We start from the raw sequence: 70,625 nt of genomic DNA on the forward strand, positions 1-70,625 counted from the left end.
GGACACGTGCATGAATGTGCAGAGGTGTTGAGGACGCATGTGCATAAGCGATGATCTTCGCCAGGCCGGGTGGTGCCCCAGACTGTGCAGACCCTCGGGCTCCTTGTCAGGAAGGCCGCGTGTTCCCGGTCCCCGAGCCTCGCAGGGCCCTGCCCATTGAGGCGATGGGAGGGGCCCGGCCTGCGGGGCGCCAGAACCGCCTGGGGGACCACGGAACGGAGGAAAAGAACTGGACGGGACCGCGCCGGGGCGCCAATACTGACGTTGTAACCTGGAGCCCGAAGGCATGTGCGAACGCCAGAGCCGAAACCGGCTCCAGGGCACTCGGCCATGCTAAGGCTCGAACTCTCCACCCAAGACCGCGCAGAGCTTGCGAGAACGTGGCGGAGCGGGCGAGGCGCATGCGCAGCGGCGTCAGACGCCCCGTAGCGTCCAGGGCACCCGCTGTTCCCCAGGGCCGCGTCCGGAAGTCCGTGGAGCGGAGCTTCCGATCCTCGTTCTCTGATTCGTTACCAACCTTCCACTTCCGTAGACTGTTCCTTCCCGCCTTCCGCCGTCTGCTGGGCGTGTCGCCGCAGGAGGTGCGCACCCGCCCTGTTTTGTTTCCGGGGGAGTCTACTTCGCTGAAGGACTCTCGGGACTTCCGTTTGTTCCCCGCAGCTTCTAATTGGCTGCTTTTATGAATATATTAAGGCACGAAAAATGGTAGATTTATTTCTTACACGTTCAAACTAATAAAGACGATTGAATGCGAACAGTTGTGGTTTCACACTGGACCCTGACATTTCTATAAACGTACCTCCATGGATAGCGAATGACAAGTCACCGTCACCGTAAGATGGATGCAGTTTTGGTCCTTAAATATGGAACCTCACGCGCGCTGAGCCGTGTTGTATGAAAGGAGAGAAGGTTAGCACTCCCCTTGACAAGGATGGAAGAGGCCCTCGGGCCTGACAACACGCATACGGTTAAGGCATTGCCACCTACTTCGTGGCATCTAACCATCGTTTTTTGGTTGTTTTCTTGTTTTTGTTCAGACGTGAGTCTTACGCCATCGCCCAGACAGGAGTGCAATGGCGCGATCTCGGCTCACTACAACCTGCACCTGCTGGATTCCAGCGATTCTCCTGCCTCAGCCTCCAGAGTAGCTGGGATTACAGGCGCGCGTCACCACGCCCGACTAATGTTTTTGTATTTTTAGTGGAGATGGGATTTCGCCGTGTTGGCCAAGGCTGGTCTTGAACTCCTGACCTCAGGTGATTTGCCCGCCCTCGGCCTCCCAAAGTGCTGGGATTACAGGCATGAGCCACTGCAAAGTCCGGCGCATTTTTTGTTTTATCTTCTTTCGTCTTCTTTCCCCGGGACGCGGGCTGGGGATGCGCGTGTGCACGGGTGCGCGGTTCTGCCGCTGCGTGGGGCTTTTCCCTTCTTCTTCACCGCCCCTTCTTGGCACTGGGTCGTGTTCGCGTCCCGACACCCGGCAGGGCCCGTCTCCCGCGGGCGGCCCGGTCGCCGCCTCAGGCACAGGGCGGCTCGGCGGGTTGACCGGCGCGTCTCCAGCATCGCAAACGTTCGGGGCCTCGTTCAAAGTCTGATGGAAGTTTCCGCTTAACATTGATTCATTCGCAGAAAACCTAAGCATTGAGCACGGCCCGGAGTTACGGCAGCTACCGAGCGAAGCCGTTGCCCGCCCGGAGAGCATTCCTGGCCATTCCAGAGCCTCCGCCCCCAGCCCCGTGGAGACGGGCTCCAGCGAGTAGGGCGGATGGGGAGGTCCACACCCAAGTCCAGATCCAAGGAGGCGCGAGGACCTCGGAACCCTCAGACGCAGGGAGGGTCCCGCAAGGCCCCGGGGCTGGAGGGAAACCAGGGGCTAGGAGAGGGGTCAGGGGATGACCCGTTTGGGCCGGGGCCCCATGGACCTGTGCAAGGACCTGAGCTTCGACCCTCAGCAAGGGCGAGACCTTGGAGAGCCTCCCGCAGGGGAGGGACGGGACCGAATGAGCTCAAAGGACATCCCTCCGGCGACCACGCTAAGAACAGCTCAGCGGGCAAGGATGGCAGCGGAAAGACCTTCGGGGCTGCGGCGGGGCGAGGCCGGAGGCCGGATGCGGGCAATATGGAGGGGCTGAGAGCCCTGGGTTCTGGAGAAGATGTGCCAACAGTCGTGGAGGACAGGGTCAGGGGTAACTGCAGGGTGTCAGTTCCCCTCCGGGGAAGCACGCGGTGCCACCTGCTGAGACAGCCAAGGCTGCGGGAGGCGTAGGCCCCGGGAACTGGAGGGCCCGGCACCGAGGCTTGGGATGCGGAAAACAGGCAGGCCAAGTGCTCGCCGCTCCAGGGCTCACGCCTGCACGGTCAACACACCAGCCACATTAAAGCCACAGCCTGGTCCGCATCCCTTAGGAGGGGGTGGGCCGATCCAAGTGAGGGCTCAGCCTGGAGGCTGGAAACCGCGGCCCACCCCACCCCCTGCACCCCGACAGTGAAGCTGCCAAGCGAGCTTCATCTGTTGCAGCCCCTACCCTTGGGGTCACCCTATATTCTGGTATTTCCCTCCCCAAAAGGCCTTATGAGAACCCTCCTTCCTGCTCACCAAGCTTTTCTTGTTTTTGTTTTGAGACGGAGTCTCGCTCTGTCGTCCAGGCTGGAGTGCAGTGGTGCGATCTCGGCTCATTGCAACCTCTGCCTCCCAGGTTCAAGCGATTATCCTGCCTCAGCCTTTCGAGTAGCTGGGACTACGAGGTGCCCACCACCATGCCCGGCTAATTTTTCGTATTTTTAGTAGAGACGGGGTTTCACCGGTTAGCCAGGATGGTCTCGATCTCCTGACCTCGTGATCTGCCCGTCTCGGCCTCCCAAAGTGCTGGGATTACAGGCGTGAGCCACCGCAGCTGGCGCTCACCAAGCTTTTGACAGAAGAGTTGACTATCAGGAAAAACTGAGAGAGACCTTGAAATAGGCACAAGGAAAACACCCTCTGCTCGACCTAAGGAGCCTTTGCTCTTCACTGTTCACAGCTCGAAACTGTGGGAAGCTGAATGTGCCTGTCCAGTGGGATGTGATGATTACTGTGGATTTTGACCTTTTGCCAGTTTTGAATCTATTTGCAATTTGTCTCAGCATTCGTTTGCCTGCGTAAGTGTGGTACTTTCAAGCGGTTGTAACATCTTTTTTTTTTTTTTTTTTTTGAGACGGAGTCTCGCTCTGTCCACCAGGCTGGAGTGCAGTGACAGGATCTCGGCTCACTGCAAGCTCCGCCTCCTGGGTTCCCGCCATTCTCCTGGCTCAGCCTCCCGAGTAGCTGAGACTACGGGCGCCCGCCACCTCACCCGGTTAATTTTTTGTATTTTTAGTAGAGACGGGGTTTCACCGTGGTCTCGATCTCCTGACCTTGTGATCCACCCGCCTCGGCCTCCCAAAGTGCAGTGAGCCACTGCGCCCGGCCGGTTGTAACATCTTACAGGCCCCCCTCATTAGTTGAGTTATGTAAAATCTTTGCCAAGTGGATCTGGCCTTTAACAGTACCTGCACCCCCTGCTCCCACGCACCCGTCCGGCTTGGTGGTGAGGGTCAGGGTCTCCCATGAGGGCGCGAAATGCCATCTCAGTCCATAGCCAGGAGCGGGCATCACTCTACTGGGATTCAGCATCCTCTGCCCGTCCTCTGGGTATCCATACCTGATTCTCCTCTTCACTGACTCTTTCTTTTCTCCTATTTCTCAGAACTCATCCTTGACCCTAAGGTAGCTCCTTGCTGGGTCGGTGAATCCACACAGCCAACACCTTAACCCACTACAGTGTTTTGAGAGCCTCCTTCATGGGCTGAAGTGCAGGATGTGGCAGGATGTGACACGCAGCTTGTTTTCCTAAATGACACAGATGGACCCCACCTGTGCATGGTTCCCATAGATGGAAACCACCAGAAAGGCACCCAGAGAGGGAGAACGGCAAGCAGGGTGAAAGCGTTCACCTGGTCTGTGTGTGTATCCCCATCCATCACGTCTGTCCTGGGCACAAACTCCTGTAGGTTTTTAAACACAGGACTCGAGTAAGGACTGGAAAGATGTTTATCAAATAACACTAATCTCCTGATGAGTCAGCTGTTTGAACGCGCACCCAGCACCACCCGCCGTGTCCTGAATCAAGCATGGAGCGTGGCCCGCTGCTGCCCCCACTGCCAGGTTACAGGGAACACAGGAGACGGGAAGATGCTGAACAGCCCCACGGAGACGCACTCAGCAAAACCAGACCAGGAGGCCTCAAGATAAACGACCTAGTTTCAACGGATACATGGTACAGAAAAAAGAGGGAGGACCTGGCGATTTTTAAAAAGACTTGAGGGGCCGGGCTCGGTGGCTCACGTCTGTAATCCCAGAACTTTGGGAGGCCAAGGCAGACAAAGCACTTGAGGTCAGGAGTTCAAGACTAATCTGGCAACATGGTGAAACCCCATCTCTGCTAAAAATACAAAAATTATCCGGGCATGGTGGGTGGGTGCCTGTAATCCCAGCTACTCAGGAGGCTGAGGAAGGAGGATCACCTGAACCTGGGAGGTGGAGGTTGCAGTGAGCTGAGGTTGCGCCACTGCACTCCAGCCTGGGCGACAGAGCAAGACATCTCCAAAAAAAAAAGGCTTGAGGTAAACTAACCAGATGCAGGTGAAGACCTTGTCTGGATCCCGATTCCATACACAGGCATACACGTGTGCAAGCACATACATGCATTTGCGCATGTGCACACACATACCCTATGCACACATACCTTGCAGGTACATCTGCATACACATACACATGCTGTCATTCGCTGCACAAACGTACTTGTGTGCACCCATGTACAGGTGTGCCCTACATGCATATATACATGTGTACACGTGCATGTGACATGTGTATATGCGTGTATGTGTGCACATACAGGCACACTTTCTTTAAACATACTAAGACAACGGGAAATCTGAACATCAGTCAATTAAAGAATTTTAGGGGGGCTGGGTACAATGGCTCCCGCTTGCAGTCCCAGCACTTTGGGAGGCAGAAGTGCATCACTGGAGGCTAGGAGTTTGAGACCAGCCTAGGCACCATAGTGAGACCCTATCTCTGCAAAATAAAAATTAAAAAATTCACTGGCCTACCTGGCCAACATGGCAAAACCCTGACTCTACTAAAAATACACAAAATAGCTGGGCCTGTAATCCCAGCTACTTAGGAGGCTGAGGCACAAGACTAGCTTGAACCCAGGATACGGGATTGCAGTGAGCTGAGATGGCACCACTGCACTCCAGCCCGGGTGAGTTTAAACCCTGTCTCAAAGATAAAATCATTAGACGGGCATGGTATCATGTGTCTGTGGTCCCAGCTACTTGGGAGGCTGAGGTGGGAGGATCACTCGTGTCCAAGAGGTTGAGGCTGCAGTGAGTCGTGATCACACCACTGTATTCCAGCCTGGGTAACAGAGTAAGACCCTATCTCAAAAAAAAAAAAAAAAAAAAAAAAAAAAGGCAGAGGATTGCAGAACTTTTTTGGTATGAAAATGGCATTGTGGTAATAATGCTTCTGGAGAATTATTTTGAGACACTATGCGTTCACCACTTACATGGTAGAACGTCTGGGATTTGTACTAAAATAACAGAAGGAGCCTATGAACAAGGAAGTTCCTGCAGCAGGGACAGGGACAGGAACCTGGGGGCGCCATGCTCTTCACATCTGAAAGCTCCTGTTAAGTTTGTAAGGCATACCCTGGAAGATACTTCCCAGCACGGTGGTGGCAGCAGGACTTTGGAGGACCTCTCCTCATCTGTGCCTACCTGCCTAACACTGTCAGTAATTAGCACACAGGTATATGCCTAACAGTGGAAAAACCAATACAAAATACATAGAATAATTAGCACAAATATATGACTTTCCTAAGGTTACTGTTAAAACCCAGGACTGTCCTCTGTGGGGCACACTGGCACACCAGACACTACCCCCACCACCAGGGACAAAGCCCCAGGGCGGCCGCCCTCCCACCCCACAGAGACAGCTACGTTTTAAGTTAAGAAATTCTCACAGGACAAAATTAGAAGACATGAAAATTTTTATTTTCAAAAAGAATGTATTTTTACATAAATCTACAACAGAATTCAAATGTAGAAAAAATAAACTATATTCAGGGATACAGCGCTCAGCACAGCACACCCCTCCCCGGAGTGGGCCACCCCCCAGAACAAGACTGAAGGAGGCTGGCCGCCCCCAGGACCCCCACAGCAGGGCAGCCGCAGGCTGGCACGCGGAGCTCCCCGTGTCTGTCACAACAGACTGCAAATGTGAGGCGCCCAGACCCTGAGCGTCAAAGACATTTTCACTGTGGCAACTCACTTCTTAGCGCAGGTCACTCATCCGTATACCTCATCAGAAACAGAAGGGCAAGGGAAACCACAGGACATACATCTCCAGATGCCTCGGATAATCCCCTCCTCACCTCTGCCACTGGAGGACCCCAGGAGAGCCCACCTGACAACCCCCGCTTCCTCCCTGGGCCGGTGCAACCAAAAACCTGCAGGATTCACCCAGGACTCCAGGCCCTGAGAGAGGCAGAGCTGGCTGGGCTCCCCCAGGACTCCAGGCCCTGAGAGAGCAAGAGTTGGCTGGGCTCCGGGGCCAGGGCCCTCTGTAGACCCAGGACCCAAGCTGGCTTCCCGGAGCATCACAGCCCACCCCACCCCGAAGCCCTGCCCCGTGGGACAGACCCAGGCGCCTGTGCCCTCGGCCACCCTGCTCTGCCCTGTGTGCTGCAGCCCTCACCACAACGGTCTCCACAGAGCTCAGGTTTCAGCCTCGCTCCCCAGAGGCGCCCGCTTGGCCTCCACTGTAAACCGCTGTGCAGGTGAGCACCAGGAAGTCGCACCGCCAGGAGCACAGACGGGTGGGCGGGCGAGTGAGGGTTCCGGCAAGGACAGTGAGGCTTGGGCTTAGCACCCAACCCCTTGAGGATGCCGAAGGGCAGCGCTGGCCCTGCAGCCCTCATAGGGCGCATCAGTCCCACTGGCATCTGACCTGGAGTGAAGGACTCAGGGAGCCTTCCCATGCCACGGCCATCCCCCACATCCCAAAGGGAGCCCATCAGGAGCTTGGCTCCTTTGCAACTAAGCACCTCCCCACCCCCGCTCCTCCCCCAGCAACACTTAACAATGAACCTAGAGAGGAAGGCGTCTTCGGAGAGCAGGCGCGGGCAGCCTCAGCACCTCCTTTCCGAAGAAACCTTCCGCCCTCTTGCCCCAGGGGAGCCTTTCTCCAAGAAAGCCACATGGAGACGAGCTTCACAAGGACTCACTTGCCACAACCGTTCACAAAACCCCACCTTTTATTACAGTCTGTGGTGCTGCTTGTTGCAGGGACACTGAGACAAACAGGAGCGTCGTGCGCGATGACTGTGCTGTCGACGTGTGGTCCACAAGCTCCCAAGACACAAACGGCTCTTTACACGGAAAACAACCACACAGTGCTGTTTTCCAGAAAGACAAAAATACACTAGCAACGGCTACTGGCGGGAATGGAGGAGTCAGGGCCCTAGGCCAAAGGGGAGGCCAGCTGGCGGGGCCACGGTGGCGGTGACGGCGTGCACTGGGTCATGGAATATCAAAAAGATACAGAACGTTTACTGAAAAAACACAACGCATGTTAAATTGAACTTCACCCTTTTGTAATAAAAAATTAAAAATTTTTGTTGACTCTGAACACAATAGACTAGGAACTCTTCCCTAGACAGTGTTAGAATTGGCAAGAAATGTCACCAGCAACTTTTAGAACTTTCCGGTGGTCCACACCTTCCGCTCGGCCAAATCATCTTCAAAGAGGAGGCTCAAATCAGGCCCTGTCCTGACCCCCAGGCGCAGACCCTGGGGACCACCTCCAAGACACCATGTTTCTTGCCAATCCGGGTCAACTTCCCGACAGTCTCTCGCGGGCAGGAGCAAAGGGACTTAGCAGTCACTCTTCCACAGTTTAATTGTTTTGTCATTTTCTAGCGCAGCAGAGGCAATGATGTTTTCTGTTGGGTGACAAGCTGTTGAGATCACAACATCTGAAAACAAAGACACAGTCAGAAATAGAGCCATCCCTATGCCCTGGGCGCCATCCCAGACTGAGCTCCACCTCTCCCCAGAAACGCTGGTAGCTTCTGCACACCACCCGGGAGGTCTCAGGACAAGCACCTGCTGCCCCCCCTTGACACAGGAAGCCCAGGGGAGGGGAGCGAGGGGACAGCAGCTGGTACCAGGGCGACACAGCTGGTTGGGGGGCAGAGGCAGGAGGCCGCAGGGAGTGTCAGCCCTGCTTGCAGACCAGCAGCCCCACATGCCCCCACTAGCAGCGGCTCGGCACCCACAGGGAGGAGCGTGGCAGCAGGACTGGCTCAGAGGCCAGTGTGCACAAGGACCCCAGTCAGACCCCTCACGGTCCTCAGTCCTTTATCGACAATGTCCCTCTTTTACTCCGACCCTGAGCCGCCCACTCCCACCGCCTCCCACCAATGCTGAGCCTCAGAGCGCTCCACAGGGCTGGCTCTGTCACAGCGAGGACAAGTCCACCACCCGAGCAGGGCGGTCAGATCTAACAGGCTGGTGCAAGGTCGGCCGCATCAAAGTGTTTACAACTTCTACATAAACCAAAGGAACCCCAGAACGCCGGCGAGGACCCGGAGGAAGGCCCAGGCCCGCCGTGGAGCATGAGTGCTGACCCCAGGCTGGGTGAAGCTGCTCACACGGAGGGAGAAGCAGCACCTCCCCCGATTCCACAAGGGCTTGCCCCCCATGCTCTCATTGGCCCCATGAGCCATGGAAATGCAGGGCCAGAGGGTGAGTAAGCAGTGGTGGCTGCAGAGGCCAGCCAGGACCCAGGGAGGGGGCAACCCCAGGTCGCTTGGGAACCAGCACCACTAGGCCTGCATGCAGCTGGGGTCTCTCTGGGAGAGGGAACAGGTATCCGAAAGGAGCCAGAGCCTCCAGGATGGGGCAGCGATGACCTCACTGTCCCCGGCCCAGGAAACAGAGCTCGCCGTGAAGTGGGACACGCTACACCCACCTAAAGTCCCACAGCCACACACACCTTCCGGACCAGAATACCTGGCAGAACAGGAGGAAACAGGGTTCAAGACAGGAGCCCTGGGTCCGAGTCGGCAGCACAGTGACCAGCTCCATGCCTTGAGCAAGGGCTCTTAGCAGCGGCTCCTCAACGGGGAAGGCTGAGGAGGGAAGGGGAAGACGACGGCACCCTACGGGCAGACCACGCTTCACCTACAGGAACTGTCCTCACATCAACAGGCAGCCAGTGGCTGCGGGAGCACAGGCTCTCACCTGTGTGGCCTTGTAGTTTCTGTACAATCTCTTTCGTCTGAAGGTTCCAGATGTAAACAAGGTTATCCTCTGAGCCAGACACAATCCACTAAGTAACAACAAGCAGGGAAAACAGGGCAAGGAAAAGCAGGTCAGCGCTGGTGCACGTGGGAAGGGCAGAATCTCCAGTTATGCCCTGCCCCACGCCCACCCCGCTGGTGGCTGCCTGGCTGAACTCAACCAAAAAGCCCTGCCTGCCCTGCAGCCAGGCCTGAGGCTTTCTCTCCCAGTGGGGACAGGCCCGCCTGCTCTACCCCAGCACTGGCCTCGCTCAAAGAAGCCAGGCACCTGCCTGCCCCAGGAGAGGCTTCCAGGCTGGAAGATGCCTCTCAGGTCACCCTTTCCTGAGTCTGTGTGTCACACACATGCTGCCTGAGAGTCACCCCGGTCTAAGCAGCATCAAGACCAGTGTGGGTGGGCGGGAAAACACACTCCCCTCCCTGCTGGGGTGGGGGGATGACAGCCTCGGAGCCAGCGCACCCACCCAGGGACACCCTGAGCCACGGAGCTCCACCTGTCGGGTCCCAACCCCCTCGGAAGGCATCGGCCAAGCACTGCCAGCAGAGCCCAGCAACAGGCTGCCTGCCTCCGTTAAGGAGCTGGACCTAGAAACAGACGGGACAAGGTGTCCCCAGTACTTGGCGCAGCGCACTTTGGTTGAAACGGAAATTCATTTTGTGGGCACCGAAAAGCGTCTGAGTGTAAAGCAACCTGTAACAGGTGTGACCTCTCGGGAGAGTAAGCTGGGAACGCGTGAGACGCTTCAAGGTTGTTAAGACTCACCTTCCCGCCAGTAACAGAGAAATTAGCAAATATGCAGTATTTCTCATTCTTGTGGCCAGTGTACGTCTTCAGGCACTGAAACAGGAGGGGACAGGCTGGTCACAGAGTCATGGATCCCCTTGATTTTGTATAATTCTACGTTCTAAGCAAGGCATTTCACCACTGACTACACTTATTTCTGGAAAGTACAAAACCCACACAATGGAAGATTTAACTTGCAGACTGCCGCCCTACAAATACCCAGGTCTCTCAGGAATCCGCACCAAACCCAGCGGAAATGGCTCTCTGAGCTCCTCTCCTTTGTCATCAGCGGGGCCACTCTGTCCCCACCAGAGGCCACGACCCACGGACGGCGCACACCGGGGGCCCAAGCCTGCGGGAGCTCACCTTCCCCTTGCTGTAGTCCCAGAGCTTCAGAGTGCTGCAAGACAGAGAGAGGGGTGAGGCGGCACGTCTGGAGGCGTCCTTCTGTCCCCACGCCCAACTCTGCAGCCACTACGTCACGGCCACCATCAGCGCCAGGTGCAAAAGCCAGCGGGGATGCAACCCCCTTCCCCATCAGGGTGAGGGCCCCTCCGGCTCAGAGTCCAGTGACTTGGCGTTGGGGAGCAACAGTGTGAGAGCCGCAAGTATTTGCAGTTCCAAGAGAGACTTTAACAGGAAGCTGACGGGTGTTATCGTCCCTGACTCAGGTCATCCTCAAAAGGGTGAGGAAGTCCTCTTGGTTCTGGAAACGTCCAGAACAGGTTTTACCACCCAATCACACAGCCCTCAGAGAATCGGGGCCCAGACTCGAACCCACAGGGCTGAGGCTGCACGCATGGGAAAGCTGGAGCTTAGAGAACAGTCCGGGAGGGCGGCGGCTTTGTGAGAGGTAAAACCAAGGTCCTCAGAGGTCAGGACCAGAACGGGCCTTGGAGGACCCCAGACCACCTACTCCTTCATGCAGGATGGCTAGGCCTGCCCCGGCCACAGTCGCTCAACCAGAAAACCGACCCTAAATCCTCCTTTAGTAGGACCTGAGGTTCAGCCTCAGGAAGGGATGGGCAGGGGCCTGCCCTCTGACCTAACAGGCCACTGCCCAGAAGCCAAAGCTCCAGCAGGAGTCTGGGTCCCGTGCCAAGCCCACAACATGCTCTCCGAGGCTCACGCTGGCGAGCAGGTGGCTCTGGCTGGGGAGGCCACACGCCCGCCCCCATGGTCCCACGCAGTACTCACTTGTCCAGCGTGGCAGCCAGGATGTATTTGCCGTTCGGGGAGAACTTCACGAAAGACACTGGGGGGTTGTCGTCATCTGCAATAAAAACGGACAGGTGACACGGGGTGGGCGCTGACACTGGGCAGGGACAGGAGGTGGGACCCAGTCCCCGTCCCCCACGTGCGACATCTGAGTGAGGTCGGCCACCACCACCACCAGTGCCAGCACCACCACCCCTCGGTGCCCCGAAGGGTGGCCTAGCCACGCACACCAGCCGTGAGCATGTTCTTGACACCTCAAGCCCATGGCCCCGGGGGCCCCTTGACACCAGGACTTTAGGAATACAGGCCTCCTCGGGCACCGGGCAGTGGGCATTCTCAGGAATCACCTGCCTCACAGGGGATGGATGAGGTTGGCGAATGCCCAACTCAACAGAGGGACTCCACCAGCAGCAAAGAGAGCTGGGGAAGTCACCTTGGAAATTCGCCTTTAAGAATTTATCGACGCAAGGGGCATTCACGCCCACAGAACCCATCTGCTTGTTGTCACACCCACAGCTAATGCCCCAGGCCTATCAGCTGGACCCTGCACCCCTGGGGGCAGAGTAGAGCCACGTTTTCTCACACAGCTGAAAGAGTCAAGGCTCCCAGAAGCTGTCGATGTACAGGTCAGAGTTTTCAGGACATGACAACCCCACAACCCGCACAACCGGAGAAAGGCGTTTCCCCTCACCTGAGTGAGGAGGTGGGAATCTCAAGGAAGGTGTGTCCTGGTGCAGGCCCCACCCCTAGGCCCCATCAGGGACCCCCCTCCCCACCACCAACGAGCATGCGCACGCGCTGGTGTGTCCCGAGCACCGGGAAGGACGCGGCCCTCAGCATTACCACCACGGGGACGCCTGGCCTCGCCAGGCACCTGGCGTCTCCGCTCCCTCAGCCCGGTCACACACACTGAAAAGGCACGGGAGACTCTGTGAGGCCACGCAGGCCCTCCCTCAGGGGCACACCGCATCACATGGCCAGGCAGGCCGAGGCCACAGTGAGGGCCGGGGGCCAGGCTCCCTTAACACAGCTATGGGCAAACGTGTCTGCATGCCTAACCCAGGCTGCCTGGGCAGAGCTCACAGAGAAGGCAGGCATCAGCCGACCTGTCTCAGTGAAGTCCAGAAAGGCCTAACTCACTAGACCTGAGGAGATGCTGACAGAAAAACTGCTAAGCAGCGACCCCTCCGTCCCCACCCTGGGCTCAGGGGTGCCCAAAACCACCTGTGCCCAGGCTGGAATCCCGGTCCCTGCACCTGCTTGCTGTGGAGCTTTGGGCTAGTGAATGAGCCTCTCTGCAGGATGAGAACAACACCCCTCCTCGCAGGTGGCTGTAAGGGTTACGTGCGCTCACACAACAGTGGCACACACAGCTGAGCACAGGTGGCCCGTTCAGGGGACACCAACGACGGTGTGATCTCGCTCAGGAGGGATGCATGGCAAAAGGCTGGCCCCACAAGGCAGGAAGCTACATAGACTGCTGTGGCAAGGAGACTCACGCTGAAGCCCAGGCCTCCAGAGTCTCAGAGGTGAGTGTACCGGGGATGAGGCCTTCAAAGAGGCAACAGAGTGAAAATGAGGCCCCAGGGTGGTGTCCTTACGAGAGGACATTTGGACACACGGAGGCACCAGGGACACCAGTGTGAAGCCAGGGTAAGGCAGCGCCTACAAGCCAGGAAGAGGCCTCCTCGATCCTGACTGCAGCCTCCTGGACTGCGGGGAAACACATTCCTGCCACTGAAAGCCTCCCAGTCTGTGGGGCTTGGTGTCAGCTGGGCCAGCAGGCTATGACAGACTAGGGGGAAGAAGAGCACCAACGGGGTGCCTCCCCACACAGGGGGTCCACCCCCCATCTTCACCACCCAGCTCCCTCTTTAAGGTGTGCCCCATCCCACACATCTAACCTAGGCTTCTTCACACTCCCCGGATGAAAACCCTTCTGCTCCTTTCTGCAGGCTCTGCAAGGGGTGGCTGGGAACCCCGGGCCGTCACAGACCCTCAGGCCACACCCTGCCTGGCACCTGGCCTTCCCATCCAGGCCACGCCATGACCCTCCTTCCTCTCCTCCCGCCGAGGCATGAAGACCTCGGGCCTGTCCTCCATGCCCCCAGCGCACCTCCATCCACCTCGGCAGCACCCCCAGCAGATAGGCAGGTGCTCAGCCTGTCTACTCAAGGAATGATCCAAGAGGCTGGCACGACAGCAGGGGCCCGAAGCCAGGAGGCGATGGGGGTGCCCAGAGGACACTAGTGAGCAGAGGACCGAGTGAGGCCCGATAGCACAGGCCGAGGAGCCCCAAACTGGCCCAAGAGAAGAAAGACCATGGCAGGAAAACTTCACCAGAAGGAGCACCAGAGCCAGCAGGCGGTCGGAAGGAGCTGGCGGAACGGTCAGACAAGGAGGAAGGTTCCTCCTACAGGGGCAGACCCAGGGCAGAGGAGGAAGGAGGAGCTGGTGAAGAACAGGGGCAGGGACCCAGCAGGGGAGGCCCTCCCCACAGACCCAGCCTCCACGCAGAGCCACACTCACCGATGAGCGTCTTCAGGCACTGGCCCGAGGCGGTGTCCCAGATGCGACTTCGAAGCAAAGAGAACAAAAAAGTGTAAGCAGACAAGTTATGATCTCACGCAGGCTGCTGGGAATCAGACCTAAGTTTTAGGACTAGCATGCTTCCCCCCCGCTTTTTTTTTGAGATGGAGTCTCGCTCTGTCGCCCAGGCTGGAGTGCAGTGGAGCAATCTCGGCTCACTGCAAGCTCCGCCTCCTGGGTTCACACGATTCTCCTGCCTCAGCCTCCCGAGTAGCTGGGACTACAAGCGTCCGCCACCACGCCTGGCTAATTTTTTGTATTTTTAATAGAGATGGGGTGTCACCATGTCAGCCAGGATGGTCTCGATCTCCTGACCTCGTGATCCACCTGCCTCGGCCTCCCAAAGTGCTGGGATTACAGGTGTGAGCCACCACGCTTGGCCTTCCCTATCCTTTTTTAAAAGTTATGCTTCACCCGTTTAACAGTCATTCTCTTATATTCTAGGGACAAAGACTAAACACTGTCCATACAAACATCAACAGTTCACACACGCTACACACGCACAGACCATGTGTGGGGTACCCCTGGATCTCTCCTACACAAGCTGTGGTTTACCCCCAACACAGAGGGGGAAGCCTGCTGCTCTCTCCACTCTCCCTGGCCAAGGAGAGGGACAGCGGCAGCCCAGGCTTCTTGCAGGCGTCTGCCCACGCTCACGCAAACACATGCAAGTAATGAGAGGGCTTCTTTCAAAACAAAAATTTAAGAGTATTGTAAGCAGTCTTCTGGACTATTCCCAGAACGGACGAGCCAGGCATTTACATTATTCCAATTTCGGGGTTTCTGTGATTTCCGCCAATACAGACGCATTCTGTAAGCAGAGCCCACTGTGTTAGCACCCACAATTCTACTGCACAGATGCCAGCAGCAGAGCACAGGCTCAGGGCAGACGTGGACAAGCCATTCCCAAGCACGAGATCCCATGGCCACCATGCACGGCCCCTCCCATCTCTCACCATGGAGAAGCCGCCTCTGGGAAAGCCCCAGGAGCTCTCTCCTCTGCACACCCACCTCCTGTTCTGCCCACACTTCGATAATCCAGGGACGAGACCACACTGGACCTGAAGTGAAGTCACTTCACCTAGGGTTTTAAAACCCAGAAGCAGCAACTCTCCTCCCAACTCTGCATCTTCTCAATTCTCTCAGCAACAGCTCCCTCCTGCTGCCCCATGGATCTTAAATGCACATCCTCTAGCTCCGCAATCACTGCGGGAGGGCTTCTCCGGAGCCGCCTCATCTCCTAAGCCTCAAGACCTAACCCCGTGTGTCCTTTCAGTTCCGTTTCTCATTTCCTGCATAGGTCCTGCTCCTTCTTGCTAGCCGCATTCCTAAACATCTTAGCATTTTTGTCACAGTTAAAATGGAAACATTTTTCCCATCTTCTAACTGGCAATTCCCAGTAGAGAGAAAAACAGTCAACGTTCAAGCACTGATGGCACTAAACGCGAGATCACACCACGTAGCCAGCAGAGCTGGAGGTTCCAGGCCCAGACTCCAGAGCTGACACAGGGTCTGGGTCCTGCGCTGACCAACTGAGAGACCGTGGTACGTGTTCCTGCCTGAAAAGCAAGGCTGACAGTACCCACGTCACAGGGTTAAATGGGTATCTGAAAAGCAGTGTTGGTGGCATTTAAATATTTGAAAACATGCAAATAAATCTACAAAGATGTATATCTCTATCCAACTTTCATAGGACTATTTTTTCATTTTCTTACACTAACTAGAAACTCCCAACAATGCTGAGTAACACGGGAAACATGCACACCTGTCCCACTTCGGATTTTCACAGAAATAGTTTTAGCGTGTCACCACATGTGAAAATTATTACTGACCAGTAGGTAGTCAACAATACTGCTCTATCTCGCTAAAGGGTTGGCTGCTGGGTATTATCAATCAGGCGCCTTTCTGACCTCTACTGATTAATCACTGGGACATTCAACGCCTTTAATCTGTCGGCAGAATTAGATCATAGGTTTCCTGATGTTTACGTGATAATCCTTTCTTCATCCAATAACGAATGTTGAATTACTTGGCTGTGGGAATTCCTTTCTGTGCACCGTAGGCTCAGGAGGCTGCTACTTCCTCTGGAATCCTGGCATCAACCTTCACCAGTGAGTTGCCCTCTGTGGTTTTCCTCTGGGACCAGCAATCAAGGCTCAGGTAGCAAGGTCATGCTAAATCCAAAAAAATGAACCAGGGAGCTCCCTCCCGTCTGTGGTCTGTTCACTATTTAACTGGATTCAGGTATAAAGTCACAGGGAATGATGTTCTTTTTAGGCCTTCGATCCCCTTTTCCAGTCTCTTCAGCAGTGACTGGTCCCTCAAGGTGCCATGCCTGGGGCTCCTTTAGGAGCTGTAGCCGAGCTCGCTGCCGGAGCCGAGGCACTGCTCAGCCTGGACGGAGTCTTCTGACTACCGCTTCCTCCCCCTGCAGTGCTTCCATCCGCTGCCTAGTTCTCATCTTGCTTATTTTGCTTTTTCCATTATGGGGCTTAAAAGGTTTTCATTACCAGCCTCATCGAAGAACACACCTTATATCATCAACGGTCTCGTTTGTTTCCCATTTCCCTCCTCATTTCCTTGGTGTACTTTTTCTGATTTTTTTAGAAAGTTCTTAGAGCTGGGTCCATGAGTAATTCTGAGACTGTCCCGTGCTCACTTCTGTTGGTCACACACACACAGAGGCGCCGGGACGGTGGCACCAGAGGCCCTGGCAGCTCCACGCTCCCCCATAGCTCACCCTGTGCACCCCTTCCCTCTGGCTGTTCCTGAATTGTATCCTTTATAATAAGCTGGTAAACGGTCAAGTGTAAACAATGGCTCTAACCGTGGACACTACTGGCCAATGTTGGGCTCCAGATGACCTAATTTTTGCCACAGCACATTCCAGTGACCTCAGCCCCAAACGCCATCACAGTGCTGCAACTGCATCTTGAACCTCGCGAGGCGATGGCCCAGAAGTGTGTGCTGTAGAGCCCATGGGAGGCTGGGCCGGTGGTCGGGTGCAACTCGACTACGACCCTCTCCCACCAGACCAGTCTACTCAAAACCGACGGGGGGTCATGCATGGCAACTACAGACTGTGACCCCTGGGGATATCCATGCCAACAGTCACTGGGGAGTCAGACCAGGAAACAGATTTCAAGTGTGCGTGTCCATCTGAGGGCTCCCTGCAGGAAGTCCCAGTAAGATCTTCAATTCCGCCAGTGGCTGCCACTGCCCCCCTCCTCCCTAGTGACCAATCTGAACAAGTTATGATGCTGTCCACCCCACACCCAAAACACAACCCAAACACTCCACTCCCCGCACTCGCTTCCATCAGACATTTCGCTGAGTTAGCTGTACTTCTCCACTGCCCTTGTGTCTCCCGAGGAGTGCTGGACACAGATTGCCAAGTCCCAGCACTACAAACGTCTGCTGAGACTTAGGTGGGCTTTCCGCAGGAGACCGTCACTCTTCCTCCTGCCCTTCTCTACACTGCCATCTGCTCGGGCTCGCCTGCCCGGCATGGTGACGCGTCCTCACGGGCATGGTGGCACACTCAGCATCCTCCCAGAGCAGCATGGCTTTCACCTCAAGGGGTCCAAACACCTATTTTCCATAAGCGTGTGAACAGCACACGTCAGCATCTACACGGAGCTGAAGTCTGATGGAGGAGGCCCTCCCTGACCCACCCTAACAGCAAGGACATCTTCCCAGGCACGCCGCCTCGCCACCTGTGCTGCCAACCCTGAAACTGCACTGCGTATCTGTTAACACGTCGGCAGGGTGGCCAGCAGAGAAGCTTCGGAAGTTAAGGACTTGGGTCTTTCGTCACTGCTGTACTCCCAGATGCAGGAACGGTGCAAGGGCTGGCCCTTAGTAAGTACTCATTGCTTAATGAAGTAAAATATTTTCACTTACCAGAGACCATCATAGCTACTTGAAACTATCAAGGATCCATCACGATTAAAATGAACCTAAGAATTAAGGAAAGGGAGAAGAGACAAAAACTTAACTTTCGAGTCATGGACATGACTGCTGCTTACCTGATCTTTTTTTGTTTGTTTTCAGAAAGAGTCTCCCTCTGTCACCCAGGCTGAAGCACGATCTCAGCTCACTGCAACCTCCGCCTCCCGGGTTCAAGTGATCCCCGTGCCTCAGCCTCCTGAGTAGCTGGGATTACAGGCACACTCCACCACGCCCAGCTAATTTTTGTATTTTTTTTTTTTTTAGTAGAGACGGGGTTTCATCATGTTGGCCAGCCTGGTCTTGAACTCCTGACCTCAAGTGATCCACCCGCCTTGGCCTCCCAAACTGCTGGGATTACAGGCGTGAGCCACCGCGCCCACCCTTTTTTTTTTCTTTTTGATACGGAGTCTCGCTCAGTCGCCCAGGCTGTAGTGCAGTGGCGCGATCTCGGCTCACTGCAAGCTCTGCCTCCTGGGTTCACGCCATTCTCCTGCCTCAGCCTCCCAAGTAGCTGGGACCACAGGCGCCTGCCGCCACGCCCGGCTAATTTTTTGCATTTTTAGTAGAGACGGGGTTTCACCGTGTTAGCCAGGATGGTCTCATCTCCTGACCTTGTGATCCACCCGCCTTGGCCTCCCAAAGTGCTGGGATTACAGGCGTGAGCCACCACGCCCGGCCCTTTTTCTCTTTTTTTTTTTTTTGAGACGGAGTCTCGCTCTGTCCCCCGGGCTGGAGGGCAGTGGCACGACCTCGGCTCACTGCAAGCTCTGCCTCCCGGGTTCCCGCCATTCTCCTGCCTCAGCCTCCCGAGTAGCTGGGACTACAGGCGCCCGCCACCACACCTGGCTAATTTTTTGTATTTTTAGTAGAAACGGGGTTTCACCATGGTCTCGATCTCCTGACCTTGTGATCCACCCGCCTCGGCCTCCCAAAGTGCTGGGATTACAGGCGTAAGCCACCGCGCCCGGCCTTTTTTTTTTTCTTAATAAGAGAAACAGGGTCTCCCTATCTTGCCCAGACTGGTCTCGAACTCCTGAGCTCACATGATCCTCCCACCTTGGTCTTCTAAAGTGCTAGGAGTACAGGCATGAGCCACTGCACCCAGACAAGGATAAGCCTTCTCACAAGCAAACAGCACCTTTGGAAACTGTATTGTCTCAGGCTATGGGTGCTGATACATTTCCTGGGTGAAGTCAAGTCACACAAGGAAGCCATGGTTTAATGATTTGGGGATAGGACTGAGGCTGCCTGCTTCTACTGTCTAGACTGGAATTTCCCAGCCTTGGCACTACTGACATTTTAGACCAGACTCTTCCGGGGGGAAAGGGGTGGTGCTGCCCCTGTGCAGTGGCAAAACCTTTTCTTTTGCTCACTAGATGCCTATAGTTGTGACAACCAAAAATGTCTCCAGACATTGCCATGTGTCCCCAGAGGCAAAGCCACATGTATACGGCAGACTGCAAGGCCCCATCCCCAGGGCTTCGGATTTGACCAGTCCAGGTGGGGGAGTCCAAGAATGTAAATTTCGAACAGGTCCCCGGGGCATGCTGCCTGCTGCCGCACGCCCGGAGAAGTGCTAGGCTAGACTCTTCGAGAGCCTGCCAGCCACATGTGTAATTTTAATTCTTCTAGAAGCTACATTAGAAAAGCTTAAAAGACAAGTGAAATTACTTTGATAACATGTAACCCAATGTATCTAAAATATTATTTCAATGCAATCAACACAAAAAGTTATTACAAGACACTTTTTTTGTGTGCCAGGTCTCTGAAATCTGCAGGTACCTCACACAGCCCTGAGCTCTGGGCCATCAAGTGGCTGGCAGCCTCCATGCTGGGCATGCTGGGTGCTGCGGCCCTAGATGTTCTCCAGCAGACCCAGAGGGGTGAGTACCTGTTTCTGCTCTGACAGGGTGCTCTCACAGTGCCAGCTGCCTAACCGTAACCATCTGGCCGGCAGCCTCTCAAAGTAGTTTTCTAACTCACAGGGATCCATCTAACACATTCGTCCCTGCCTTTAATGTGCAAAAAAAGTCTTTTCTTGAGACCATTACGATGGATGGTAACAAGACAAAACAAGTCCCCAAAACTCACAAGGCCAACTCCATGCTTTGCTTTGTTCAGCTTCTTAACCACATTCAAATACTATCCACTGGCAAACATGGCCCAGCTCTGCCATTCCATCCACATTCAGGTGCAAGGGGCAATACAGCCCATCCTGTGCATTCTAGCAGAAGGCTGCCAGAAGAGTTAAGTGCCAGGAAGTAGATAAGAGAGGCCGGACACAGTGGCTCACGCCTGTAATTCCAGCATTTTGGGAAATCAAGGTGGGTGGAACACTTGAGGCCAGGAGGTCGAGACCAGCCTGGCCAACATGGTGAAACCCTGGCTCTACAAAAAAATACAAAACTTAACCAGGTGTGGTGGCGTGAACCTGTAGTCCCAGCTACTCAGGGGGGCTGAGGCAGGAGAATCACTTGAATCCAGGAGGTGGAGGTTGCGGTGAGCCAAGATCGCGCCACTGCACTCCAGCCTGGGCAACAGAGTGAGACCCTGTGCCCAAAAATCAAAAAAAAAAAAAGACCCAGCACTTTGGGAGGCCGAGGTGGGCAGATCACGAGGTCAGGAGACCAAGACCATCCCGGCTAACACGGTGACACCCTGTCTCTACAAAAACTACAAAAAAAGTAGCCAGGCGTGGTGGGGGACGCCTGTAGTCCCAGTTACTCGGGAGGCTGAGGCAGGAGAATGGCGTGAACCCGGAAGGTGGAGCTGAGATCACACCATTGCACTCCAGCCTGGGCAACAGAGCAAGATTCCGTCTCAATCAATAAATAAATACGTAAGTAAGTAAGTAAGTAAATATTAAAACAAAAAGGAAACAGATAAGGCAATCAGCCAGAACCCAGCAGGGGATGGCAAGGCCCCTAGCCAAGGAGCACTCCAAGTGCTCTGTGGAGTCCACCTGGGGAACACAAGCAGTAGCAGAAGCTCCAGGGCAGGAAAAACACAGGTCCCAGGTGCACCAAGGGCGCGAGGGCTGTGGCTGACGGCGGTCGGCAGCAACCCTCTGCCGAGGAGCCCTGGCCAGAGAGGGCAAACCCTGGCCAGAGACGGGACAGGGATGGGAGGTAGGAAGCAGGGGGCCACGTGCCTCAATATCTCTAAAGCTCCAAAAAGTACCTGTCAAAAAGCTAAATACATATCCTGACTACTGCATTTCCCCTCCAAAGCCATCCTGCACAGACTGCCACAGATGCAAACAGGATGTTCGTTGCACTCCTTTTTGTTCAAGTGAGAATTACACATAAGCACCCACTGAGAGGACTGGCAGAGTCCCCACTCACACAGCAGGCCCACACCAGCAGTCCAAGGGCATAGATGTGCGCAGACATCAAAGGTGCCCCAGGCCAGACACGGTGGCTCCCGCCTGTAATCCCAGCACTTTGGGAGGACCAGGCGGGTGGATCACTTGAGGTCAGGAGATCGAGACCAGCCTGGCCAACGTGGTGAAACCCTGTCTCTACTAAAAACACAAAAATTAGTCAGTCGTGGTAGTGGGCACCTGTAATCCCAGCTATTCGGGAGCTGAGGCAGGAGAATCGCTTGAACCCAGGAGGCAGAGGTTGCGGTGAGCCAAGATCGCACCACTGCACTCCAGCCTGGGCAACAGAGTGAGACTCCATCTCAAAAAAAAAAACAAAACCCCCACAAACCTCTCTGCAGTGGAGATGGCTACAGAGCAGCAGCTGTGGTGCAGTACCAGTTATTTAAAGGAGAGCAGTGAGCTACGCTGGAAAAGACGCACCTAAAACAGCAAAGTAGAAGACCACAGAGGGACCGACTCCACCTCCCGGCAGCCAACCCCAGGGGCGACTCAGGGAGTTCATTTTCTACTTCCTACATTTGCTCACCTTTGTAGTTTTTTTTTTTTTTTTTTTTAAAGACATGGGGTCTCACTCTGTCACCCAGGCTGGAGTGCAGTGGTACCATCCTGCTCACCAGAGCCTCGAACTCCTGAGCCCAAGCAATCCTCCCACCCTGTCCTCCCAAGTAGCTGGGACCACACGTGCACACCATCACGCCTGGCTAATTTTTTGCTTTTTGTATATAGACAGCGTTGTCCAGGCTGGTCTCAAACTCCTGGTCTCATGGGATCCTCCTGTCTCAGCCGCCCAAAGTACTGGAATTACAGGTGGGAGCCATGGCACCCAACCTGTTTTTGTTTTTGTTTTTTTATGAGCAAACTACTTTTGTAGGAAAAAGACTTTTAAAATCCTGCCTATAACCTGCGAGTCCCACCTGCGCTATCTTTGGCCTCTAGGATGCTCACAGAATTCTTTCTCCCAACTCGAAGGCCACCAGCGAACCCCTTTCTCAGGTTACTTCACAAGTGTTCATTTGTCAGCCCAGTCTGAAAGTCAGCTCTGCTGTGACCCAAGCTACCCTGGAGGGCAGGGGACTGGCACCAAGGGGCTGGGCCCGCGAGCACACAGCCACAAGCACAGGGCCATGTGATGCCATCCCCACAGCAAACAACCTCCCTGCAGCAGTGACACTGGGCCTGCGAGGGCCTTGTGGCCCGGTTATGTGTGGGACTCAGACCCGGCAGCCCCGCCCTGGCCTGACACACTACCCATCCAGTCAGTACCAGGGCTTCGCCTGCCATCTCACTCGGGCAAAGCCTTGCAAGGGTAAAAATGCTTAAACCCATTCACCACCAAGACGACAGAAAGTGAAAGCAACACTGGCAGGCAGCATGGGACAAACGCTGCATCCACCTTTCCTTCCGCTTCTCAACGAAGGGCAGGCTTGGCCGAGAAACTGCCTCATGCACTTTGTTAACAAAAGAACCTTCTGGCCACTCTGAAATGGAGCGGTTTGTGATACTGCGTAGTTTAACTCTCGGCCATTTGTTCTTGTTTTCTTCTTTTTAGACGGAGTTTTGCTCTTGTTGCCCAGGCTGGAGTGCAGTGGCACGATCTCGGCTCACTGCAACCTCTGCCTCCCAGGTTCAAGGGATTCTCCTGCCTCAGTCTCCCCGGGAGCTGAGATTACAGGCGTCCACCACCACCCTCAGCTAATTTTCGTAGTTTTAGTAGAGACGGGGTTTCACCATGTTGGCCAGGCTGGTCTCAAACTTCTGACCTCAAGTGATCCACCCACCTTGGCCTCCTAAAGTGCTGAGATTACAGGCGTGAGCCACCATGCTCGGCCTCTCGGTCATTTGTTTTGCACAGTGGCACAGCAACAGCAAAATGGCAGGACGTGTTCCTGTGCAAAGCCTGTTCTCCAGAGAGCTCCAGCTTCCAACGGTTCCCACCAGGACTGGGCCATCCCCGCCCAGAGCTAACTCCACTCAAAACTCACACTTCACCTACACTCCCACTCCCAGCACCCTTCTCAGCCTGGCCGCCCTTCCTGTCCCATGCATCAGTTCAGGGTACACTACCCTCTGAACGCCTGTGGCCACTGCCCACCCCCCACCCAGCCTGCACGAAAGGCCCCTTGGTGCTCACCACAGGGCACCCCACTGATACCTCACCACCCCCTTGCCATCCCTCTACTGCACACAGGACTCATCTCTCAGGTCCCAGCCTCCAACCTGATTGCTCTAGACTGTGGCATGACAGCAGGAATCAGCTAGGCACAGGCAGTGTCCAGACTTAAGCCCCTCAGGGAGACAGCTGGCCACATCCAGCGTCAGAGGCACGTAGTGCCGGACACCACCCCGTCTGTGTCAGCAGGACTTACAGCCGAGACTGGATCCGAGTGAGCTGGCAAAGTCTTGAGGCACTTCCCTGTTTTCACATCCCATATCCTCACACTTTCATCAAACTGAACACAAAAGAAGAAATGACAGTGATTTTACAGGAAGAAGGTGCAAACCTCCCCAGAACCCAAGACGTGCCACCAGTCCATCCTCCCCACAAACAGCACAGAAAGGACTCGGGCCCCACCTGCCTTCTCCACAGTGGCTATAAGCAAATTCAACAGCCTTCCCAACATCCAACACCACCTCCCCCAGGGAAGACACCCCGGCCACACTCACGGATCCTGAGACAATAAGGTTGGACTGGGGATTGAAGTTACAGCAGAAGACATAATTACTGTGTCCCTTCAGCGTTTTCAAACACTTTCCCTAAAACAGAGTGTCATTAGTATTATTCCAGTGCTTATTTCCCCAGACATAAGCGTCAGATCACATTCATCAATGCCCGACAGCTCAGAGCATGCCTGATGCCCCGCCAGTGACTGGCTGTTCCCCGAAGTCAACTCGACCTCCCCCACCCGCCCCCGCCCTGTGCCCCTGCAGCCAGTCTTCCCTGGAGAGGAGCACTGACGGAGCAGTCAACTCAGTCCCCCCACCACCCGCCCTGTGCCCCGCTGCCGGTCTCCCCTGGAGAGGAGCGCTGAGTGTTGCTTACCGAGCTCACGTCCCATATCTTCAAGGTTTTGTCATCTGAGGCGGAAACAAGAAGGTTAGAATCTGACGACCAGGCTACATCGGATATTCCCTTGGGGAGAAAAAACAGGGTCAGTAACTTGCCAGGACAAAGTAGGACCGGTTAGCAAAAGGTCAAAATCCCAAACATCCCCATTGCCCTCAGGAAATCTTCTCACTAGCCTTAACCTTACAAAAGACACAGGGCCCTGGAGGAAAACAGCAGGCTTTCCGCAGCTCTGCCAGCCTCACAGACACTCCTCCGTGGAAGTCAAATGTATTTGCGTTAAAAGTTCAAGATGCAAATAACTCTAAAAAAACAACAGGGAAACTTAAACCTGAACCCACAGCTCTCGAAGCAGCCCTGACCCCTTGATCACTAGAGCCACCCTGTTCAACAGTCAACGTCACCGCACAGGGCTGAAACCTACCAGCTTGTGGCCAGATATGGTTTTCTCAAATTTCCCATCATACGCGCCCCAAATTTTAATGAGTTTATCAGCGGCTGAAAGAAAACAAAAGGATCTGAGGCTAAGAGCAGGACACAGTTGTCCAGTCATCCAGAATCCAAAGTCTGGGCTTTTCCCACATGAGCCCCAGATGATCAGCATGAACCACATGGCTCAGAACCCATTCGGCACGGCCACGTCCCCGAGAGGACCAGTCCCCTTCCCCTCCCTCCAAGGGCCCACGGGCAACTTCTTCTATTTCTTTTTTCGTTTTTTTGAGACGGAGTCTCGCTCTGTCACCCAGGCTGGAGTGCAGTGGCCGGATGTCGGCTCACTGCAACCTCCAACCTTCCGGGTTCAAGTGATTCTCCTGCCTCAGCCTCCCAAGTAGCTGGGACTACAGGCATGTGCCCCCATGCCGGGCTAATTTTTTTGTGTATTTTTAGTAGAGACGGGGTTTCACCATGTTGGCCAGGCTGCTCTCGAACTCCTGACCCTGTGATCCACCCGCCTCAGCCTCCCAAAGTGCTGAGATTACAGGTGTGAGCCACCGTGCCCGGCCCCCACGGGCAATTTCAATCAGCGCTAAGGTCACAGTTCTAGGAGGAGACACGCCCACCGGCTACAGCCCCCCAGCAGTAGGTGAGGAAGCAAGCCACCCCCTCGCTGGTTTGTTGTCTGCAGCTCAGCCCGCCTTTCCCAGCAGCTAAGGACCTCAGTGCTACGTACATGAACTTGCCAGCCACTCTCCATTTGGGCTGAATTTCACAGAGGACACTGCTTTGGTGTGGCCAGCAAGGGTGAACTTTAGAGCATAGTTTGGCTTCACGGGCGTAGGCTGCGGGAGAGACCAGTTAGCAAAAAGTGACCACCACTGTGCGTTCCACTTGTGACCAGTTTGGATTGTGACTCCACCATTTAATTTCAGCTCAGATCTTTCGAGCTCCAAATCCACATGCCCAGTGCCTTCCACCAATCCCTATGTAGACGTCACCTTTCAAGTGGAACACATCTGAATCTGAGCGCACTACTTCCCCACAAGACCTCTTCTGTCGTCCCCAAACTCAGTACCAACAGCACCAGCCAAGCCAGAAACATCTGAGGCCCCCTCAAGGTATCACCCCACCTCAAATCCTGCGGCAACACAGGAGGCCCCCACCAGCTCCGGCCTTGGTCCAGCGTCCCACTGCCCCCACCCCAAACACACCCGAGGCCCTGCTCCCTTTGCTAAAGGTCTACAGGAGGGCTTTCAGATCTGCCTGTGCCTCAGGATCGCAGTCAGGGTGGGGGCAACTATGGAGAGATGTTTTCTGGGTCCTAGAGACTCTCACAATCAGGACCAAGAATCTGTTCCCTCCTCCAGGTGACAGACTGGGGATCCCTGACACAGGAGGTAACAAGCATTCATTAGGTATGTGGTCAGTAAATCAAAATTAGCAGTGACATTTAACTGAGTAGGGAAGACTAGGCTTATGAGCTTGAAATGTTTCCAAGAATCTCTAGCGTCTTTTCCCCCGGAAGGCGCCCAAGGAGCCCCTGGGCACACACCTTGCTCTGAGTGGCGGACGACGAAGGGGTTGGCTGTGCTCTGGCAGCCTCGGTCTCCGGCTTCTTCTCCTCCGTTGCCATGGCTCTGATGCTGGCCGCACAGGGAACGCGGACGGAGGGACCTGGGGACAGAGGTAGTCTGCTGAGCGAGATGCAGAACAGGGAGCCAAGAAACAAGCCATATTTTAAAAAATTGATTTCCAGGAAAAAGGATGAAAAGAAAAACATTGGAGTACCATATCGAGCCCTGCAGCAAACAAACCATTCCGAATCGGGGACCCTATTAATGACCCTAAGTCCTTGCTAACACTTTCCAGCTGCTCCGCTGACACCCCTGTGCTCACCCCTTTTGTAATCATAATGAAAGACCTACCCTCAAGGGCGCTTCTTATTTTGTTACCCAGAAGTCTGCAGGAATGCAGCAGTTTGTGCAAACCAAATGCAATTTTCTTCAGAGTCCTGGACACATTAAAAAAAGAACGGCAAAAGGTTTCCTGACAGAAAGCTAACACGCCAAATGGCAGAAGACTGAGCCTCAGAGTGTAGAAGTTTGGCAGCACATCCAAATCCTAAAATGCACCCCAAGTGATGCAATCACGTTCACAGACATGTTTGAAAACACAGGCACAGGCACCCAGTGGTCTACGCCTCATGGGTGGGCTCCAGTGCCTCCATGCACAGGCTGCAGGCGCGTGCATGCTCTGCCTGCTGGAACTTCCACATCCTGCCTTCGGGAAAAGCAGCCTCAAGTCCACCAACGATATTCTACGAGCAAGACTCACACGGCAGGGGAATGAAAAAAGACTGCAGTTCAATGGATTTCACCTTGACAGTGAAAATGACCCCAAATCTGTAGAGTAAGCAGCTAGTTTCCTCTACCATGGGAATAGATTCATTACTTGAATACGTCTCATAAAAGCACAACAGGTTACTCAGAAAGGAGGGACAGCATTATTAAAAGGGAAAGCCACTGAGACAAGCTTGCAAATACCACTGGCCATCGGAATCTTGGAAGCTAGCACTACCATCCATCTAATGAGTTTACACACTGGAAATTCTAGCTTGGAGCTTTCAACTGAAATCTTGCACAGGCTGCTTGTAACACTAACGCAAAATGGAAGGCATCAAAAAGCACGTCTCAAAGTCTTCATCCAAGAGGAAGGCAGAGAAATTACAACACCCACTTTGCAGAGAACAGGTGTGGCCACCGCTCCATTTCACCTGCAGCAAAGAGTTCCTGAGGAAAGACGGATCGCGCTGCATCTACGGCCGAGTGTACTGTACAAGAATGGGGAAGGGGGGGGCAGGCCCTCTAGCACTGCCCAGGGGACAAAGTGCCAGTACAAAACCTGTCCTCAGTAAATGCCAGCTACGTGGTGTTTGTCATCAGTGCAACCTGGCCATGCCAGTTTAACCCAACTGCTGCCTTTTCCTTGGCAGGCTGGACGAATACAAGGAGAGAGAGGAACTAAGGAAATCCAGGCAAAAAGCTGCAAAGTCCACTGCAAATGTCCTAGCGTGAGACAGCCAGGCCAGGGCAAAAGCTGAGTGAAGTGTGGCCATGCCCTACCCAAGTGAAACACCAGAGGAACAGAAGGCGAAACAGGCAGCTCAGAGGGCCGAGCAGCTCTGGTCAGCATCAACTCACCTAGGTGAGGCTAGACACCTGGAAACACCCTCAGGTGAGGAACAACAGGTAGGCGGTCTTACAAAAAAGGTGCCCAGCCCCTCCCAGCTCAAGCCCAACCTGCCCAACCCTTTGGGCTCAAAAAACATGAACATTTAAAAGAAACAAACAAAACCTTAACTTGACTTTTAAGAATACAGTGGCCGGGCGTGGTGGCTGACGCCTGTAATCTCAGCACTTTGGGAGGCCAAGGCAGGAGGCGGGCAGATCCCGAGGCCAGGAAATCAAGACCAGCCTGGCCAACATGGAGAAACCCCGTCCCAACTAAAAATACAAAAATTAGTCGGTGTGGTGGCGGGTCCCTGTAATCCCAGCTACTTGGGAAGGCTGAGGCAGGAGAATCACTTGAAACCGGAAGGCAGAGATAGCAGGGAACCAAGATTGCACCACTGCATTCCAGCCTAGGCCAAAGAGTGAAAAATTCCATGATGGTGGTGGTGGTGGTGGTGGTGGTGGTAGGGGGAGAGATGCAATTTCTTGACCCAACACACCTGCCAAGTTTCTACCTCAGTAGTGGCATCTAGGCTTGGCATTTTCTTTTTTTCTTTCTTTTTTTTTTTTTTTTTTTAAAGACAGAGTCCAAAGAGTCCAGCTGCACAATCTCGGTTCACTATAACCTCCACCTTCCGGGTTCAAGTAATTCTTGTGCCTCAGCCTTCCGTGTAGCTGGAATTACAGGCGCGTACCACTACACCCGGCTACTTTTTTGTATTTTCAGTAGAGATGGGGGTTTCGCCATGTTGCCCAGGCTGGTCTCGAACTCCTGACCTCAGGCAATCCGCCCGCCTCAGCCTCCCAAAGTGCTAGTACTACAGGCGTGAGCCACCGCGCCGGGCCAAGGCTTGGAATTTTCATGAACAACCAGGTGTCTCTGTGGAACAATCATTTTGAGGGAATAGGAAGGTTGGAGACTTGATACTGAGGAAAGGGGGAGAGCCAAGGTTACAGGCACGGTGATGAGGAGGTGGCCTCTAGACCAATTGCTGCCTGGCTCCACCTAGCATCCACTGCTTTTCATCCAGGTAAGTCTGACCACCTGAAGTCCAGCAACCAAACCTCAGTATGCCCTTCTGGACTGCATGCCACAGGCTGATTCCTGAGTCCCTCAGTCCCTGAGATCCAGCCAGGAATCTGCCTGTGGCATGCAGTCAGGAGAGCACACTGTGTGCAAAGACAAGAATTAATCTGCATCTTCAACACCAGCCAGGTGGCCAGCCCAACAGAGGTGGGAACCCGGCTCTACCTCTCTGAGATCCTGGACAGGCTCCCGCCTGGGTCCTTCGCTTACCTGTCTTCCCCACCGGCTAGCACAGCACCTGCCCAGATCACAGATTAAACCAGCATTTGAGGAGATGGGTAAACGGACCTGGGTGAGTGGAAACTTGCAAGCGAGACAGCAGGGAGTGTCGTTAGCGATAAATAACAGGCCGACCTCAGTTTGGTCCCAGAACGTAACCGCTCAAAATGGCTCTCGCAGACCGGCCAGGACAGGTCCGCGGCCCCGCGCGAGGAGGCACGGTGGGCCCCCCGTTCAGGACCGAGGACCCGCACCCCAGGACCCCACCTAGCGAGCTGCAGCTTGGCTGCCTCGGGTTGGGGTGAGCGGCGGGAGCGGGCTGGGGGCGTTTCTACGAGGTGGGGAAGCGCACCACGTCCAGGGACTGAGTGGCTTGGTGGGTCTGGGGTCCTTCCTTGAAGACACAGAGGAGGGAGAGGAGCGATGTGAGGCCGGGCACGCCGCCTGCGGGAAAGAGGCCCCAGTGCCGGCGCTCTGGCCTTGTCAGCGGCCCGCCGGGGAAGCGGAGGTGGGGGCGCGAGTGGGGGCAGACGGGGTGGCGGGGCCTACGCGCGCGGCCGTCCACCCAGGGGCCAGGGCGGGGGTCCCGGGCGGGGCCGCTGCAGCTGGAGCAGCGCCCGGGGCTGGGCCTGGCCCGAGGCCCGGCGGGGAACACGTGCGGCGGCCGGGGGTGGTTTGGGGGCTCCTGGCGCCGCCCCGCTGCCCGCCTCGTGCTCCCCGGGCCGGGCGGCTACCCGCTTACCTGCCGGGCCGCGGCGGCGGGGCCGGGCGCTCGGGGCGTCGCGTCGGCCGCCGCCTGGGCGCGAGCGCGGACTCAGCTCGATGAGGCGGCAGCTCGGGCGGGCGCCAGGCGGCGGGGGCGCAGTGCGCGTGCGCGAGAGGAGGGGGGCGGTGTCCGGGGGGCGGGGCGAGCGCACAAAGCCGGCCTCTCGGAGGAGCGCTACGGGCAGCGGCAGCAGCCAGAATGCCTCGGGCCGATCCAACGCTTTAAAGGGATAGCACGGGGAGCGTGCTTCCCGCTTAAAAGCTTTAATCCCCGAATTTGGCTGGTGCAGGCCCTCCTAATGCACTTCCTAAAAGTTGAAGTATAATGATACATACAGGAAAGTGCTAGTGTGCCCTCGCGTTTCCACAGACAGCACGCCCTGCACACAGACACAAGCGGCCCTCTGGGACCTGCGCAGATGGCGTCGCCCGGCGTTGTCCCCGGAGTCGAGTCGGGCTGGGGCACCTCCCCGGGCGACCAGGCCCCTTCTTGATCATCGCTGGTACGGATGAGAGCAGCAGTGGGCATTTGGAAAGCACCTGAGACCGCTCCCGGGCGCAGTGCCCCCATGTGGCCTCCCACCCCAGGCGGGTAGGACGACTCCTGCCCATTTGGAAGACCAGGAACCTGCGCGTTCTTTCACAGGGTTCGGAAGCCCGGCTGCGCCTTCCCGCGGGGCCGGCTGCCGGGCTGCGAGCGCTTCCCGCCTCTGCATGCACAGAGCCCGCAGTGCACGAAGCTGCTCCCCGCCATCCCCGCGGATTGGCAGAGCCGCGCTGGAGTCACCCGCGCCCGCTCTCCAGTGCGCAAACTCACTTCGCAGCGGGCTCTCTGGGGGCGGCCAACCCTTCCCTCCTGGGCTGGCATTTTCTCCTCCAGGTACAACGGGGTGGTCCCCAGAGGAGGACTCAGGGTCTTAAGGAGAAGCTGAGGCCCGGTCCTCTGGCCTCGACGACTGCACATTCTCGCCTGCTTCACTTCTTAGAGCCATGGAGGTAGGCACGGCCTCCCTATCCCCTCAGCTAGGCCTGTGGGTAGAATAACACAGTCCCTTATTCTCCAGTTAAAAATGGGAACACAGAATATGACAAGGAACCCGTGCAAACAAAGGGACGGAGCATTTGAAATAAAGATGCCAAGGAGGGTGAGGTGAGCGGTTGTCAGAGAGGTGGAACCGGAAGACTGGCAGTTGGTCTGGAGTCCCCTTCCCAGGAAGGACACAGACAGAGAAGGCGAGGTCCCTGTCTGGTCCTTCAGGGCTCCATGTGGATCTGTGTGCCCAAGAGGCTTGATCCCTTGGGCCAGGTGCCTTGGAGCATAGAGTAGTGACAGTCACAAGTTAGCAAACCCAGTTCGGAGAAAGAAGCTCATCTCTATCTCTGTCCACCTGGCCGCCTGGGCCGGAATCCCGAGCCAGTGACACGCTGCTCTCCCCTCCACCCCGCCTCAGCTCTCCGATTGTCCACTTCTCTCCCTCCTCACCCCAGCCCTACCTCCCACCCGGGTCTTTTCTAAACCTGCGGACAGAGAAACTCCTAAAAATCCAGCTCTGATCTGTCACTCCCCAGTTTAAAACTCAGAACCAGCTTCCCCTTCCCACTGTCCTAAACTCCCAAATTCCCACTGCCCAATTCGGGTAAAGTGCTTACCAGACCGGCCTCCTCTTACAAACTACCACCACCTCCCAAACTGCAGCCCGGGTTCCAGCCCCAAAACAAAAGTATTTCCAGTCCTTCAGCCCTCCAGGCAAAGCAAGATAAGGGGCTGGACCCCAGAACTCTCAGAACTCACATCAGGTTCCCAGCTTCCACTTCCAGATGAATTGATCTCACCACCCCACCCCACCCCCAGGAGATAGAGCCTTCTAGTAAAAATGAGATAATCCCACCAGGCGTGGTGACTCACGCCTGTAATCCCAGCACTTTGGGAGGCTGAGGGGAGTGGATCGCCTGAGGTCGGGATCCCCTGAGTCTGAGGCGGGTGGATCACCTGAGGGTGAGGCAGGAGAATCGCTTGAACCCAGGATGCGGAGGTTGCACTGAGCCAAGATCGTGCCACTGCACTGCAGCCTCGGCAACAAGAGCAAAACTCTGTCTCAAAAAAAAAAAAAAAAAGTGTTCAGAGAAACAGTTCCATTTACTAAGTCACTCCTGGTGGCCAAAGCCTAGTTAATGTTCTGAAAAACAAATATCCAACATGTTTGTTCCTCTTCTGTGATTCCTATTTTCTCTTCTATTTTCACCTGCGATATTTTTTCCTGAGCCTGACAACAGTTTGGTAGGTTATAAGAGGATTTAAAACTTAGTAAAGCAAATTACTTGCCTTTGTTAAATTATCTTCCTTGCTGGTGTTCTATGGTTTCAGAATTTTAGCTATGACTGCAGGGCTGGATCGCAAAACTTGCTGAACGGGGTTAGAGGATTTTCCTTTTTTTTTTTTTTTTCTTTTTTTCTGAGACAGAGTTTCGCTCTTGTTGCTCAGGCTGGAGTGCAATGGGGTGATCACTGCAACCTCCACCTCCCAGGTTCAAGCAATTCTCCTGCCTCAGCCTCCCGAGTGGCTGGGATTACAGGCATGCGCTGTCATGCCCGGCTAATTTTGTATTTTCAGTAGAGATGGGGTTTCACCACGTTGGTCAGGCTGGTCTCTAACTCCTAACCTCAGGTGATCCACCCGCCTTGGCCTCCCAAAGTGCTGGGATTACAGGCGCGAGCCACCACGCCCAGCCTTCTCTAAACAATTTTTATAAATACAACATTTCAGCCAGGCACAGTGGTTCACACCTGTAATCCCAGCACTTTGAGAAGCCAAGGCGGGTGGATCACCTGAGGTTAGGAGTTCGAGACCATCCTGGCCAACATGGTGAAACCCCGTCTCTACTGAAAATACCAAACAATTAGCCAGGCATGGTGACGGGCGCCTGTAGTCCCAGCTACTCGGGAGGCTTAGCCAGGAGAATTGCTTGAACCCAGGAGGTGGAGGTTGAAGTGAGTTGAAATCGCACCACTGCACTCCAGCCTGGCAACAGAGCGAGACTCGCTCCCATAAATAAATAAATACAAACATTTCTAGAAGGTTTCTCCCCACCCGCACTCAAGGACCTCTGATCACCCCCGCAGTCCAGGCCTGCTGGCCACCCTCCTCACTGACCCGGGTCCCTCCACCAGGCTCTCCTCCCCAGGGCAACCCCGACCAGCTAGTCCTAAACCTGGTGAGTCTTCCGGCCCCCAGCTCCTCCACAGTGAAAACATCTTCCATTGTAATTCCTGTGTCAGTGTCCCCTGGGTCTGGCTGAATTGAGTCTGACCCTCATCACAGCACTCTGGACACTTGGCCCAGGAGGATGGACATGTAGCACTGAGGAGCACTTGTGTACCCAACTCTGTGTTCAGTTTGTTACATTTAGTACCTCCTTGCACCCTGCCAACAAGCCTGTGACATGATGCCTTTATTATCTCCTTTTTACAAGGAGGAAACCAAGGCTCCGAGAAGTTGAGAAGCTGCCCAAGGACCCACAGCCAGGGAAGGGAGCCCTGGTTCTAGGCGGGACCCACACGCACACCAGTCCACTCTCAGTGCTTCCAGGAGTGGCCTTTTCAGAGACCTCGCCTGTGGGATCAGGAGCAGGCGGCGCGGCTCTGAGGTTGCAGCAGGGCTGAAATGCAGAACACCAGCCTCTTTTAGGACTTGGGGCTTTCGAAGAACCGTGTTGTCACCTAGTGACTAGTATTTCCTCGGGGTCGAACTCTGAGAAGGAGGGCCACCAGCAGCGATGGACGAACAGCCCATGGCAGGAGTGCTGGTGTCCTCAAAGCAGGCAGCCCGGTAGCACTGGCTGCTTCATGGCCAGCGCAGAGCTTTGAGGGGCAGCAGATTCCAATGGCAGTTGATTTGGGAGGGTGGTGGAAGCTGAGGGATGGAGGAATGCTTAGGACCCAGGGTTTCCCGGAGCTGCTGACCAGATTTCCAGGCTGGTGGGCCACTTCGACCTGGCCACCGTGCAGGGAGCTGTTGCTGCTGCCTGGAAATGCTAAGGCTGCCTGCCAGCCCAGGTCAGTGGGATTTTATGTTAAATTCCTTTTCCCCTGGTAACTATGACAGGGCAGCCAGTTGGGGGATCCATGTTACCATCTCCCCATCCCCAGGATCTCGCCGTGGACCCACCAGGGCCCTGTGGGCCTTCACCTGACAGCTTTATGCCGATTGGCCACTCTCAACCCCTCACCTGACAGCTTTATGCCAATTGGCCACTCTCAACCCTTCACCTGACAGCTTTATGCCGATTGGCCACTCTCAACCCTTCACCTGACAGCTTTATGCCGATTGGCCACTCTCAACCGTTCACCTGACAGCTTTATGCCGATTGGCCACTCTCAACCCTTCACCTGACAGCTTTATGCCGATTGGCCACTCTCAACCCTTCACCTGACAGCTTTATGCCGATTGGCCACTCTCAACCGTTCACCTGACAGCTTTATGCTGATTGGCCACTCTCAACCGTTCACCTGACAGCTTTATGCTGATTGGCCACTCTCAACCCAGGTATCCAGAAAGCCACTTCCAGTCCTCACGGTACCACTGTCCTTCTCTTCTTCCCCTGGCCTTAGCTTCCTGGTACAGAAACAGCAGGGTAGACGGAGGAGCCCATCTTGTTCTTGACAAGGACTGTGCGGTTTCTTCCTTGTGTCAGATTCTCTCCTTCCACTCCGTTCTCCTTCCCACCAACCTCGTTCTCCATTCATCACGTCCCGTCCCCTGGCCACCCTCTAAGGTGACCCCTCTAGATTGCCCCCGTCTCCAGTGATGACACTCCACTTTGACTGGCACAACCCCAGTTCCAGAACCGGAGTCCCTGCCCCTGGCAACCCCTCAATCCCAAAGAGACCCGGATGGTTGGTCACCCGAGTTGTCCCTTCCTTCAGGCCCCTCCATCCTTGCCAGCATCCTGGCCCTCACCAGGGGCCGCTCCCTTGTCCACCTCCCTCACTACTGTGGGCTCACGAGAGAGGGACACCCTGTCCACCTCGGTGCCTGCCAGGAGGGACGCACGGCAGGTGCTTAATAAAGACCCTCACAATGAATGAATCGTGGCATGTTCGCTTCCGCTTCCTGTTGGGATTTAAACCTATGTTAAACTTGCTTAAAAGTCCCTACGACCGTCTACCTGCCCCACCCTCCACCCCACTCCAGGCCAGGGTGTCCCTGGGGACGACCCCCCTCTTCCCCCAGGTGGTGCTGGGAGCTCAGCCGTCCCCTGCCCAGAAGCAATGCAGGCATCAGTCTGGGTGGGTCAGGCCAAGCTGGGCGGGTCTCCCAGCGAGAATTCTAGGAATGCGGCCCTTGTTTCCAAAGCCAGGCTGCACCTGGTGCAGTCTGCAAATTCCCCTCCCCACCTCGGGTTCTCAGCAGCAGCGGTGGCGGCAGCATAATACCACTGGTTACAGAGAGTCCCGGCAAAGACCACTGTGAAAGACACAGCTCCTGGGACAGGCCAGGTGGAAATCAGAGGCCCAAACAACCAAGGGGATTTTTCAAAGGCTTTAATTTGTTTAGTTTTGTTTGGCAGGGCCGGGTGGGAGGAGTGTGGCTAGTGCAGTGGTGGTTTGTAGGAGTCATTTTTTAAGGGCTCTATATCTGGCTGCCAGTAGTACTCCACCCGTGCTTCCCCGACATACCAAACTATTTCCATCTGTCCGAGCTATTAAAAACCACCACAGGCCGGGCGCGGTGGCTCAAGCCTGTAATCCCAGCACTTTGGGAGGCCGAGACGGGCGGATCACGAGGTCAGGAGATCGAGACCATCCTGGTGAACACGGTGAAACCCCGTCTCTACTAAAAAATACAAAAAACTAGCCGGGCGAGGTGGCGGGCGCCTGTAGTCCCAGCTACACGGGAGGCTGAGGCAGGAGAATGGCGTAAACCCGGGAGGCGGAGTTTGCAGTGAGCTGAGATCCGGCCACTGCACTCCAGCCCGGGTGACAGATGAGACTCTGTCTCAAAAAAAAAAAAAAAAACCACCACAGCTGTTCTTCCTAAGTGCCTACTGTGTGCCTTTCACCCGCATAAGGATGTCATTTTTTTATTTTATTTTTTTTTATTTTTGGGAGAGTCTCGCACTGTCGCCCAGGCTGGAGTGCAGTGGCACCATCTCAGCTCACTGCACGCTCCACCTCCCGGATTTACGCCATTCTCCCGCCTCAGCCTCCCGACTAGCTGGGACTACAGGCGCCCGCCACCACGCCCGGCTAATTTTTTTGGGTTTTTTTTTGTATTTTTAGTAGAGACGGGGTTTCACCGTGTTAGCCAGGATGGTCTTGATCTCCTGACCTCGTGATCTGCCCGCCTCAGCCTCTCAAAGTGCTGGGATTACAGGCATGAGTCACTGCGCCCCACCTATTTTTATTTTTGTTTTTATTTTTGAGACAGAGTCTCGCTGTGTTGCCCAGGCTGGAGTGCAGAGGTGTGATCTCAGCTCCGTCTCCTGGATTCAAGAGATTCTCCTGCCTCAGTCTCCCGAGTAGCTGGGATTACAGGCCTGCACCACCTCGCCCCACTAATTTTTTGTATTTTTAGTAGAGACGGGGTTTCACCATGTTGCCCAGGCTGGTCTTGAACTCCTGACCTCAGGTGATCTGCCCACCTTGGCCTCCCAATGTGCTGGGATTACAGGTGTGAGCCACCACGCCCGGCCCACTTAAGGACTTTAGATACCATCTCATTCAGTCCCAAACGTGGGAGCTATTCTGATCTTTACAGATGAGGAAAATTATTTAAAAGACCTCCACGCTCTGGTAGATGAGGAAAATGAGGGGCCCAGAGAGCCTCAATGACTTGCCCAATGTCACACAGCAAGTACATACAGGCTGGGGCTTGACCCTGCTCTGCAGACCTCCATAAGTTCCATGTCTTCCTGGGAGTCATATCGGCCCTCTTGCAAGTGTGGGCATCATCCCTGATTGGCTGTCCCAATAGCAGCTCTGTGGTCCGCCCTCCACGCTGACACCAGGACACCTGCTTCCAGTTCCTTCCCTCCCGCGCCCCTGGCTGCATCTTAACCCCACTGCCCATTCCCATTGTTTTCAGGATTTCACAGTGATGAAGTGTTTCTTTGGGACAAAATAGAAGTGCTCCCTGAGTTGGTTAAGAGGCAGCACAGTCTCCACAGGGGTAAGTAACCTAAGGAAAGGGGTGACCTGGTATTAGGAGAGCATACCAGCCTTGATGGGCGGCGGCCCTCACCAGCCCCAGGCACTGAAGGCCCGGCCCTGGGGGCGGGAGCTGAGGAAGAGAGTAAGAAGCCGCAGCTGCAGGGCCTGCCCTGCTGGGTTTCCTGCAAGCTTGAGAATTCCCTAGGCGGGGAGCAGCTGCCTAAAATAGGAAAGCTGAAACAGAGGAGAGGCTCGGGCTCAGGTGGAGGCCTTGGCCTGGGCTCCGGCTCCCAGCAGCTCCCTTCCTTCCTGGCTCGCCCAAGGATGCTCGCAGCCCCTCTGTCTGCCCAACCCTGCCCTATACCTCTGCGGTTTTTAACTCCCCCCAAAACCAGCTAAGGCCTGAGCATCTCCATGAATGCAGCAGACGAGGCTTTTCCTAGGTGGTCAGCCTGAGCCTTACTCCCAGCTGTCTTCCAGTGGCCACAGAGCATGGGGACAGCCTTGGAGGCAGGGAGCAGTCACCCCACCACGCCCCGTGGGCTAGAGGCAGGCAGGCACATGGAGCAGATCTCAGCACGGTGGGCTATGGGAAGGGTGGGCAGGCTCGAATTCGAGCAGAGGAAGTGCAGTCCACGGGATGTGGCTGGTCCTGGATAGTTCTGACCTCAGACATCGATTTCCTCATCTTGGGGTCTCATGTTAAAGCTGTTAAACCAGAGAGGCAGGGACTACCAGCGCGTGGAGGTCATTTAAATCACAACTCTGGTATCTAAGACAGAAATAAAAGATGGACCCCAAGTGCCTGTTGGTTTATTTATTGGAGACAAAGTCTCACTCTATTGCCCAAGCTGGGGTGCAGTGGCATGGTCACACCTCACTGCAGCCTCTATCTCCTGGTGCGCAAGCGATCCTCCTGCCTCAGTCGCCCGAGGAGCTGGAAGTACAGGTGTACACCACCATGCCCAGCTAACTTTTTAAATTTTTTGTAGAGATGGGGTTTTACTATGTTGCCCAGGCTGGTCTCAAACTCCTGGCCTCAAGTTATCCTCCCACGTCAGCCTCCTAAAGTTCTGGGATTACAGCACTGGCCCCAGTGCACATTTAGAACGTACAACCCGTTTTGAGTTCCCTCCCAGGAATCTTTCCTTCAGAGACACCTGCAGAGGGGCCCGAGGCTGCCCCAGGATGTCTGTGGCAGCAGTATTTATAATGATGAACTCATTGGAGACAAATGTTCATCTGTAGAGAAATAGGTAAATACGCCATGGGACATCCAGATTCTGGAACAGTCCACGGCTGCCAAAAGGTTAAGGTAGCTTGGGAAGTCCTACCACAGAGCAACGGCAGTGACATGTTGTTAAGAGGAAGAAACAAGCAATGGGAGAATGGATACAGAATGACCAGTTTTGTAAAACAAAGCCAGATGTGGGGAGGCAGGCAGGTTCTGGAGGGTGCGGAAGCCCACAAGGAGTGAAAGTAGGAAGGACCGAGTCCAGGCGCAGTGGTTTACGCTTGTAATCCCAGCACTTTGGGAGGCTGAGGCAGGCGGAGCACCTGAGGTCAGGAGTTCGAGACCAGCCTGGCCAACATGGCGAAACCCTGTCTCTACTAAAATTACAAAAAATAGCTGGGCGTGGTGGCAGGTGCCTGTACTCCCAACTACTCAGGAGGCTGAGGCATGAGACTTGTTTGAACCTGGGAGGTGGAGGTTGCAGTGAGCTGAGAACATGCCACTGCATTGCAGCCTGGGCGACAGAGCGAGACTCTGTCTCACACACACACACACACAAAAGAAAGTAGGAAGGACCAGAGGGATCTCTCGGTCCTCCCTGAGGAGCACCGATACTCTTCAGGCAGATGTCTTGCCTTTGCAATGAAAGAAATAACAAACCTCTTTCATTTTCCACAATAGGAGAGTGATACACAGGGCTGCTAGACCGCTACAAATCTCTCCCATCAACCCATTTCCCGGCCCTCACTTCGTTACCCACATCCCTGGAGCAGTGTGCATATAGGTACTGCCAGGTGCCATGGGTCTGAAGTGGGCCCACCTGGTCCCTGCACTCAGACAGGGCTCCATCTGGGGGAGCCGGACCCGCAGGTGACAGTTGCAGGATGCAGTGTCGGATTCTGGAATGGGAGGCCATGCTGACGAGTTGGTGGAAAATCAAGGGACCCTTCCTAGGTTGCGTTCAACCAGAGGCGCCGGAAAAGCCAGGCTGCCCTGCAGGCACCATGCAGGCCTCTGGGGTGAGGACGGGCTGTGTCAGCAAAGGCCGGGGTGTGGGGGCAGTGGGGTGAGGGTGGAAGCACAGGGGAGATCCAGCCAGAGAGGTGGGTATGGGTAGGGCCGACCCCCACTCCCACCCAGCAAGCTACAGGGAAGGGTGAGCAAACGATGCAGATGAGGTGGGTGGGGGACGCTCACAGCCCTCCTTGGAGTGAGACCAGGAGACAGCTGAGCTGGCACAGAGACCAGCCACACAAACTGGGCTAACTTGGAGGCCTTTGCCTCGTGCCAAGCTGAGGAAGGCCAAGGAGGCCCAAGGATGAAAGAAACCATCCTGGCTGGGCACGGTGGCTCACGCCTGTAGTCCCAGTACTTTGGGAGGCCAAGGTGGACGGATCACAAGGTCAGGAGATCAAGACCATCCTGGCTAACACGGTGAAACCTCATCTCTACTAAAAATACAAAAAATTAGCCAGGAGTGGTGGTGGGCACCTGAAGGCCCAGGTACTCAGTCGGCTGAGGCAGGAGAATGCGTGAACCCGGGAGGCGGAGCTTGCAGTGAGCCGAGATCGCGCCACTGCACTCCAGCCTGGGCAACAGAGGGAGACTCCGTCTCAAAAAAAAATGATAAAATAAAATTTAAAAACATCCTTTTGGGGTAGAAGTCTAGAAGGATGGACCCTAACTTGGACCCTGGTGCCCAAAGGCTGGCTGGGTCTCGGAGGGGCCTGGATGCACTTCCTGCAGGCTCTGCCTTTCACCCTGAACGAGGCGGGTGGTGTGGGCAGGGTCCTGCCCTGCAGGGCTGTTTGTGAGGGGCAGTGACACTGTGAGCTTTAGGCCAGTCGGGTGAGAGCAGGACCAGTGGGAAGTGGTGAAGGACAGCAGCGGAGGGAACCCTTGTGAAAGTCACTGCAGACCGGCTGGGCCACATTTCCAGCCTCCTCACTTAGGCAAAGTGCCTCTCAGTCAGTCTTCAGGTTGCAACAGAGTGACCTGGGGAGCTGGTGGAATGCAGGTTGCCCGGCCCCCGGTGGGTCTGGGGAGGAGCCCAGAAATCTGTAGTTCTTTTTTTTTTTTTTTTTGAGATGGAGTCTTACTCTGTCACCTCCTCTGGAGTGCAGTGGCATGACCTGGACTCACTGCAACCTCCGACTCCCTGGTTCAAGCTATTCTCCTGCCTCAGCCTCCCAAGTAGCTGGGACTACAGGTGCATGCCACCACACCCAGCTAATTTTTGTACTTTTAGTTATGGGGAGGTTCACCATGTTAGCCAGTATGGTCTCCATCTCTTGACCTCGTGATCCACCCACCTCGGCCTCCCAAAGTGCTGGGATTACAGGCGCGAGCCACTGCGCCCAGCCTGTTTTTTATTTTTTGAGACAAAGTCTCATTCCGTCATCCTGGCTAGAGTGTGGTGGTGTGATCATAGCTTGCTGTAGCCTCAACCCCCCAGGCTCAAGCAATTCCCCTGCCTCAGCCTCCTGAGTAGCTGGGACCACAGGTGCATGTCACCACACCCAGCTAATTTTTTATTTTTAGTAAAGACAGGGCTCTCCCTATGCTGCCCAATCTGGTCTTGAACTCTTGGACTCAAACATTCCTCCCACCTCGGCATCCCAAGGTGTCACAATTACAGGTGTGAGCCAATGTGCCCAGCCGGGTACAGTTCTTGACAAAACATTTTTTTCTTAAATAAATAAATTGTAAAAGTTAAATTGGATGGGATTATACATTTCTATGTTTTACACATGTGTAGATTTGTGGACCACCACCATGATCAGGACTATAGGAGAGTTCAAACCTCCAACCCCACCCTGCTGCCCCTTGGAAGTCAGACCACCCTCTGCCCCCAACCCCTGGCTATCACTAATCTACTCTACGTCCCTTCAGTGTCATTTTCTCCAGAATGACATAAATGGAGTTACGCAATATGTAATCTTTTGAGACTGACTTCCTTCATTCAGCATAATGCCCTTGACATTCATCTTTCTCGTTGCATGTTTCAGTTTTTTTTGTTTTTTTGTTTGTTTGTTGTTTCTGTAGCCCAGGCTGGAGTGCAATGGTGCGATCTTGGCTCACTGCAACCTCTGCCTTCCATGTTCAAGCAATTCTCCTGCCTCAGCCTCCCGAGTAGCTGGGATTAGAGGCGCCCGCCACCAAGCCTGGCTAATTTTTTTTTTTTTTTTTGAAACAGAGTCTCACTCTGTTGCCCAGGCTGGAGGGCAGTGGTGCAATCTCGGCTCACCGCAACCTCTGCCTCCCAGGTTCAAGTGATTCTCCTGCCTCAGCCTCCCAAGTAGCTGGGACTACAGGCATGCGCCACCATGCCTGACTAATTTTGTATTTTAGTAGAGACGGAGTTTCTCCATGTTGGTCAGGCTGGTCTTGAACTCCCGACCTCAGGTGATCCGCCCGCCTCAGCCTCCCAAAGTGCTGAGATTACAGGCATGAGCCACTGTGCCCGGCCTTCTAGGACACTTTCATCATCCCAAACAGAAACTCTGTATACACTAAATGCTAACTTCCTATTTTCCCCTTCCCCCAGCCCCGATCATCTCTATTACACTTTCTGCCTCTATGAATTTGCCTATTCTAAATACTTTACATAAGTGGAACTACACAATATTTGACTTTTTGTACTGGGCTTATTTCCCTTAGTATCATGTCTCCAAGGTTCATCTCTGTATCAGAATCGTAGCATGATTCACAATTTCATTCCTTTTGATGACTGAATAATGCTGCAACGTATGTAAATACCCCTTTATTTTTATTTTTATTACTTTTATTTTTTATTTATTTATTTTTTTTGAGACGGAGTCTCACTCTGTCCCCCAGGCTGGAGTGCAGTGGTGCCATCCTGGCTCACTGCAACCTCCACCTCCCAGGTCAAGTGATTCTCCTGCTGCACCCTCCCAAGGAGCTGGGACTACAGGTGCACGCCACCATGCCCAGCTAATTTTTATATTTTTAGTAGACATGAGGTTTCACCATGTTGGCCAGGCTGGTCTCGAACTCCTGACCCCAAGTGATCCACCAGCCTCAGCCTCCCAAAGTGCTGGAATTACAGGTGTGAGCCACCACACCCAGCCTATTTTTAATTATTTGTTTTTTATCTTTGTTTTGTTTTGAGACAGAGTCCCACTCTGTGGCCCAGACTGGAGTGCAGTGGCACCATCTCGGCTCACTGCAACCTCCCTGTTCTGGGTTCAAGCGATTCTCCTGCCTCAGCCTCCTGAGTAGCTGGGATTACACGCATGTGCCACCACGCCTGGCTGATTTTTGTATTTTGTGCCTGAGATGGGTTTTTACCATGTTGGCCAGGCTGGTCTCAAACTTACCCCAGGTGACCCGCCTGCCTCAGCCTCCCAAAATGCTGGGATTACGGGCACAGCCACTGCACCCAGCCTTCAGCATTTATTTATTTTTTCATCCATTAATCTGCTGATGGACAACTGAGCTGTTTCCACCTTTCGGCTGTTATGCATCATGCTGCTAACATAGGTGCCATAGTCTGGATGTTTGTCGTTGAAATTTGATTCCCAGGGTTCGAGGGGGACCTGGTGAGGGGCGTTTGGGTCATGGGGGCAGATCCTTCATGAAGAGGCTAGTGCCCTGCCTCGGCGATAAGTGAGTTCTTACGCTCTTAGTTCCTGGGAGAACTAGGTGTTAAGAGAACCCCTCCACCTTGCTTCTGCTTTCCCATGTGATCTCTTCACATGCTGACGCCCCTTCATCTCCGCCATAAGTGGACGCCAGCTGAGGCCTTTACGAGATGCAGATGCCCGAAGTGGAACTTTCCAGCCATCAGAAGCATGAGCCAAATCAATCTTTTTTCTTTATAAGTGGCCCAGTCTCAGGTACTCTGTTCTAGCTACACAGACGGACTAAGACAATAGGTAAAATCGGCATCTGTTCGATCCCCTGCTTCCAGTTTTTTTGGGTATCTCATTGTGATTTTCATTTCCATTTCTCTCTTGACTCATGATGTTGTCTTATTTCCACCTCTGTATCTTCCTTGGTAAAGTGTATGTTCAAACTTTTTGCTTTTTTTTTTTTTTTTTGAGACGGACTCCCGCTCTGTCGCCCAGGCTGGAGTGCAGTGGTGCGATCTCAGCTCACTGCAACCTCCACATCCCTGGTTCTAGTGATTCTCACGCCTCAGCCTCCCGAGTAGCTGGGATTACGGGCGTGAGCCACCACACCCACACCCAGCTAATTTTTTAATTTTATTTTTTATTTTTTTATTTTTTTTTGAGATGGAGTCTCGCTCTGTCGCCCGGGCTGGAGTGCAGTGGCCAGATCTCAGCTCACTGCAAGCTCCGCCTCCCGGGTTGACGCCATTCTCCTGCCTCAGCCTCCCAAGTAGCTGGGACTACAGGCGTCCACCACCTCGCCCGGCTAGTTTTTTGTATTTTTTAGTAGAGACGGGGTTTCACCGTGTTAGCCAGGATGGTCTCGATCTCCTGACCTCGTGATCCGCCCATCTCGGCCTCCCAAAGTGCTGGGATTACAGGCTTGAGCCACTGCGCCCGGCCTTTTTTTTTTTTTTTATAGTAGAGATGGGGTTTCACCATGTTGACTGGGCTGGTCTTGAGCTCCTGACCTCAGGTGATCCACCTGCCTCAGCCTCCCAAAGTGCTGGGATTACAGGGGTGAGCCACTGCACCCGGCCAAACTTTTGCTTATTTTTTAATTGGCTTATTTGTTTTCTTATTGTTGAGTAGTGACAGTTATGTATATGTTACGGATACAAGGTCTTTCTAGGAAATGAAATTGTTAAATATTTTCTCACAGTCTGTGTCTTGCCTTTTCATTCTCTTAACAGTATTTTTTTTTTTTTTTTTTTTGAGACGGAGTCTCCCTCTGTCGCCCAGGCTGGAGTGCAGTGGCTCCATCTTAACTCACTCCAACCTCCACCTCCCAGATTCAAGCAGTTCTCCTGCCTCAGCCTCCCGGGTAGCTGGGATTACAGGCATGTGCCATCACACCCAGCTAATTTTTGTATTTTTAGTAGAGACGGGGTTTTACCACGTTGGCCAGTCTGGTTTTGAACTCCTGACCTCAAGTGAACTGCCCACCTCAGCCTCCCAAAGTGCTGGGTTTACAGGTGTGAACCACTGCACCCGGCCAACAGTATCTTTTATAGGGCAAAGATTTTTACATTTTGATCAAGTCCAATTTATCAATTTGTTTTCTTTTTTCTTTTTTTTTGAGATGGAGTTTTGCTCTTGCTGCCCAGGCTGGAGTGCAACAACACGATCTCTGCTCACCACAACCTCCACCTCCCAGGTTCAAGCGATTTTTCTGCCTCAGCTTCCCAAGTAGCCAGGATTACAGGCATGCGCCACCACGCCCAGCTAATTTTGTATTTTTAGTAGAGACGGGGTTTTTTCATGTTGGTCAGGCTGGTCTCAAACTCCCGACTTCAGGTGATCTGCCTGCCTTGGGCTCCCAAAGTGCTGAGATTATAGGCTGAGCTACTGCACCCGGCCAATTAGTTTTTCTTTTATGGATTGTGATTTTGGTATCATATCAAAGAACTCTGCCTATTCCATAGTCACAATAATTTTCTTTTGTGTTTTCTTGTAAAAATTCTAAGTTTTACATCTTACATTTAGATCTATGATCCAATTTGAGTTAATTTTTTTTTTTGAGACGGAGTCTGGCTCTGTCGCCCAGGCTGGAGTGCAGTGGCCGGATCTCAGCTCACTGCAAGCTCCGCCTCCCGGGTTCACGCCATTCTCCTGCCTCAGCCTCCCGAGTAGCTGGGACTACAGGCGCCGCCACCTCACCCGGCTAGTTTTTTGTATTTTTTAAGTGGAGACGGGGTTTCACCGTGTTAGCCAGGATGGTCTCGACCTCCTGACCTTGTGATCCGCCCGCCTCGGCCTCCCAAAGTGCTGGGATTACAGGCATGAGCCACCGCGCCCGGCCTACAGTAGATTATTGTAGACGATAGTCACCCTGCTGAACTCTCAAACACTAGGTCCTATTTCTTCATATCAAACTGTATATTTGTACCCATTAATTAACCTCTCTTCATATCCCCCTCCTCCCTACCCTTCTTGGCTGCAGGTAACCACCAATCTACTGTCTGTCTTCATGTGACTCACCTTGTAGCTCCCACATAGGAGGGAGAACACGGGAAGTTTGACTTTCTGTGCTTGGCTTACTTCCCTTAACACAAGGACTCCAGTTTCATCCATATTGCTACAAATGACAGGACTGATTCTTTTTGTGGCTGAATAATATTCCATTGTGTAATATATACACATTTTCTTTTTCTTTTTCTTTTTTTTTTTAATTGAGATGAAGTCTCGCTCTGTTGCCCAGGCTGGACGGTACTGCCAAGATCTTGGCTCATAGCAACCTCCTCTTCCTGGGTTCAAGCAATTCTCCTGCCTCAGCCTTCCTAGTAGTAGCTGGGATTACAGGCACACACCACCATGCCTGGCTAATTTTTGTATTTTTAGTAGAGACGGGGTTTCACCATGTTGGCCAGGCTGGTCTCAAACTCCTGACCTCAGGTGATCCGCCCACCTCAGCCTCCCAAAGTGCTGGGATTACAGGCGTGAGCCACCGCGCCCGGCCCATATACACCTTTTCTTTATTCGTTTATCCATTGACCGGCACTTAGGTTGGTTCCATATTTTGGCTCTTGTGACTAGTGCTGCACTAAACATGAGAGTACAGATATCCCTTTAATAAACTGATTTCCTTTCTTTTGGATATAGACCGTGCAGTGGGATTGCAGGATCATATATGGTAGTTCATTTTTAGTTTTTTGAGGAACCTTTATGCAGTTTTCTATGGTGGCCATGCAGGTTTACAAACCCACCAAGAGTGTATGAGGGTTCCCCATTCTCTGCATCCTTGCCAGCATTTGTTCTTCCCTGTCTTTTTGGTAAAATCCATTTTAACTGGGGTGAGATGCTATCTCATCGTGGTTTTTATTTGCATTTCTCCCATGATTAGTGATATTGAGCTTTTTTTTTTTATGTGCCTGTTGGCCATTTGTTTGTCTTTTTTAGAGAAGTGTCTGTTCAGATCTTTGCCCATTTTAAAATCGAATAATTTGTGTTTTCTTCTTTTTTTTTTTTTTGAGATGGAGTCTCGCTCTGTCGCCCGGGCTGGAGTGCGGTGGTGCGATCTCGGCTCACTGCAAGCTCCGCCTCCAGGGTTCACGCCATTCTCCTGCCTCAGCCTCCCGAGTAGCTGGGACTACAGGCGCCCGCCACCTCGCCCGGCTAGTTTTTTTTTGTATTTTTTAGTAGAGACGGGGTTTCACCTTGTCTGCCAGGATGGTCTCGATCTCCTGACCTTGTGATCCACCCGTCTCGGCCTCCCAAAGTGCTGGGATTACAGGCGTGAGCCACCGCGCCCGGCCTTGTGTTTTTTTTTTCTATTGAGTTGTTTGAGCTCCTTATATATTCCGGATAATAATCCCTTGTCTGATGGATAGTTTGCAAATGTTTTCTCCTAATCCATAGGTTGCCTCTTTACTGTTGTTATTTCCTTTGCTGTGACACGCTTTCTAGTTTGTCGTAATCCCGTTTGTCTATTTTAGCACTTGTTGCCTATGCTTTTGAGGTCTTACCCAAAAAATCTTTGCCCAGACTGACATCTGGAAGCATTTTCCAAATGTTTTCTTCAAGTAGTTTCCTAGTTTCTGGTCTTACATTTAAGTCTTTTTTTTTTTTTTTTTTTTTTTGAGACGGAGTCTCGCTCTGTTGCCCAGGCTGGAGCGCAGTGGCGCAATCTCAGCTCACTGCAAGCTCTACCTCCCAGGTTCACGCCATTCTCCTGCCTCAGCCTCCCCAGTAGCTGGGACTACAGGTGCCCGCCACCACGCCCGGCTAATTTTTTTTGTATTTTTAGTAGTGACGGGGTTTCACTATGTTGGCTAGGCTGGTGTTGAACTCTTGACCTCAAGTGATCCACCCACCTCGGCCTCCCAAAGTCCTGGGACTACAGGTGCCCGCCGCCGTGCCCAGCTAATTTTTTTGTATTTTTAGCACAGACAGGGTTTCACTGTGTTTGCCAGGATGGTCTCGATCTCCTGACCTCATGATCTGCCTGCCTAAGCCTCCCAAAGGGCTGGGATTACAGGTGTGAGCCACTGCATCCGGCCACATTTAATTCTTTAATCTACTAGAGTTGATTTTTGTGTATGGTGAGAGACGGGATCTAGTTTCGTGCTTTTGCATGTGGTTATCCAGTTTTCTCAGCTCGATTTATTGAAGAGATTACCCTTTCCCCACTGTATGTTCTTGGGAACTTTGTTGAAAATGATTTGGCTGTAAATGTGTGGATTTATTTCTGGGTTCTCTGTTTTGTTCCATTGATCTGTGTGCCTGTTTTTATGCCAATACTCTGTTATTTTGGTTACTATAGCTTTGTAGTATGTTTTATTATTTTTTTCTTGAGACAGGGTCTTGTTCTGTCACCAAGGCTGGAGTGCAGGGGTGCAATCTCGGCTCGGCAACCTCCACCTCCCAGGTTCAAACAATTCTCCTGCTTCAGTCTCCCTAGTAGTAGCTGGGATTATAGGTGCACACCACCACGCCTGGCTAATTTTTTGGTACTTTTAGTACAGACAGGTTTTCACCATGTTGGCCAGGTTGGTCTCAAACTCCTGACCTCAGGTGATCCACCCACCTCGCCTCCCAAATTGCTGGGATTACAGGCATGAGCCACAGTGCCCGGCCGCTTTGTAGTGTGTTTTGAAGCCAGGTAGTGTATGCTTTTTTTTTTTTAATTTTATTTTTTGAGATGAAGTCTCGCTCTGTTGCCCAGGCTGGAGTGCAATAGCACTGTCTTGGCTCACTGCAACCTCCGCCTCCTGGATTCAAGCAATCCTCATGCCTCAACCTCCTGAGTAGCTGGGATTACAGACTCGCGTCACCACACCCAGCTAATTTTTGTATTTTTAGTAGAGACGGGGTTTCTACTGTTGGCCAGGCTGATCTCGAACTCCTGACCTCAGGTATTCCGCCTGCCTCGGTCTCCTAAAGTGCTGAGATTACAGGACATGAGCCACCACGCCCGGCCCAGCTTTGTTCTCTTTGCTCAGGATTGCTTTGGCTATTTAAGGTCTTCTATGGTTTCATATGAATTTTAGGATTGTTTTTTCTATTTCTGGGAAGAACGTCATTGGTATTTTGAAGGATTTCATTAAATCTGTACATTGCTTTGGGTAGAATTGTCATTTTAACAATATTAATTCTTCCAATCAATGAGCATGAGATATCTTCCTATTTTTGTGTGTGTCTTTGTCAATTTCTTTCATCAGCATTTTATAGTTTCCTTGTAGAGATCTTTCACTTCTTTGGTTTAATTTACTTCAAGGTATTATATGTTCTTTGCAGCTGATATAAATGAGATTGCTTTCTTGATTTCTTTTTCAGATCGTTGCTGTTGATATATATAAATGCTACTGGGTTTTGTATGTTATTTTTATACCCTGCAACTTTACTGAATTGATTTCTCAGTGCTAACAGTTTTTTTGTGGAGTCTTTAGGTTCTTCTAAGTATAAGATCATGTGATCTGTAAATAAGGCTAATTTGTCTTCTTCCTTTCCAATTCGGATGCCTTTTATTTCTTTCTCTTGCCTCCTTGCTTTGGCCAGGACTTCCAGTTTTATGTTGTATAAGTGATGAGAGTGTGCTGGGCATGGTGGCTCACGCCTGTAATCCATGCACTTTGGGAGGCCGAGGTGGGTGGATCATGAGGTCAAAAGATCAAGACCATCCTGGCCAACATGGTGAATTTCCTGTCTCTACTAAAAATACAAAAAAGTTAGCTGGACGTGATGATGGGCACCTGTAGTCCCAGCTACTCAGGAGGCTGAGGCAGGAGAATCACTTGAACCCTGGAGGTAGAGGTTGCAGTGAGCCAAGATTGCACCACTGCACTCCAACCTGGCTGACAGAGTGAGACTCCATCTAAAACAAAAAAGGTGATGAAAGTGGGCTCCTTGTCTTTTTCCAGATCTTAGAGAAAAGGCTTTAAATTTCAGTATGGTGTTATCTGTGGGTGCTCGTTCATGTTGAACAAGGGAGGGGAGTATACCTCAAGTTGGCTTAAGAAAGATACGTGTAAAAATGGGCTGTAGACTTAATGAACATCCCAATAAATGCCTGCATGTGTCAATCAATGTTGGATGGATGAATGGATGACACATGCATGGAGAGATAAATGGATGAATCACTATTCATCCATGCTGGATGGATGGATGGATGGATGGATGGTGATGGATGGATGGATGGATGGATGGTGGATGGATGGATGGATGGTGGTGGATGGATGGATGGATGGTGATGGATGGATGGATGGATGGATGGTGGATGGATGGTGGATGGATGGTGGTGGGTGGATGGATGGATGGATGGATGGTGGTGGATGGATGGATGGATGAATGGTGATGGATGGATGGATGGATGGATAGATGAATGGTGGTGGATGGATGGATGGATGGATGCTAGATGGATGGAGGATGGTGATGGATGCTGGATGGATGGATGGCTGATGAATGGTGGATGGTGGCTGGCTGACTGGATGGATGGATGCTGGATAGATGGATAGATGCTGGATGGATGGATGGATGGATAGTGGATGAATGGATGAATGGATGGATGCTGGATGGATGGATGGATGGATGGATGGATGGATGGTGGTGGATGGATGGATGGATGGATGGATGATGGATGGACGGACGGACGGACGGATGGATGGATGGATGGATGGTGGTGGGTGGATGGATGGATGGATGGATGATGGATGGACGGATGGATGGATGGATGGATGATGGTGGATGGATGGATGGATGGATGGATGGATGATGGTGGATGGATGGATGGATGGATGGATGATAGATGGACGGATGGATGGATGGTGGTGGATGGATGGATGGATGGATGGATGATGGATGGACAGATGGATGGATGGATGGATGGATGGATGGTGGTGGATGGATGGATGAGGGATGGAGGGACGGACGGATGGATGGATGGATGGATGGTGGATGGATGCTGGATGAACGGATAGATGGATGCTGGAAGGATGGATGGATGGTGGTGGATGGATGATGGATGCTGTATGGATGGATGGACGCTGGATGGATGGATGGATGGTAGTGGATGGATTCTGGATGGATGGATGGATGGATGGATGGATGGATGGATGGATGGATGGACAAATGGATGGATGGATGGATGCTGTATGGATGTGGATGAATGGATGCTGGCTGGCTGGATGGATGGTGGATGGATGGATTAACAGGACATTCGGTGGCCAAAATGCAGTCTGGTTGAGACTGATCCCAGATTCAGTGCTGACTGTAATATACAGAGACACTGAGGTGACATTTTACTCACATGACCTTGTTTAATCCTCCAACAAGGTATCATCACCATTTGAAAGAAGAGGAAACTAAGGGACGGAGAGATACGGTGCTGAACTGGGATCCAAGTCCAACCCCTCTGGTGTGGACTCAAGATGTCTCCATTGGCTGGGTGCGGGGGCTCACACCTGTAATCCCAGCACTTTGGGAGGCTGAGGCAGGCGGATCACGAGGTCAGGAGATTGCGACCATCCTTGATTCACCATGGCTAACATGGTGAAACCCCGTCTCTACTAAAAATACAAAAAAATTAGCCAGGCGTGGTGGTAGGCACCTGTAGTCCCATCTGCTTGGGAGGCTTAGGCAGGAGAATGGCATGAACCTGGGAGGTGGAGCCTGCAGCAAGCTGAGATTGGGCCAGTGCACTCCAGCCTGGGTGACAAAGTGAGACTCCATCTCAAAAAAAAAAAAAAAAAAAAAAGATGTCTGCATTGCTCTCTTCCACTCAGCTGCCTAGCAGGTCCGGAGGAAGTTGTGAAAAGATGACCAACCTCAGAACATACTGCTGATGGTAAGGGGTTTTCCTGTCTCAGAGAATTGTTGGTTCTAGCACATTCCAAAATCTCTCCAAGATGAAGATCTAGGCTGTGGTATATTCATGCGTCCAACAAGCATTTCTCAAGGGCTTGCTTTGTACTATGCCCTGTGCCAAGTGGCAGAGATAAACTATGAGCAGTGGAACCAACTCATTCTTTGCCCTCATGCAGTGAACAGCCCTACAGGTGACAGCGGGTCTAGGATCACCCTCTCTCCACCCCGGGTACACCCTGTCAAAAGCGGAAGGGGCAGAGCCAGTGACTTGTTGCTCACCAGATGCTTGGCCCCATGCTCAGCCCTTTGGTCCTAAAGATTCTGTAAGTAACAACAAATACCAGAGGCAGGCAACTGGGAAGGAAAGAAACCTAGAGGGAACGGAGTCCAGGGACCAAGGGATATGAGCCCTGGCTACAACTCCAGGACAGGAGGGAGAAAATGCACCGTCTTCGACTCAGCCCATCCCTCTGTGCATTTGTGGTATGTGCTAACGCTGTCTGCACACATGCAGCTACCAACCAAGCCAGACTGTTGGGGTTCCAATAAATCCTGAGGCCCGCCCACAGCCCTCTTTGCCTCCATTTCCCCAGTGATCAATGAAGAAGTGCATACATTCCTCTCTTTCCCCTCCTTTCCCCATCTCCTTGGCTCAGTGAAGAGGGAGGCAGCGCTCCTAATGCCTGAGGCTCTGCCATCCTCCACTCAGGGTGTCGGCTTCTTACCCAACACCAATCCCAGGCTCCCTGTGCGCCTTCCCTCCCCAGGCACCGAGGCCTGGCTGCCTGCCCACCTTGCACACATCACCAGCCTCCCTTGCACGTGGTTTTGCTGACCAGCCCCTGCTGCCTGCTCAGGCACTAGAGATTAGTGGTGCCTGCAGGCCGACAGCTGCTGGGCAGGCAGGGAGGCTGGTATGTCTGTCTGCCAGCTTTGCCATCCTGTACCTGGGCAATTCCCTATGACAGACTGGTGTGCAGCGTCCCTCCACCTCAGTGTCCAGAGATGTCACCAGGCCGGAACACACCCACTGAGCACCTACTGTGTACCAGAGCCCGGGATGCCCCCACACCAGGTCTACTCCTGCTTCATCTTTAAGACAAACTGCAAGGCAAGCTCTACTGACTGCCCTGCTCTAAACACAAGCCAGCGTCAAATTTGGGATGAAGTGTGTAGAAAGTAAAAGTTCCTCTTCAAAGTTTCCCTTCTTGTTAAAAATAAATCATAAGTGTTAGAAATAATAGTTTCTTTTAAAGACTAGCTTTATGCTAGACGTGCTCACAGGCACGTAGTACATTCTATGTCCTTGTACTTTAACCAAAATATGAGTGCTGGACATGCTCACAGGCATGTCCCAGCTCACAGCCTATACCCCTTCCTTTTTGGGAATATGATTGCTTTTCTAAGTCCTTTCGTAAACAACTTCTCTTTTCCTTTATCCTTCCATTACTTTTACCTATTTGGAAAAGTTTTAAACTGTTAGCCAATTGGGTTTTAGTTTAGATTGTAAGGTCTGGTTCCAGCCGATGGAGACAGGACACAGTAGCAGGGACAAACTGCGTAAGGAATAAAAATTGCTTCCCTCCTTTGTTCGGATGTGCTCTCACCATTGTTCCATCTGCGATGAGCACCCTTTCTGCAGAAAGTACAAAAGACCTTGCTGAGAGCATTACATTTACGTTCAAGGGCTATTTCTTCGTGGCACCGGGGAGCAAGCATTTACATATAACAGTGTGTCTAGGAGCAGGGACGGCCTTGCTGTGAACTCCGGGTCAGTGCTGGTTCCTGCATCTGGGATGTTGTCCTCTCTGATTTCCAGTCTGGAACACTGGACCCTGCCAGGGGAAGAGCATCTTAGCCGAGGGCCCTGGGCTCTGGGGTCCTGAACACAGCCTCTGTTTCTCCATCCACATGATGTGGAGATAGATGGCCTGGTCCCATTCTGTCCCCTGTGAAATGAGAGAAGGTTCTGGAAAGGTGCCTTATCTAGCGCCACGCAGTCACTGGGAGGATTGCAAAAGCAGCTCGCACCAAACATTTAGGGTAGAGCCCAGGTTTACCACTTCTGCCTGCCACAAAGGGCTCCAAGTTCTCCCCACTGGACCCCTTGGTAGCCTCAGCAGGGTTCACGGCACACAGCTGCTGCTGTCATTATGAATTTAGGTCTCTCTGCACCACTTGGGTGCATGTTCTACAAGGGCAAGGGTCTCATCTGCCATGTTCTGCAGACTCCCCTAAGCCTGGTACAACTCTGGGGACAGAGCACAGGCTTGAGCTGTTGCTTGAAGATATGGTTGGAGGAAGGCTTTATGAACACCGACTATGTTCCCAGCGCTTTTACAGCAGTGGGTATGCAGCAGGTGCTTAACAAAAACTTGCCAGAAGACTAAGTGAATCAGCTGGGGAGTCGGACTGATATCTTTTTTTTTTTTTTAGACAGAGTGTCACTCTGCCTCCCGGGCTGGAGTGTGGAGCGCAGTGGCACAATCTTGGCTCACTGGAACCTCCATCTCCTGGGTTCAAGCAATTCTTGTGCCTCAGCCTTCTGAGTACGTGGGATTACAAGCATGTGCTCCAACACCTGGCTAATTCTTTGTATTTTTAGTAGAGACAGGGTTTTGCCATGTTGGCCAGGCTGGTCTTGAAGTCCTGGCCTCAAGTGATCCGTCCGCCTCTACCTCCCAAAGTGCTGGGATTATAGGTGTAAGCCATCACGCCCGGTTGCAGTGACATCTTTTGTTGCAAGCCTGGAGCATTAAGTAATGACAGAAAGTAGGGAATTGTCAAGAAACAAAGGGACGGGGTAGGTCAGAGGGACACGGGGCCAACCTGGAAAAAGCACCCAGTGGCCAAAGCTGGGATGATGAGAACAACAAAATAAATAGCGTAGCATGGGATTGTGACCCAAAGTATGACATAAATATACATCAGTTCATAGTGATTGAATAAATGGTGGAGAGACAGATCTTCCTTAGAGAAGAACAGAAGAATCCCAAGTGACATGTAGTACTGTCCCCCTCCAGGAGGTGGAGCTAAAACCTTTGCCCCATGAGAGTACAATGTGTTTAGTGCCTCTCTTCTCTCTCCCAAATAACAGAGTACGGAGTGGGGAACAGCAAGTCACAGTGCAGGTGCCTGGCAGGCGTGACCCCAGGCAATGAGGTCTCATGGGCTGCGTGGGTCCCTGCTATGATGAATGTGAGCAGAGGGCATTTGGCTTCACGGTCTTCTCTCTAGACTGATCAGGAGCAAACCTCAGACAGCCCCAGGTGGCGGGGGCATTCTGCAGAATACTTCACCAGAGCTTCTCAAACCTGTCTCGGTCATAAACAGCAAGAAAAGACTGATAAACTGTCAGAGATGGGAGAGAACTCACACCTCGGTGTAAAGCAGTGCCCTAGGTTGGATTCTGAACAGAAAAAGGGCAGTGGCAGGCAGACTGGTGAAATCTAAATGTAACCTGAGTTTAATTAATAGCAATGTACCGGCCAGGTGTGGTGCTGCACTCCTGTAATCCCAGTACTTTGGGAGGTGGCTTGGGGCCAGAAGTTCAAGGCTGCAGCAAGCTTTGATTGCACCACTACACGCCAGCCTGGGTGACGGAGTGAGACCCTGTCTAGAAAAAAAAATAGCAATATATCCATGTCAGTTTCTTTTTTATTATTAAATATATGCTATTTAATATATACCTAATGTACTTTTTAAGGTATACTTTGGGAGTTTTTTTGAGACAGAGTTTCACTCTTGTCACCCAGGCTGGAGCGCAATGGCATGATCTCAGCTCACTGTAATCTCTGCCTCCCATGTTCAAGTGATTCTCCTGCCTCAGCCTCCCGAGTAGCTGAGATTATAGGTGTGTGCCACCATACCCAACTAATTTTGTATTTTTAGTAGAGACGGGGTTTCGCCATATTGACCAGGCTGGTCTCAAACTGTTGACCTCAAGTGATCCACCTGCCATGTCCTCCCAAAATGCTGGAATTACAGGCATGAGCCACCACACCCAGCCATAATTAATACTTAAATATAGACTATTTAAAGGGCAGGCTGGGCACAGTGACTTACATCTGTAACCCTAGAGCTTTGGGGAGCTGAGACAGGAGGATTGCTTGGGCCCAGGAGTATGGGGCTGCAGTGAGCTATAATCACACCACTGCACTCCAGTCTGGGTAACAAGTGCGACCCTGTTTGTAATCACAATAATAATGTGCAGAATGTAATGTGAAATGGTTATGACAGTCAAATAGATGAGCACATCCATCATCTCACATAGTTGCCCCCTCTGTGTGCGTGTTGAGAGCCCCTAAAATCTACTCTCAGTAAATTTTCAGTTAAAATACAATATTATTGATGACTATAGTCTTCACGCTGGACTTTAGAGCTTTAGACTTGTTCATCCTATGTAACTTTAACTTTGTACCCTTTGGCCTCCATCTCAATCTCCCCCACCGGCAAACCCCTGTAACCACTGTTCTACTGTTTCTTCTTCTTCTTCTTTTTTTTTTGAGACGGAGTCTCGCTCTGTCGCCCAGGCTGGAATGCAGTGGTGCGGTCTTGGCTCACTGCAAGCTCCACCTCCCAAGTTCACTCCATTCTCCTGCCTCAGCCTCCCGAGTAGCTGGGACTACAGGTGCCCACCACCACGCCCGGCTAATTTTTTTTTGTATTTTTAGTGGGGATGGGGTTTCACCTTGTTAGCCGGGATGGTCTCAATCTCCTGACCTCGTGATCCTCCCGCCTCGGCCTCCCAAAGTGCTGGGATTACAGGCATGAACCACCGCGCCCGGCCGTATTTGACACTTTAAAAAAATATTTTGGCCAGGCGCCGTGGCTCATTCCTGAAATCCCAGCACTTTGGGAGGCTGAGGCGGGTGGATCACTTGAGGTCAGGAGTTCAAGACCAGGCTGGTCAACATGGTAAAACCCCATCTCTAGTAAAATACAAAAATTAGCCAGGCATGGTGGTGAGCACCTGTAATCCCAGCTACTCAGGAGGCTGAGGCAGGAGGATCACTTGAACCCGGGAGGGGAGGTGGAGGTTGCAGTTAACTGAGATACCACTACCGCACTACACTCCAACCTGGGCAACAGAGTGAGACTCCATCCCTCCCCTCCTGCCAAAAAATTTTCATATATACATGAGATCATGCAGTACTTTTCCTTCTATGTTTGGCTCACTTCACTTAGCATAATGTCTTTAGGTAGGTTCATCTATGTATCTATGTTGTCACAATAGGCAGGATCTCCTTTTTTTTTTTTTTTTTTTTGAGACGGAGTCTTGCTCTGTCGCCCAGGCTGGAGTGCAGTGGCCGGATCTCAGCTCACTGCAAGCTCCGCATCCCGGGTTTACGCCATTCTCCTGCCTCAGCCTCCCGAGTAGCTGGGACTACAGGCGCCCGCCACCTCGCCCGGCTAGTTTTTGTATTTTTAGTAGAGACGGGGTTTCACCATGTTAGCCAGGATGGTCTCGATCTCCTGACCTCGTGATCCGCCCGTCTCGGCCTCCCGAAGTGCTGGGATTACAGGCTTGAGCCACCGCACCCGGCTTCCTTTTGTTTTTTTTTTTTTGAGTCCGAGTTTCACTCTTGTTGCCCAGTCTGGAGTGCAATGGCGTGATCTCAGCTCACTGCAGCCTCTGCCTCCTGGATTCAAGCGATTCTCCTGCCTCAGCCTCCTGAGTAGCTGGGATTACAGGTGCCCGACACTGCTCCCAGCTAATTTTTGTATATTTAGTGGAGACAGGGTTTTCCCATGTTGGCCAGGCTGGTCTTGAACTCCTGGCCTCAGGTGATCTGCCTGCCTTGGCCTCCCAAAGTGCTGGGATTACAGGTGTGAGCCACCATGCCCACCCAGAATCTCCTTTATAAAGCCGAAAATATTCCATTGTATGTGTAGACCACAATTTCCTTATCTAGACCTCTGTCAGTGGACACTTAGGTGGATTCCATGCCTTGGCTATTGTGAATAGTGCCACAGTGAACATGGGAGTGCAGGTATCTCTGTGAAGTGCTTATATTTCATCTCCTTTGGCTATATTCCCAGAAGAGAGATTGCTGGATCATATGGTGGTTCTACCTTTAGTTTTTTGAAGGACCTTCATACTGTTTTCCATAATGATGGTACCAATTTACATACCTATCAACAGTGTACAAGTGTACCTTTCACCACACCTTGCTCATATTTATCTCTTGTCTTTTGATAACAGCCATCCTAACATGTGAAGTGATATCTCATTGTGGTTTTAATTTGCTGCCATGGTCAGTTCTGACTGCTATTACAAAATATCTTAGACTGGGTACTTTATAAGCAACAGAAAGTTATTGCTCACAGTTCTGGAGGCTGGGCAGTCCAAGATCAAGGCAACAGCTAACTCAGGATCTGCGAAGGGTCCATTCCTCAGATGGCACCTTCTATGTGCTCTCATGTGGTGAAAGGGGTGAACAAGCTCTCTCAGGCCTCTCTTACAAGGGCATTAATCCCCTTTAAGAGGGCAGAGTTGGCCGGGCGTGGTGGCTCAAGCCTGTAATCCCAGCACTTTGGGAGGCCGAGACAGGTGGATCACAAGGTCAGGAGATCGAGACCATCCTGGTGAACACGGTGAAACTCCGTCTCTACTAAAAAAATACAAAAAACTAGCTGGGCGAGGTGGTGGGCGCCTGTAGTCCCAGCTACTCGGGAGGCTGAGGCAGGAGAATGGCATAAACCCGGGAGGCAGAGCTTGCAGTGAGCTGAGATCTGGCCACTGCACTCCAGCCTGGGTGACAGAGCGAGACTCCGTCTCAAAAAAAAAAAAAAAAAAAAAAAAAGAGGGCAGAGTCCTTGTGATCTGATCACCCCCAAAGGCCCTACTTTTTTTGGGCGAGTGGTTTGGAGTCTCTCTCTGTCACCCAGGCTGGAATGCAATGGCACCATCTTGGCTCACTGCAACCTCCACTTCCCAGGCTTACACAATTCCCCTGCCTCAGCCTCACGAGCAGCTGGGATTACAGGTGTGCACCACCACGCCTGGCTAATTTTTGTATTTTTAGGTAAGATGGGATTTCACCATGTTGGCCAGGCTGGTCTCAAACTCCTGACCTCGAGATCCGCCCATCTTGGCCTCCCAAAGTGCTGGGACTACAGGTGTGAGCCACTGCGTCCAGCTGGCCCTACTTCTTAATGCCATCGTCTTGGGGATTGGGTTTCAACCTAGGAATTCTGGGGAAACACAAATAAATATTCAGTCCCTGGCATTTGCATTTCTGTCATCATTGGTGATGTTGGGCACCTTTTCATAGACTGGTTGGCCTTTGTGTGTGCATGTACACTTTTAGTTTTATTGTAACAAAGCAACTTGTACACTTTTTCCTTTTTAATTTAGATATTGGGTCTCACTTTGTCACTAAGGCTGGAGTGCAGCAGCACGATCATGGCTCGCTGCAGCCTTGAGCTCCTAGGCTCAAGCGATCCTCCCAACCTCAGCCTCCTGAGTAACTGGGACTACAGGCTCATACCACACCTGGTTAGTTTTTTACATTTTTTTTTTTTTTTTTTTTTTTGCAGAGATGGGGTCCCACTACGTTGCCCAGGCTGGTCTTAAACTCCTAGACTCAAGCAATCTTCCTGCCTTGGATTCCCAAAGTGCTGGGATAACAGGTGTGAACCACCACTCCTACCCTTTAAAATAATGTTTTTAGAGGTAAGGTCTTGCTATATTGCCCAAACTGATCTTGAATTCCTGGCCCCCTCAGCCTCCCAAGTAACTGGGATTACATGTGTACACCACTGCACATTTAAAACTGAGCATTGGCCGGGCACGGTGGCTCATGCCTGTAATCCCAGCACTTTGGGAGGCCAAGGTGGGCAGATCACGAGGTCAGGAGATGGAGACCATCCTGGCTAAGACGGTGAAACCCCGTCTCTACTAAAAACACACAAAAAATTTAGCCGGGCATGGTGGCGGGCACCTGTAGTCCCAGCTACTCAGGAGGCTGAGGCAGGAGAATGGCGTGAACCCAGAAGGTGGAGCTTGCAGTGAGCCAAGATTGTGCCACTGCACTCCAGCCTGGGTGACAGTGCGAGACTCCGTCTCAAAAAAACAAACAAATAAACAAACAACAACAAAAAAAACCTGAGCATCACCTGTCCTTTCCAGTGAAACAGAAGGAAAATTTTTAAATAAACCGGAACAAAATTACTATAGAAAATGTCAATTCCAAATAAGATCTTACAGTTTCTGCTGATTCTTCCATTGATTGGCAGGGCTCAAGTAATCATTAGGAGAGAATTCATTTTGAAAGTGTCATCTTAAGCTGCAAGGATGTCTGTTAAATGTCACTATTAAACATCCACTGGCAATTTTTGTCTTCTTTGAAAAATGTCTATGCAGGTTCCTTGCCCATTTTCAATTGGGTTATTTGTGGAATTTTTTTGCTATTGAGTTATATGAGTTCCTTATGTATTTTGGATAATTAATCCCTTATCAGATGCATGGTTTGCCTTTTCATTTTGTCAGTTGTTACCTTCTCTGTGAGAAGCTTTTTAGTTTTATGTAGTCCTATTTGTTTATTTTATGCTTTTGTTGCCTGAGCTTTTGGTGTGATATCTAAAAAGTCATTGCCAAAGCCAATGTCAAGGAGCCTTCCCCTTGTTTTCTTCTAGGAGTTTTATGGTTTCAGGTCTTACATTTAGGTCTTTAATTCACTTTGAGCTGATTTTTTGTATGGTGTAAGATAAGGGCTTAATTGCATTCTCTTGCACATGGATATCCAGTCTTCCCAACATCATTTATTGAAGAGACTATACTTTCCCCATTGTGTCCTTCATATGGCTTGGCTCTGGTCCTCACCCAAATCCCATGCTGAATGGTAATCCCCATTGTTGGAGGTGGGGGCTGGCGGGAGGTGATCGGATCACGGGGGTGTTTCTAATGGTTTAGCACTATCCCCCCAGTGCTGTCTTGTGATAGAGTTCTCACGAGATCTGGTTGTTTGAAAGTGTGTAGCGCCTCTCCCTTCACTCTCTCTTCCTGCTCCTGCCAGGTAGACGTGACTGCTTCTCCTTCACCTCAGCCACGATTGTAAGTTTTCTGAGGTATTCCCAGAAGCAGGAGCCCGTACAGCCTGCAGAACCGTGAGCTGATTACACCTCTTTAGAAATTACCCAGTCTCAGGTTCTTGCACATTATAGCAGTGTGTGAACAGACTAATACAGTTCTCTTGGCACGCTTATTGAAAATTAGTTGACTATATCTGCTTGGGTTTATTTCTGGGCTGACTTTCCACTGGTCTATGTGTCTGTACCATCCTACTTTGATCACTATAGCTTTAGTATACTATATATAGTAAGTACACTATAGTGTATATAGTATATATGGTATATAGCAAATAATAGTATATAGTAAATACACTATAGTGTTTATATATAAGTATAGTATATATATACTATATATATTCTCTCTCTCTCTCGCTCTCTCTCTCTCTCTCTATATATATATATATATATTTTTTTTTTTTTTTAGACAGGGACACTCTGTCACCCAGGCTGGAGTGCTATGGCACAATTATGACTTGCTGCAGCCTCTGCCTCCCATGCTAAAGCAATCCTCCCGCCTCAGCCTCTCAAGTAGCAGAGACTACAGGCATGTGTCACCACGCCTGGCTAATTTTTGTATTTTTTGTAGAGATGGTTTTCACCATGTTGCCCAGGCTGGTCTTGAGTTCCTGGGCTCAAGGGATCCAACTGCCTTGGCCTCCGAAAGTGCTGGGATTACAGGCATGAGCCAGCACACCCAGCCTCAACATCCTTTACTGATAAAAACTTTCAACAGTTTAGATATACAAGGAAATTCCCTCAATATAATAAAGGCCATTTATGAAAAAGCCAACAGTTAAACCAAAACAGCTAACTTTCAGCTAAACTGAAAGCTTTTGCTTTAAAGTCAGGAACAAGACAATATGCTCACTCTTGTCTCTTCTATTCCACATAGCATTGGAAGTACTAGCAAGAGGAATCAGACAAGAAAAAATAAATAAAAGCAATCTCAATTGGAAAAGAAGAAGTAAAATTATCTCTGTTTGCTATGACATGAGTCTATTAGTAGAAAACCCTGAAGACTCCACAAAACAATTGTTAGTTGAACTAGCAAACAAATTCAGAATAAATTCACAGGATTCAAAATCAACATACAAAAATCAGTTCTGGCTGGGCACAGTGGCTTGCACCTGTAATCCCAGCACTTTGGGAGGCTGAGGTAGGAGGATTGTTTGAGGCCAGTTTGAGACCAGGTTGGGCCACACAGCAAGACCCTGTCTCTCTCTCTTAAAAAAAAAAAAAAAAAAAAAAACAGTTCTATTTCTTTATATCAATAATGAGACAGCTGAAAAGGAAAGCAAAAAAAAAAAAAAAAAAAAGCCATTTATAAAGGCATCCAAAATAATAAAGTACTTAGGAATCAATTTAACCAAAGAGATGAAAGACCTGTATACTGGAAACTGTAAAACATTGATGAGGTCGGGCCCGATGCCTCACGCCTGTAATCCCAGCACTTTGGAAGGCTGAGGCGGGTGGATCACCTGAGGTCAGGAATTTGAGACCAGCCTGGCTAACACAGTGAAACCCCATCTCTACTAAAAATACAAAAAATTAGCTGAGTGTGGTGGTGGAAACCTGTAATCCCAGCTACTGGGGAGGCTGAGTCAGGAGAATCATTTGAACCCAGGAGGCAGAGGTTGCAGTGAGCTGAGATGACACCACTGCACTCCAGCCTGGGCAACAAGAGCAAAACTACATCTCAAAATCAAACAAAACAAAACAAAACAAAAAGAAAGTGATGAAAAAATTGAAGACATGGGCCGGGCGCGGTGGCTCAAGCCTGTAATCCCAGCACTTTGGGAGGCCGAGACGGGCGGATCACGAGGTCAGGAGTTCGAGACCATCCCGGCTAACACGATGAAACCCCGTCTCTACTAAAAAATACAAAAAGCTAGCCGGGCGAGGTGGCGGGCACCTGTAGTCCCAGCTACTTGGGAGGCTGAGGCAGGAGAATGGCGTAAACCCGGGAGGCGGAGCTTGCAGTGAGCTGAGATCCGGCCACTGCACTCCAGCCTGGGCGACAGAGTGAGACTCCGTCTCAAAAAAAAAAAAAAAAAAAAAAAAAAAGAAAAAATTGAAGACACGAATAAATGGAAAGATATCCTATGTTCATGGATTGGATGAATTAATATTGTTAAAATGCACAATACAACCCAAAATGATCTACAGATTCAACACAATCCCTATCAAAATTCTGACGGCAGTTTTCATAGAAATGGAAAAAAAATTCTCAAATTCACAGGGAGCCACAAAAATCTCTGAAGAGCCAAAGCAACCTGGAGAAATTAAAAATAAAGCTGGAAGCATCACACTGCCTGCTTCAGCACTGGTTTCTCAGTAATGACAAGTGTGCTGTGGCGATGTAAGAAGTTAACAGTGGGGGAACTGGGTCGGGGGGGAGGTCTATAGGAACTTTCTGTACTGTCTTTGTAACTTTTCTACAAATATCAAATCATTCTAAAATAAAAGGTTTTAAAAAAGTGAGTAGAAACATGATCTTTGGCCAGGAGGGTGTCTTTTGGGGCCTTGGTTCATCACAGCATAGTGACACTCTTGGGCAGGCATCCATCCTCCATTCTTTGTCGGCTACAGCTGGTGTCACTATCCTGAATGGCCTTGGGCACAAGTGGGGCCCAAAAAGGCCGGGCACCTAGGAAGACCAGGAGGGCTGCAACTCATTCTGCAGTGTCACCTCAGCTTGGCAAAGCTCTAGGGGTCGCCATGATTGTGTACAGTCTCCACTTTCTGACCCCCGTCTTAACCTGCAACTTCCTGGCCTCTGTGGACACACTGGTGTTGTATGCACAACCTTGTACCTATGGGTACGAGGCCAGGGAGCCGAGTGGTTATGCCCACGGGCATTGGCACCAGGGTGCATCTCTGTTTCCTGGCTGACACCTATCCACACATGTCTCCTTTAACCTGTGGTTTCCTCACATAAGGTGGGACAGGAACCACCATGTTGAATCCAAGGTAGTCCAGGGCTGGAGCAGGGAAGGGCTGTCTGGTCCTAGATGTGCTGTGCCTCACTTGCAAGCGAGAGCATACAGGAAGGAATAGGAACAGAGGCCCCAGGGACGAGAGGCAGCTGGCAGGACTGCGCCTCCCCTTTCACCTTCTCTCTCTTGACACCTAGTTCCCGTTCTGTCCCAAGGCTCTTAGGAAGACAGGATCTTCTGCCTCTCTCTCTCTCTATCCTATCTCTCTCTCTCTCTCTCGCTCGCTCTCTCTCTCTCTCTCTCTCTCTCTCTCTCTCACACACACACACACACACACACACACACACACACACACACACACACAGTCTCATTCTCACTCCCTGACTTATTTCAGGGAAACTTTAATTCAGCATCACTCTCCCCATCCCCAAAAGTGCAGACACGCCCCACGGGAGCACAGGGACATGAGCAACAATGTCTTTCCCTTCTTTTATTTCTTAAAATTTATTTATTTATTTATTTATTTATTTATTTATTTATTTATTTATTTATTTATTTATTTTGAGATGGAGTCTCACTCTTGTCGCCCAGGCTAGAGTGCAATGGCGCGATCTTGGCTCACTGCAACCTCTACCTCCCCGGTTCCAGGGATTCTCCTGCCTCAGCCTCCCAAGTAGCTGGAACTACAGGCACCCACCACCACGCCCAGCTAATTTTTTTATTTTTAGTAGAGACGGGGTTTCACCATGTTGGCCAGGATGGTCTCAAACTCCTGACCTTGTGACCTGCATGCCTCGGCCTCCCAAAGTGCTGGGATTACAGGCGTGACCATTGCGCCCAGCTGTCTTTTCCTTCTTTTTTTTTTTTTTTTTTTTTGAGACGGAGTCTCGCTCTGTCACCCAGGCTGGAGTGCAGTGGCCGGATCTCAGCTCACTGCAAGCTCCGCCTCCCGGGTTTACGCCATTCTCCTGCCTCAGCCTCCCAAGTAGCTGGGACTACAGGCGCCCGCCACCTCGCCCGGCTAGTTTTTTGTATTTTTTAGTAGAGACGGGGTTTCACGGTGTTAGTCAGGATGGTCTCGATCTCCTGACCTTGTGATCCGCCTGTCTCGGCCTCCCAAAGTGCTGGGATTACAGGCTTGAGCCACCGCGCCCGGCCTGTCTTTTCCTTCTTAAGAGAAGGTATTGATGTACTATTTGACCTAGATTTAAAGTGCCGATTCGAAGAACTTCAAGAGTCTCCTGAAATGAGCCCATGTGCCAGTCCAGTGACCTCACCTGCTCCTCATGCTCCCCTTCGCCGCCTGGCAAGGGCTGTGCCTGAAGCCTCTTGTGTTGAGCTCATCATCGGTGCCAAGCACTGGGGACGCACGGGGCTGAGAAAGCTGCAGAGCTGCAGCCCCGGAGCCAAGGCAAATGAGATGCAGTCAAAGCCTCGTGCCTGTGACCACAGATACACAGCGGGGTGAGTCCTGCCATGGGTGGGGTGCGGCTGTGCACATGAGAGCTCAAAAGGGTGGGGTGTGACCAGGGCAGGCTTCCCTGAAGGGAGCCAGGGAGAGTGAGCAGCAGAAGCCAGGAGGAGCAGGGCAGAAGAGAAGAGAGTGTTCCAAGCAGAGAGAACAGGTTACACCAGGGCCCTGTGGCAGGATGAAGCTTGGCAAGTCTGATGATCTGGAAGGGGTCAGAGCAGCCCAGACAGGGTGGGCAGGCCAGTGGGCAGACTGGAGCATGAGGGAACTGCAGGCCAGGTTGGGGACATTGTGCAGCTGTGGTACACTGTCAGCAGCAACGACACGTCCCCTCCTGCTACTCTGTGGAAGCTCAGAGGCCACTGCAGATACACAGGAGAAGAGGGAGCAGACACACTGAAAGGATATTTAGGAGGTACAAACCACAGGACAGGGTGGCCAACTGGATGTGGGGAGTGGGGCTGGGGGAAGTCAAGGGTGACACTAGCTCCTAATGGGGCCTTTGAGGGCAGAGGGCTCATGCCCAAGGCAGGGAGCCCCAAGGGTCTGTCCTTCACACATCACCACCACTGGGATTCCCTGGGCCATCAGGTCTGATGCCCACAGTCCTCCCATGCCTCTGCTCGCCTCTCAGCACTGTGACCTGGGCGGCCCTGGCCGCGCTGCTCCACTTCGCCACAGAGACACCATCTCCTTATCCCCTGGAACTCCTATACCATGAGTTCCATTATAATCTCCACTTCACACAGGAGGAAACTGAGGCTCACAGAGGTGAAATAACTTACTGAAGGTCACACAACAAGGGGCAAAGCTAGAACTCAAGCCCCGATCTGTCGAACACCAAGACTCATGCCCTTCACAGCTGCATGAGTAGCTGGCCCTCAGCACCTGCAGAGGACTGGTTCAAGGGTCCCATGGATACCAAAATCTGCAGAGGCTCCAGTCCCTGATGTAAAGTAGCATGCTAGGCCAGGTGCGGTGGCTCACACCTGTAATCCCAGCACTTTGGGAGGCCGAGACGGGTGGATCACGAGGTCAGGAGATCAAGACCATCCTGGCTAACATGGTGAAACCCCGTCTCTACTGAAAAATACAAAAATCTAGCCGGGCGAGGTGGCGGGCGCCTGTAGTCCCAGCTACTCGGGAGGCTGAGGCAGGAGAATGGCAGGAACCCGGGAAGTGGAGCTTGCAGTGAGCTGAGATCCGGCCACTGCACTCCAGCCTGGGCGACAGAGCCAGACTCCGTCGCAAAAAAAAAAAAAAAAAAAAAGGTAGCATGCTACTTGCACAGAACCTGTACACATCCTTCCATATACTTTTTATTTTTATTTATTTTTATTTTTTTTGAGTCAGAGTTTCGCTCTTGTTGCCCAGGCTGGAGTGCAATGGCACAATCTCAGCTCACCAAAACCTCCGCCTCCTGGGTTCAAGCAATTCTCCTGCCTCAGCCTCCCGAGTAGCTGGGATTACAGGCATGTGCCACCATGCCTGGTTAATTTTGTATTTTTAGTAGAGACAGAGTTTCTCCATGTTGGTCAGGCTGGTCTCAAACTCCCGACCTCAGCTGATCTGCCTACCTCGGCTTTCCAAAGTGCTGGGATTACAGGCGTGAGGCACTGTGCCTGGCCAGATACTTTTTAACACATTTTGAGATGGGTTCTTGCTCTATTGCCCAGGCTGGAGAGGAGTGGCAAAAACTTGGCTCACTGCAGCCTCAACCTCCTGGGCTCAAGCAATCCTCCCTTCTACAGCCTTCTGAGTAGCTGGGACCACAGGCACGTGCCACCATGCCCAGTTAATTTTGTTCATTTTTTTTGTAGAAACAGGGTCTTTCTATGTTGCCCTTTCTATGCTGGCCTCAAACTCCTGGACTCAGGCGATCCTCTTGCCTGGGCCTCCCAAAGTGCTGGGGTTACAGACATGAGCCACTTTTCCTCACCACCTGGTTTAAATGTAGTTTAAATCATTTCTAGATTACTTAAAATACCTAGTACAATGCCTATAATATCACTTTACTTGTGTGGATTCAATGTAGTACTCAGTGCACAAATTTGAGGTTTGTTTTTTGGAACTTTGTGGATTTTTTTTTTTTTAAGAGATGGGGATTTGCTTTAAAGAGATGGTATGGTGGCATATGCCTGTAGTCCCAGCTACTTGGGGGGCTGAAGCAGGAAGATTGCTTGAGCCTTGGAGGGTGAGGCTGCAGTGAGCCATAATCACACCACTGCACTCCAAGCTGGGTGACAGAGCAGGACCCTGAAAAAAAAAAAAAAGAAGAAAAGGAAACAAGCCCGTGGGGAAGGAGCCAGGGCAAGTTGGGCAGGGGTTTCTCCTCTTCTAAAGACAGAGGAGCAATAGCATTATGTCCAAGGTAATGGCCTGTATTAGTCTGTTTTCTGCTGCTATAACAGAATACCACAAACTGAATAATTTTAATGAACAGAAATATATTTGGCTCATGGTTCTGGAGACTGTGAAGTCCAAGAGCATGGCACAGGCACCTGGTGAGGGCCTTATTGCTCCATTTATACCATGGTGGAAGGGCAAGCCAAGTGCACAAGACAGAGAGAAACTGGGGGCCAAATTGGGGGCCAAACTTATCCTTTTATCAGGAGCCCATTCTTGTGAAAACAAACCCATTCCAGTGATATTGGCATTAATCCATTCAAGAGGGCGGAACCTAATCACCTCTTAGAGGCCCCACCACTAAATACTGTTGCAAGTTTTCAGCCTGTGAACTTTTAGGGGACACCTTCAAACTATAGCATGGTCCTCCAGCCCGATTCCAGCAGTATTAGGGGAGGAGAGAATGAAGGATCATTCCCAGAGATACAAGCACCAAGTCTACTCCTACCCCGTTCGCCACTCCCAGCTGCCAGGGAGGCTGAAAAAGGTGGTCTTTATCTGGGCAGGCCTCATATCCAGTAGAAAGCAGGGACTCGATGACTGACAAAGGGGGTGCATGGGCATTTGGGGTCAACCTGAAATCTCCACCTAGCATATGTGGTATCTGCAGTCCAAGCTCATCTGCTATTACCCATATGGTCTTCTGATTTCCTTGCTCATGATTCCTTCTCAGGGTTCAACATCTGTTTATTGAAGTGTCCATTTGAGTGGGCCTCAGAGTGAGGTCAGTTTCCGTCAAGGGCTGTCATGGCAGTTTGAAAAAGTCTTTAATTTTGCCCTTCCGCATGAACGGTAGTGTCACTATTTAGAGGATTCTAGGTGAATAGTTATTTTCTCTTTAGCTTCCCTTTCTGCTACGGACAGCCTTGCTTCTATTCTATACCCCCCTCCTTTTTTTTTTTGAGACGGAGTCTCGCTCTGTCGCCCAGGCTGGAGTGCAATGGCACCATCTCGGCTCACTGCAAGCTCTGCCTCCCGGGTTTACGCCATTCTCCTGCTTCAGCCTCCTGAGTAGCTGGGACTGCAGGCACCCACCACCACGCTGGGCTAATTTTTTGTACTTTTAGTAGAGATGGGGTTTCACCATGTTAGCCAGGATGGTCTTGATCTCCTGACCTTGTGATCCACCCGCCTCGATCTCCCAAAGTGCTGGGATTACAGGCGTGAGCCGCCGTGCCCGGCTCTATTGCCATTCTTTTGTAGGTGATGCATTCTTTGCCACTGGTTGTTCTCTGTGTTTTAGCCTCTTTCCACCTCCCCACTGCTAACCTTTCCAGGACCCCACTATTTCTGAAGAGCTTTGGATTGGTGGCGTCTCCCAAGGGTGCAACCATCTCCTTCCCTTCTGCACGTTTCCAGACAACTAGCCATGAGAATGAGGGTGAGCCAACGGCTTTTAAAAATTATTATTATTGGGCTGGGTATAGCAGCTCACATCTGTGATCCCAGCACTTTGGGGAGCCAAAGCAGGAGAATCACTCGAGCCCAGGAGTTAGAGACCAGCCTGGGCAACATAGTGAGACCCTGTCTCTCAAAAAAAAAAAAAAAAAAAAAAAACTTAATCAGGCATGGTGGTAGATTCCTGTGGTCCCAGCTACTCAAGAGGCTGAGGTTGGAAGATTGCTTGAGTCTGGGAAGTCGAGACTGTAGTGAGCCATGGTTGTACCACTGTGCTTCAACCTGGGTGACAGAGTAAGACCCTGTCTCTACAAATAAAATAAATTTTAAAAATCTTACTATGGATGTAAAATTCAAATATCATAAAATTTACCATTTTAACCATTTTATTTATTTATTTATTTATTTATTTTGAGACACAGTCTCGCTCTGTCGCCCAGGCTGGAGTGCAGTGGCCGGATCTCAGCTCACTGCAAGCTCTGCTTCCCGGGTTCACGCCATTCTTCTGCCTCAGCCTCCCGAGTGGCTGGGACTACAGGCACCCGCCACCTCGCCCGGCTAGTTTTTTTTGTATTTTTTAGTAGAGATGGGGTTTCACCGTGTTAGCCAGGATGGTCTCGATCTCCTGACCTCGTGATCCTCCAGTCTCCGCCTCCCAAAGTGCTGGGATTACAGGCTTGAGCCACCGCGCCCGGCCCATTTTAACCATTTTAAAGTGTATAATTTAATGACTTCCAGCATATTTGCAATTTTGTGCAATCATCACCTCTGCCTAATTCCAGCACATTTTCTTCACCCTAAACAGAAGCCCAATACCCATTAACACTCACTCCCATTTGTCTCCTCCCCAGCCCCTGGCAACCTCCCAGACTCAAACAATCCTCCCACCTCAGACTCCTGAGTAGCTGGGACCACAGGGATGGACCACCGTGCCTGGCTAATTTTTTTTTTTTTTTTTTTTTTTTTTTTTTTTTTTTTTATAAATAGCATCTCACTATGTTGCCCAGGCTGGTCTCTAACTCCTGGGCTCAACTGATCCTTCTGCCTTGGCCTCCCAAAATCCTGAGATTACAGATGTGAGCCACCATTAATCCACCTTCTCTCTCTATGGATTTGCCTTTTGTGGACATTTCATATAAATGGGATCATACAAGATGTGGTCTTTTGTTTTTGGCTTCTATCCTGTAGCTCCTAATATCTTTAAGATTCATCCATGTTGTAACATGTATCAGTACTTCTTTCCTTTTTATGACTAATATTCTGTTGTATAAGAATATGCCACATTTTGTTTATCCATTCATTCGCTGATAGACATTTGTTTTTTTCCTGCCTTTTGACTATTATAAATAATGCTGCTATGAACATTTCTGTACAAGCTTTTTTTTTTTTTTTTTTTTTGAGCACCTGTTTTCGGTTGTTTTGGGTATATACCTAGGAATGGAATTGCTGGGTCATATGGTAATTCCATGTTTAACTTTTTCAGAAACTGCCAAGCTGTTTTCCACAGTGACTGTACCATGTTACATTTCCCCAGCAATACATGAGGGCTCTAATTATTTCACATCCTTGCCAACATTTATTTTCCTTTTTGCAAAAATTACAGTCATCCTACTGGGTGTTAAGTGGAATCTCACTGTGACTTTGATTTTGCATATCATTGATGACTCATGGTGTTGAGCATCTTTTCATGTATTTTTTTGCTGTTAAGTTGTATAAGTTCTTTATATATTATGGATACTATGTCATTATCAAACATATGATTTGTTAATGTGTTCTCCTATTCTTTGGGTTGTCTTTTCACTTTCTTTTTTTTTTTTTTTTTTTGAGACGGAGTCTCGCTCTGTCGCCCGGGCTGGAGTGCAGTGGCCTGATCTCAGCTCACTGTAAGCTCCGCCTCGCGGG

The 70,625-nt window shown here is 51.8% G+C and overlaps 1 protein-coding gene, 1 long non-coding RNA gene and 1 other non-coding gene across 4 annotated transcripts; 2 read left to right on the plus strand and 1 right to left on the minus strand.

Annotated features, from left to right (window-relative positions):
• Window positions 1–887: 887 nt before the first annotated feature.
• LOC115894095 lies at window positions 888–1,013 on the plus strand. The gene has a single exon (XR_004054140.1). It is a non-coding gene; the product is annotated as a U6atac minor spliceosomal RNA (small nuclear RNA).
• A 5,043-nt stretch (window positions 1,014–6,056) lies between these two features.
• Window positions 6,057–30,842, minus strand: WDR5 (WD repeat domain 5). 2 transcript variants are annotated; one of them, XM_030919754.1, is made up of 14 exons: window positions 30,456–30,842; window positions 26,371–26,492; window positions 25,552–25,660; window positions 24,805–24,878; window positions 24,357–24,446; window positions 23,981–24,070; window positions 23,683–23,766; window positions 17,884–17,939; window positions 13,921–13,967; window positions 11,371–11,446; window positions 10,540–10,573; window positions 10,153–10,227; window positions 9,331–9,418; window positions 6,057–8,060 (listed from the first exon to the last, which is right to left on the minus strand). In XM_030919754.1, exons 1-14 carry the CDS (start codon window positions 30,688–30,690, stop codon window positions 7,960–7,962), a joined length of 1,281 nt encoding a protein of 426 aa, XP_030775614.1. In that variant the 5' UTR covers window positions 30,691–30,842; the 3' UTR covers window positions 6,057–7,959. The 2 variants fall into 2 exon arrangements, with proteins under 2 accessions (XP_030775614.1, XP_030775615.1); XM_030919755.1 differs by lacking the exon at window positions 30,456–30,842 and adding an exon at window positions 30,097–30,234.
• Window positions 30,843–30,880: 38 nt separating this feature from the next.
• LOC115893953 lies at window positions 30,881–35,205 on the plus strand. The gene is made up of 3 exons (XR_004053993.1): window positions 30,881–31,115; window positions 33,590–34,172; window positions 34,728–35,205. It is a non-coding gene; the product is annotated as an uncharacterized LOC115893953 (long non-coding RNA).
• The last annotated feature ends 35,420 nt before the right edge of the window (window positions 35,206–70,625 follow it).

The sequence above is a fragment of the Rhinopithecus roxellana genome, chromosome 16, assembly GCF_007565055.1.
Source record: "Rhinopithecus roxellana isolate Shanxi Qingling chromosome 16, ASM756505v1, whole genome shotgun sequence".
Lineage (NCBI taxonomy): Eukaryota > Metazoa > Chordata > Mammalia > Primates > Cercopithecidae > Rhinopithecus > Rhinopithecus roxellana.

Bases quoted from the DNA above. Each gene is read 5' to 3' on its own strand.
- WDR5 (XM_030919754.1), bottom strand. From the start codon at position 30,690: ATGGGGGCACTGCGCCCGGGAGCGGTCTCAGGTGCTTTCCAAATGCCC. The intron at 24,879-25,551 runs GTACGTAGCACT...GTTTTCTTTCAG, and splicing joins AGAGTGGCTGGCAAGTTCAT to CCGCTGATAAACTCATTAAA. The intron at 17,940-23,682 runs GTAAGTCCTGCT...CTTAATTCTTAG, and splicing joins ACTCGGATCCAGTCTCGGCT to GTTCATTTTAATCGTGATGG.